At 42.3% G+C, this 72,089-nt stretch overlaps 4 protein-coding genes across 4 annotated transcripts in view; all 4 read right to left on the bottom strand.

Annotated features, from left to right (window-relative positions):
- LOC120051712 (retinaldehyde-binding protein 1-like) overlaps nucleotides 1–7,635 on the bottom strand; it is a 10,965-nt gene extending 3,330 nt beyond the window's left edge. The window contains exons 1-3 of the mRNA XM_038998600.1: nucleotides 7,624–7,635; nucleotides 6,766–6,894; nucleotides 1–137 (exon numbers count right to left, since the gene is read on the bottom strand). The exon at nucleotides 1–137 is cut by the window's left edge and continues 68 nt beyond it. Of these exons, the coding sequence (XP_038854528.1) occupies nucleotides 1–137; nucleotides 6,766–6,894; nucleotides 7,624–7,635 (278 nt within the window). The remainder of the gene's footprint in view (nucleotides 138–6,765; nucleotides 6,895–7,623) is intronic.
- Nucleotides 7,636–19,552: 11,917 nt separating this feature from the next.
- On the bottom strand, nucleotides 19,553–23,833 carry LOC120052309 (apoptosis-enhancing nuclease-like). The gene is made up of 4 exons (XM_038999143.1): nucleotides 23,736–23,833; nucleotides 22,435–23,151; nucleotides 21,851–22,051; nucleotides 19,553–21,670 (listed from the first exon to the last, which is right to left on the bottom strand). Exons 2-4 carry the CDS (start codon nucleotides 23,137–23,139, stop codon nucleotides 21,470–21,472), a joined length of 1,107 nt encoding a protein of 368 aa, XP_038855071.1. The 5' UTR covers nucleotides 23,140–23,151; nucleotides 23,736–23,833; the 3' UTR covers nucleotides 19,553–21,469.
- Nucleotides 23,834–31,672: 7,839 nt separating this feature from the next.
- LOC120052308 (protein disulfide-isomerase A3-like) lies at nucleotides 31,673–39,913 on the bottom strand. Its single transcript, XM_038999142.1, has 13 exons — nucleotides 39,625–39,913; nucleotides 38,002–38,080; nucleotides 37,705–37,822; nucleotides 37,487–37,594; nucleotides 37,226–37,355; nucleotides 35,044–35,160; nucleotides 34,594–34,719; nucleotides 34,127–34,309; nucleotides 33,527–33,635; nucleotides 33,152–33,280; nucleotides 32,986–33,065; nucleotides 32,813–32,870; nucleotides 31,673–32,158 (listed from the first exon to the last, which is right to left on the bottom strand). Exons 1-13 carry the CDS (start codon nucleotides 39,756–39,758, stop codon nucleotides 32,051–32,053), a joined length of 1,479 nt encoding a protein of 492 aa, XP_038855070.1. The 5' UTR covers nucleotides 39,759–39,913; the 3' UTR covers nucleotides 31,673–32,050.
- A 17,932-nt stretch (nucleotides 39,914–57,845) lies between these two features.
- Nucleotides 57,846–68,020, bottom strand: LOC120051711 (creatine kinase U-type, mitochondrial-like). The gene is made up of 9 exons (XM_038998599.1): nucleotides 67,805–68,020; nucleotides 66,369–66,567; nucleotides 65,111–65,206; nucleotides 64,077–64,298; nucleotides 63,864–63,949; nucleotides 62,596–62,719; nucleotides 62,288–62,422; nucleotides 61,529–61,654; nucleotides 57,846–59,176 (listed from the first exon to the last, which is right to left on the bottom strand). The coding sequence occupies exons 1-9, from the start codon at nucleotides 67,951–67,953 to the stop codon at nucleotides 59,069–59,071; spliced, it is 1,245 nt and encodes a 414-aa protein (XP_038854527.1). The 5' UTR covers nucleotides 67,954–68,020; the 3' UTR covers nucleotides 57,846–59,068.
- Between the last annotated feature and the right edge of the window lie 4,069 nt (nucleotides 68,021–72,089).

Genomic DNA, 72,089 nt, shown 5'->3' with positions numbered 1-72,089 from the left:
TCAGGCTTCTCTCTGAAGGTTTCCAGCACCCCCTTGGCCAGGTCGTCCCCAGCATCCGCCGTTTCCTTGATTATTCCCCTCAGCTCCTTGACCGCCAACGCCCGCTTCTCGTCTGTCTCATTCAACTCATCCTTGGCCTGTAGGGAACCAACAACCAAGTCAACCTCAGAACCGGATGAGGTCTACAACCTCGGAACCGGATGAGGTCTACAACCTCGGAACCGGATGAGGTCTACAACCTCAGAACACACACACCTTCACAGTCGTGAAGAGGGCACGGCAGTGCCTCTTCCCCCTCAGAAGACTGAAAAGATTTGGCATGGGCCCTCGGATCCTCAAAAAGTTCTACAGCTGCACCATCGAGAGCAGCGTGACTGGCTGCATCACCGCTTGGTATGGCAAATACATCTCCATTGACCGCAATGCGCTGCAGAGGGTGGTGCGGACAGCCCAATACATCATTGGGGCCGAGGTCCCTGCCATCCAATACCTCTATATCAGGTGTTGTCAGAGGAACGCCCGAAAAATTGCCCGACTCCAGCCAACCAAGCAATAAGACTGCTAAATAGCCAGACTGCTAACTAGTACCATTGATTGACTATCTGCACTGAGCCTACGCACACACTCACTAGACTATAGACAGTGCATTCGAAAAGTATTCAGACCCCTTGACATTTTGTTACGTTACAGCCTTATTCTAAAATGGATTAAATAAAACTATTTCCTCAGCAATCTACACACAATACCACAATACCACAATGACAAAGCGAAAACAGGTTTAGACATTTTTGCAAATTTATGAAATATAAAAAAACAGAAATACCTTATTTACATAAGTATTCAGACCCTTTGCTATGAGACTCGAAATTGAGCTCAGGTGCATCCTGTTTCCATTGATCATCCTTCAGATGTTTCTACAACTTGATTGGAGTCCACCTGTAAAAAATGTAATTGATTGGGCATGATTTGGAAAGGCGTATACCTGTCTATATAAGGTCCCACAGTTGACAGTGCATGTCAGAGCAAAAACCAAGCCATGAGGTCGAAGGAATTGTCCGTAGAGCTCCGAGACAGGATTGTGTCGAGGGACAGTACCGTGCAGTATCGAAGAGCCCTCACTGCTGCTCGATCATCCTACTTTTCCAACTTAATTGAGGAAAATAAGAACAATCCAAAATTTATTTTTGATACTGTTGCAAAGCTAACTAAAAAGCAGCATTCCCCAAGAGAGGATGGCTTTCACTTCAGCAGTAATAAATTCATGAACTTCTTTGAGGAAAAGATCATGATCATTAGAAAGCAAATTACGGACTCCTCTTTAAATCTGCGTATTCCTCCAGGGCTTAGCTGTCCTGGATCTGCACAGCTCTGCCAGGGCCTGGGATCGGGAGAGACACTTAAGTGTTTTAGTACTATATCTCTTGACACAATGATGAAAATAATCATGGCCTCTAAACCTTCAAGCTGCATACTGGATCCTATTCCAACTAAACTACTGAAAGAGCTGCTTCATGTGCTTGGCCCTCCTATGTTGAACATAATAAACGGCTCTCTATCCACCGGATGTGTACCAAACTCACTAAAAGTGGCAGTAATAAAGCCTCTCTTGAAAAAGCCAAACCTTGACCCGGAAAATATAAAAAACTATCGGCCTATATCGAATCTTCCATTCCTCTCAAAAATTTTAGAAAAAGCTGTTGCGCTGCAACTCACTGCCTTCCTGAAGACAAACAATGTATACGAAATGCTTCAGTCTGGTTTTAGACCCCATCATAGCACTGAGACTGCACTTGTGAAGGTGGTAAATTACCTTTTAATGGCGTCAGACCGAGGCTCTGCATCTGTCCTCGTGCTACTAGACCTTAGTGCTGCCTTTGACACCATCGATCACCACATTCTTTTGGAGAGACTGGAAACCCAAATTGGTCTACACGGACAAGTTCTGGCCTGGTTTAGATCTTATCTGTCGGAAAGATATCAGTTTGTCTCTGTGAATGGTTTGTCCTCTGACAAATCAACTGTACATTTCGGTGTTCCTCAAGGTTCCGTTTTAGGACCACTATTGTTTTCACTATATATTTTACCTCTTGGGGATGTTATTCGAAAACATAATGTTAACTTTCACTGCTATGCGGATGACACACAGCTGTACATTTCAATGAAACATGGTGAAGCCCCAAAATTGCCCTCGCTAGAAGCCTGTGTTTCAGACATAAGGAAGTGGATGGCTGAAAACGTTCTACTTTTAAACTCAGACAAAACAGAGATACTTGTTCTAGGTCCCAAGAAACAAAGAGATCTTCTGTTAAATCTGACAATTAATCTTGATGGTTGTAAAGTCGTCTCAAATAAAACTGTGAAGGACCTCGGGGTTACTCTTGACCCTGATCTCTCTTTTGACGAACATATCAAGACTGTTTCAAGGACAGCTTTTTTCCATCTACGTAACATTGCAAAAATCAGAAATTTTCTGTCCAAAAATGATGCAGAAAAATTAATCCATGCATTTGTTACTCCTAGGTTAGACTACTGCAATGCTCTACTTTCCGGCTACCCGGATAAAGCACTAAATAAACTTCAGTTAGTGCTAAATACGGCTGCTAGAATCCTGACTAGAACCAAGAAATTTGATCATATTACTCCAGTGCTAGCTTCCCTACACTGGCTTCCTGTTAAGGCAAGGGCTGATTTCAAGGTTTTACTGTTAACCTATAAAGCATTACATGGGCTTGCTCCTACCTATCTTTCCGAGTTGGTCCTGCCGTACATACCTACACGTACGCTACGGTCACAAGACGCAGGCCTCCTAATTGTCCCTAGAATTTCTAAGCAAACAGCTGGAGGCAGGGCTTTCTCCTATAGATCTCCATTTTTATGGAACGGTCTGCCTACCCATGTGAGAGACGCAGACTCGGTCTCAACCTTTAAGTCTTTACTGAAGACTTATCTCTTCAGTAGGTCATATGATTGAGTGTAGTCTGGCCCAGGAGTGTGAAGGTGAACGGAAAGGCTCTGGAGCAACGAACCGCCCTTGCTGTCTCTGCCTGGCCGGTTCCCCTCTCTCCACTGGGATTCTCTGCCTCTAACCCTATTACAGGGGCTGAGTCACTGGCTTACTGGTGCTCTTTCATGCCGTCCCTAGGATGGGTGCGTCACTTGAGTGGGTTGAGTTACTGACGTGATCTTCCTGTCTGGGTTGGCGCCCCCCCTTGGTTTGTGCTGTGGTGGAAATCTTTGTGGGCTATACTCGGCCTTGTCTCAGGATTGTAAGTTGGTGGTTGACGATATCCCTCTAGTGGTGCGGGGGCTGTGCTTTGGCAAAGTGGGTGGGGTTATATCCTTCCTGTTTGGCCCTGTCCGGGGGTATCATCGGATGGGGCCACAGTGTCTCCTGACCCCTCCTGTCTCAGCCTCCAGTATTTATGCTGCAGTAGTTTATGTGTCGGGGGGCTAGGGTCAGTTGGTTATATCTGGAGTACTTCTCCTGTCTTATCCAGTGTCCTGTGTGAATTTAAGTATGCTCTCTCTAATTCTCTCCTTCTCTCTTTCATTCTCTCTCTCGGAGGACCTGAGCCCTAGGACCATACGTCAGGACTACCGGGCATGATGACTCCTTGCTGTCCCCAGTCCACCTGGCCTTGCTGCTATTCCAGTTTCAACTGTTCTGCCTCCGGTTATGGAACCCCTACCTGTCCCAGACCTGCTGTTTTCAACTCTTAATGATCGGCTATGAAAAGCCAACTGACATTTATTCCTGATTATTATTTGACCATGCTTGTCACTTATGAACATTTTGAACATCTTGGCCATGTTCTGTTATAATCTCCACCCGGCACAGCCAGAAGAGGACTGGCCACCCCTCATAGCCTGGTTCCTCTCTAGGTTTCTTCCTAGGTTTTGGCCTTTCTAGGGAGTTTTTCCTAGCCACCGTGCTTCTACACCTGCATTGCTTGCAGTTTGGGGTTTTAGGCTGGGTTTCTTTGCAGCACTTCGAGATATTAGCTGATGTACGAAGGGCTATATAAAATAAACTTGATTGATTGATTGACAGATCTGGGGAAGGTTAACAAAACATTTCTGCAGCATTGAAGGTTCCCAAGAACACAGTGGCCTCCATCATTCTTAAATGGAAGAAGTTTGGACCTAGACTCTTCCTAGAGCTGGCCGCCTGGCCAAACTGAGCAATCGGGGGAGAAGGGCCTTGGTCAGGGAGGTGACCAAGAACCCGATGGTCAATCTGACAGAGCCCCAGAGGTCCTCTGTGAAGATAGGAGAACCTTCCAGAAGGACAACCATCTCTGCAGCACTCCACTAATCAGGCCTTTATGGTAGAGTGGCCAGACAGAAGCCACTCCTCAGTAAAAAACACATGACAGCCCGCTTGGAGTTTGCCAAAAGGTACCTAAAGGACTCTCAGACCATGTGAAACAAGATTCTCTGGTCTGATGAAACCAAGATTGAACTGTTTGTGTCACGTCTGGAGGAAACCTGGCAACATCCCTACAGTGAAGCATGGTGGTGGCAGCATCATGCTCTGGGGATGTTTTTCAGCGACAGGGACTGGCAGACTAGTAAGGATCGAGGGAAAGATGAACGGAGCAAAATGCAGAGAGATACTTGATGAAAACCTGCTCCAGAGCGCTCAGGACCTCAGACTGGGGCGAAGGTTCACCTTCCAACAGGACAACGAACCCGAAGCACACAGCCAAGACAACGCAGGAGTGTGTGTAGATTGATGAGGGGGAAAAAACAATTTAATCAATTTTAGAATAAGGCTGTAACGTTAAAAAAATGTGGAAAACGTCAAGGGGTCTGAATACTTTCCAAATGCACTGTATACAAACCATGTACACACTCACACACACTGCATTGACACTCCCACACAAAACCCACACACATTCACATACACACGCACACACATAACACACACCGACACAACACAAACACACATACACGTTACACACACTCACACACACACTTTTACGCTCATCATTTGCTGCTGCTACTCTGTTCTTTATTTTACTCTTATTATTATCTATCCTGATGTCTAGTCACTTTACCCTGCCTTCATGTACATATCTACCTCAAATACCTTATTATTATCTATCCTGATGTCTAGTCACTTTACCCTGCCTTCAGGTACATATCTACCTCAAATACCTTATTATTATCTATCCTGATGTCTAGTCACTTTACCCTACCTTCATGTACATATCTACCTCAAATACATTATTATTATCTATCCTGATGCCTAGTCACTTTACCCTGCCTTCAGGTACATATCTACCTCAAATACCTTATTATTATCTATCCTGATGCCTAGTCACTTTACCCTGCCTTCAGGTACATATCTACCTCAAATACCTTATTATTATCTATCCTGATGACTAGTTACTTTACCCTGCCTTCATGTACATATCTACCTCAAATACATTATTATTATCTATCCTGATGACTAGTCACTTTACCCTGCCTTCATGTACATATCTACCTCAAATACCTTATTATTATCTATCCTGATGACTAGTCACTTTACCCTGCCTTCATGTACATATCTACCTCAAATACATTATTATTATCTATCCTGATGCCTAGTCACTTTACCCTGCCTTCAGGTACATATCTACCTCAAATACCTTATTATTATCTATCCTGATGCCTAGTCACTTTACCCTGCCTTCAGGTACATATCTACCTCAAATACCTTATTATTATCTATCCTGATGACTAGTTACTTTACCCTGCCTTCATGTACATATCTACCTCAAATACCTTATTATTATCTATCCTGATGCCTAGTCACTTTACCCTGCCTTCAGGTACATATCTACCTCAAATACCTTATTATTATCTATCCTGATGACTAGTTACTTTACCCTGCCTTCATGTACATATCTACCTCAAATACCTTATTATTATCTATCCTGATGCCTAGTCACTTTACCCTGCCTTCATGTACATATCTACCTCAAATACCTTATTATTATCTATCCTGATGACTAGTCACTTTACCCTGCCTTCATGTACATATCTACCTCAAATACCTTATTATTATCTATCCTGATGCCTAGTTACTTTCCCCTGTCTTCATGTACATATCTACCTCAAATACCTTATTATTATCTATCCTGTTGCCTAGTCACTTTACCCTGCCTTCATGTACATATCTACCTTATTATTATCTATCCTGATGTCTAGTCACTTTACCCTGCCTTCATGTACATATCTACCTCAAATACCTTATTATTATCTATCCTGATGCCTAGTCACTTTACCCTGCCTTCATGTACATATCTACCTCAAATACCTTATTATTATCTATCCTGATGCCTAGTCACTTTACCCTGCCTTCATGTACATATCTACCTTATTATTATCTATCCTGATGCCTAGTCACTTTACCCTGCCTTCAGGTACATATCTACCTCAAATACCTTATTATTATCTATCCTGATGCCTAGTCACTTTACCCTGCCTTCAGGTACATATCTACCTCAAGTACCTTATTATTATCTATCCTGATGCCTAGTCACTTTACCCTGCCTTCAGGTACATATCTACCTCAAGTACCTGGTACTGCTACTCCCTGTATATATATATTTCCATTCTTTTGTATTTAATTTGATTCTTCTTGTGTCATTATTTCACGGTAATGTCTACACCAGTTGTATGTGATTTGATTTGTGGTTGCACTTGAGTTTGTAGTTGGGCTTAAGATGTGAAGTGAATCTACAGTGTGAGGCTTGTGAGAGAGTGACCACAGACCTTCTGCACTGTGTGGTCAGGCAGCTTGGCGCAGGGTCCGAACACGGGACCGTGGTCCTTGACCGTGAGGCGCTCAAGCTTGGCCCTGAGAGCCTGCTCCTCCTCCGACACCATACGGAACGTTCCACTCTGGGTAGAGAGGGGGGGGAGGCAACCATGAAGTGCCAACAAAAACACCATTAGCTCACAAGACTACCTTACAAAAAGTAGGTTTAAACCTAGTTTAATCCAGGGCGTATGCCCAAAAACTCAATCCAAAAGGAGGCCTGTATCTATGGGCTTCAGTGTTAGCGTTGGCTAATCTCCCTCACATGAGCGCAGCAAGGCCTGGTAAACCTGTGACTGAGATCTGCGATTAGGGGTTAATGCTAGCGATTGACGGCATCCAGTGCTAATGTGCCTGAGAAATGTGGAACTGCCATTGTCCATGGCGTATGTCATTATGTGGTGTTGGAGTCCTAGAAACACAATCTATAGAACAGATATCCCCATTCAAGTCAACGTTCCCTGACGGCCGGGCTGTCTGGCGGCCATATTGAGTGTCATTCTGTTTCTGCTGTTTGACTAACCATGATGTGAAACGCAAAGGAAGAATATAATGACAGAGTAAGAGTATCTATTGTGGATTACATCCTCCTAAGGACCTTGATGGTAGATTGTTTCTGCTCTGCAATGGATGAAAAATAACCACCTGAACAGAACTTGTCAGAACTGACTCTTAAGTTCAACATGTCTCTACATTCATCAGACTTGATACTTTTGACATTGATCTGCAATTACAAACACCACTGAATGTGTTTGAATTATTGCAGTGGGGCATGTAAGCCTGTTGCACACCAAGAGAGGAGATGTACTTACCACGACAGCCATTTCTTCAGTTGTTTAGAGCCGCTACGTACTCACTGGAAAAAAAGATGGATTTGATTATTCACGGTTGGAGAACATTGGATTCCAGGAAAACTTGAAAAAATAAAACAATGAATTTATTGTGCTCCAGGCTTACGCTCCATCTCAACCCCCTCAGCATTTGTTACTTCAGCTCCTACACATTTTTTTTCATCTCATTCTCATTCTATTTTTAGGTTACCTACATTTCAGGATAATTTCCCGGAAGTACATGTTTTGATCCAGCTGCCAACAAAACATATCTACGTTTTCTAATTCTATATGTCCCAAATGGCACCCTATTCCCTATATAGTGCACTACTTTTGACCAGAGACTTATGGGACTTGGTCAAAAATAGCTCACTACGTAGTGAATTGGGTGCAATTTGAGACGCAGTCCTGTTTGAAACAGTGATGACATTCATACAGTCCATTATCTTTTTTACTACATTGTTTACAATTCTGTGTATTCTTTATATAGCAGGCTGTATCTAAAACAACACCAGACTCTTTATATAGCAGGCTGTATCTAATACAACACCAGACTCTTTATATAGCAGGCTGTATCTAAAACAACACCAGACTCTTATATAGCAGGCTGTATCTAAAACAACACCAGACTCTTTATATAGCAGGCTGTATCTAAAACAACACCAGACTCTTTATATAGCAGGCTGTATCTAAAACAACACCAGACTCTTTATATAGCAGGCTGTATCTAATACAACACCAGACTCTTTATATAGCAGGCTGTATCTAAAACAACACCAGACTCTTATATAGCAGGCTGTATCTAAAACAACACCAGACTCTTTATATAGCAGGCTGTATCTAATACAACACCAGACTCTTTATATAGCAGGCTGTATCTAAAACAACACCAGACTCTTATATAGCAGGCTGTATCTAAAACAACACCAGACTCTTATATAGCAGGCTGTATCTAAAACAACACCAGACTCTTTATATAGCAGGCTGTATCTAATACAACACCAGACTCTTATATAGCAGGCTGTATCTAATACAACACCAGACTCTTTATATAGCAGGCTGTATCTAAAACAACACCAGACTCTTTATATAGCAGGCTGTATCTAATACAACACCAGACTCTTTATATAGCAGGCTGTATCTAATACAACACCAGACTCTTATATAGCAGGCTGTATCTAATACAACACCAGACTCTTTATATAGCAGGCTGTATCTAATACAACACCAGACTCTTTATATAGCAGGCTGTATCTAAAACAACACCAGACTCTTTATATAGCAGGCTGTATCTAATACAACACCAGACTCTTATATAGCAGGCTGTATCTAAAACAACACCAGACTCTTTATATAGCAGGCTGTATCTAATACAACACCAGACTCTTATATAGCAGGCTGTATCTAAAACAACACCAGACTCTTTATATAGCAGGCTGTATCTAAAACAACACCAGACTCTTTATATAGCAGGCTGTATCTAATACAACACCAGACTCTTATATAGCAGGCTGTATCTAATACAACACCAGACTCTTTATATAGCAGGCTGTATCTAATACAACACCAGACTCTTATATAGCAGGCTGTATCTAAAACAACACCAGACTCTTTATATAGCAGGCTGTATCTAATACAACACCAGACTCTTATATAGCAGGCTGTATCTAAAACAACACCAGACTCTTTATATAGCAGGCTGTATCTAATACAACACCAGACTCTTTATATAGCAGGCTGTATCTAAAACAACACCAGACTCTTTATATAGCAGGCTGTATCTAATACAACACCAGACTCTTTATATAGCAGGCTGTATCTAAAACAACACCAGACTCTTTATATAGCAGGCTGTATCTAAAACAACACAAGACTCTTATATAGCTAGCAGGCTGTATCTAAAACAACACCAGACTCGATCATGATATCACTGACTCTGTAGCACAGTTGTTGTATGAACAGTCTCAGGCAAAAAAAGTCTGAAAACCAGTCAAAGTGTGCAATTGATCTAGTACATTCAGATAGACAAAGCTAGCATTAAAATCATCCAGAGCTTCACATGCAGCCAAAGCTTCCCTGGATTTGTGACTGAGCTTCACATGCTGCCAAAGCTTCCCTGGATTTGTGACCGAGCTTCACATGCTGCCAAAGCTTCCCTGGATTTGTGACTGAGCTTCACATGCAGCCAAAGCTTCCCTGGATTTGTGACTGAGCTTCACATGCAGCCAAAGCTTCCCTGGATTTGTGACTGAGCTTCAACATGCTGCCAAAGCTTCTCTGGATTTGTGACTGAGCCAACTAGAGGGCTCCGCTACCAAAGCTCTGAAAGCACTGGACACAGATGCATCTTTAGTCAGAGCTTCAGGCAGTGGATTCCCAAGTCCTCAATCAGGCACAACAAGGAAGCTAAAACATTCCCACCTGTCCACGTTGAGATATGCACAACAAGGAAGCTAAAACATTCCCACCTGTCCATGTTGAGATATGCACAACAAGGAAGCTAAAACATTCCCACCTGTCCACGTTGAGATATGCACTATCAACCACAAAGTATTCAAAGCACTACTGTTTATCAGATTTAACCGTCAGCTTTCAACAATCGAACCTGCAGACAAGGCACTGTTCTGCCTTTGTAAAATATGAGAGCAAGATTTAATGCAATACCAATCAATTTTCACTTCTTCCTCTGAGCAAAGAAACTTCCCTCATCTGGGCTCCACTGGGTGGCAACACTCCACTGGGTCCATCAGAACTGCCAAACCCCCAGCAGGGTTTGGAATGCACCACCCCCTAGGTGTCAGGGAGACGGGTCACAGTGGGTACCCCACATCGGAGGCTCCCTGATCGGGGAAGAGGTTGAGCCTTACCTGGGGATGGAAGAGGCCGGGCGCTGCCGAAAGTCACAGGAGTCCGTGTGTGGAGCAGGACGGCGGGGCCCTGGGATTGTTAACTTGGGGATTAGTGTCGTCACACTGGATTACGCCCATCAGATTTCTCTGATAATCAGCATAAAGTGGAAGGAGGGACAAGAAATGAGGGCAATGACGATGGGCCAATAGAAGAGGTGAAGGAGGGGTTAGAGCAATGACGATGGGCCAATAGAAAGGTAGGGGTTAGGGTGGACTATAGTTACATGAGAGTGAAGGTAGGGGTTAGGGTGGACTATAGTGACATGTGGGTGAAGGTAGGGTTTAGGGTGGACTATAGTGACATGTGGGTGAAGGTAGGGGTTAGGGTGGACTATAGTGACATGTGGGTGAAGGTAGGGGTTAGGGTGGACTATAGTGATATGTGGGTGAAGGTAGGGGTTAGGGTGGACTATAGTGACATGTGGGTGAAGGTAGGGGTTAGGGTGGACTATAGTGACATGTGGATGAAGGTAGGGGTTAGGGTGGACTATAGTGACATGTGGGTGAAGGTAGGGGTTAGGGTGGACTATAGTGACATGTGGGTGAAGGTAGGGGGTGAGGTGAGATGAGACGTTGTAATTGAAAGGATACACTTTTACGTAAGCGGTGGTTTGAGGAGAGTTGAAAAAGGCGGGAGGCATTTAGAAGGTGAGGGGTAGTTGATTGCACTCCAGTGCTTCATGGAACAAGTGAAAATGAGCTATTGTAAATAGTCTGTCTGTGGTCTGCAACGTGAACAGAGCTCTGGAGAGAGGGAGGTTCAGACCCACCCTTCACATGTAGCACCACCATATGTGTGACTGTGGGATCTGTCTATATAGGATCAGATCCCATCGCTGCCACCAATTGCACAGCCAGGTAAAGTGTTCAGGATATCAATAGAACTGGATTATCATATAAAGGAGGGGTCATCACCTAGATTCAGCCGCGGGCTTGTTTTTTTCTTGTGCGGATAGCCGAGGGGCTGGAACATAATTAGAAATTATTTGTAGACTGCAAATTGACCACAAGAAGCCCAAACAGATATAATATTTGACTAAAACACAATAATTTCAAACCTTCCTTACATTTGTATACGATCACGTCTCTCTATTATGCATGGGAATACTTGGGAACAGATTAAATTAAAATCACTTGGAGCTGATTTTCCGGTGTTCTACAGTCTATTATGTCCAACAATAAAAATTACACATTTATTTTTGGGGGGGCCAAATAAAACCACTCATGGGCCATATTCGGCCCGCAGCCTGCTAGTTAGGGAACCCTGATATAAAGCAACAGCATATTTTCAGTTCTCATTAATTATTATAATTAAAACAACTTCATAGTAGAGCATTAGAAATCAATCGTTCTCAACCAGTTTGAGTTGACAATATTGTATCACTGACAATGAAAGGGAACTTGCAGTGAGAGGACTTGCTAAAGTCGCAAGCCTAGATGGAAGTGTCTTCATGTATAGACAAAACCTGTTTTTCAAAGGTACACTTCACAGCTACACATATAAACTCACAGGGTACAGTTCAGTAACTTGTAGGTATGGAAGATTTTTCTATCTAATATTTAGAATATAAGGTACGATCAACACTGTGCTTTAAAATATAGCTGGGGCAATGTACTGGTTAGGGCTTATTAGCATATTTGGGGGTGTTTTTAACCATATGTGTATTTGTGCCAACCATCAGTGGAAGTGTTGGAGCAGTTTAAATGTTTGATGTTTATGCCAATGCAAGTTGATCAACTCCTTTGACCCTGTTCTGCAAATTTTGCAAGAAAATTTGTCAGTAATGAGCTGCACTGTAAAGAGGATATTGCGCATTTTCCAGAACCTTAATTGAACTTATTGTCAGAAGTTGCTGTGAATTTGTCATTTTTTAAAGTGGAAACTACTGTAGCAGCGTCAGCCTATCAGAAGATTGCAGGAGTGGCTTATTTGAGGCGTGGCTTTTTTAGTCTCCCATGAGAGGGAACGTTATCCCAGTTAATGTGCCATGTTATATTCTGTTCATAAACATTAAGCTTGTATACTGTCAGTTCTGTAGCATTGTTAAATTGTTAGCATTGCCCCTAACTACATTTCAAAGTGCAGTAATGATTGTAATGAATCCTGCGTTTGTAGCCAAGTGGGAAGTGGGAATTTATCACATACAACTGGAAAACAATCCACTTGAATGGCCCTCCAACTGGTAATCTCTAGTGGGAAATGCATCTATGATCACTGTAAAACCGTGTTTTTTTTATACTTAAAATGTGGCATTTCACATGGAAAATCATGTGAAAATTTGTTTTTGGAACACTTTACATGTGACATTTCACATGTGAAAATGTGAGAACGCCGCAGCCCGTCTGGTGTTCAACCTTCCCAAGTTCTCTCACGTCACCCCGCTCCTCCGCTCTCTCCACTGGCTTCCAGTTGAAGCTCGCATCCGCTACAAGACCATGGTGCTTGCCTACGGAGCTGTGAGGGGAACGGCACCTCCGTACCTTCAGGCTCTGATCAGGCCCTACACCCAAACAAGGGCACTGCGTTCATCCACCTCTGGCCTGCTCGCCTCCCTACCTCTGAGGAAGTACAGTTCCCGCTCAGCCCAGTCAAAACTGTTCGCTGCTCTGGCACCCCAATGGTGGAACAAACTCCCTCACGACGCCAGGTCAGCGGAGTCAATCACCACCTTCCGGAGACACCTGAAACCCCACCTCTTTAAGGAATACCTAGGATAGGATAAAGTAATCCTTCTAACCCCCCCCCCCCTTAAAAGATTTAGATGCACTATTGTAAAGTGGTTGTTCCACTGGATATCATAAGGTGAATGCACCAATTTGTAAGTCGCTCTGGATAAGAGCGTCTGCTAAATGACTTAAATGTAATGTAATGTAAATGTGTTTTTGAAACTTCACATGTGATCACGTTTAGTTAAATTGTGACCCAACCTGGGATTTAAACTCACAACTTTTTGATTTGAAGTACACTGACCTTTTTGCTGTGCCACAAAGTCTGTAGTGTTCCCAATCATATTAATTACATATACTCTTTTAGTATTTAGCAAGAGTGCCATCTTTACTGCTATTTTAGTTACAGTGGGGCAAAAAAGTATTTAGTCAGCCACCAATTGTGCAAGTTCTCCCACTTAAAAAGATGAGAGAGGCCTGTAATTTTCATCATAGGTACACTTCAACTATGACAGACAAAATGAGAAGAAAAAAAATCCTGAAAATCACATTGTAGGATTTTTTATGAATTTATTTGCAAATTATGGTGGAAAATAAGTATTTGGTCAATAACAAAAGTTTATCTCAATACTTTGTTATATACCCTTTGTTGGCAATGACAGAGGTCAAACGTTTTCTGTAAGTCTTCACAAGGTTTTCACACACTGTTGCTGGTATTTTGGCCCATTCCTCCATGCAGATCTCCTCTAGAGCAGTGATGTTTTGGGGCTGTTGCTGGGCAACACGGACTTTCAACTCCCTCCAAAGATTTTCTATGGGGTTGAGATCTGGAGACTGGCTAGGCCACTCCAGGACCTTGAAATGCTTCTTACGAAGCCACTCCTTCGTTGCCCGGGCGGTGTGTTTGGGATCATTGTCATGCTGAAAGACCCAGCCACGTTTCATCTTCAATGCCCTTGCTGATGGAAGGAGGTTTTCACTCAAAATCTCACGATACATGGCCCCATTCATTCTTTCCTTTACACGGATCAGTCGTCCTGGTCCCTTTGCAGAAAAACAGCCCCAAAGCATGATGTTTCCACCCCCATGCTTCACAGTAGGTATGGTGTTCTTTGGATGCAACTCAGCATTCTTTGTCCTCCAAACACGACGAGTTGAGTTTTTACCAAAAAGTTCTATTTTGGTTTCATCTGACCATATGACATTCTCCCAATCTTCTTCTGGATCATCCAAATGCTCTCTAGCAAACTTCAGACGGGCCTGGACATGTACTGGCTTAAGCAGGGGGACACGTCTGGCACTGCAGGATTTGAGTCCCTGGCGGCGTAGTGTGTTACTGATGGTAGGCCAGCTCCCAGCTCTCTGCAGGATATTCACTAGGTCCCCCCGTGTGGTTCTGGGATTTTTGCTCACCGTTCTTGTGATCATTTTGACCCCATGGGGTGAGATCTTGCGTGGAGCCCCAGATCGAGGGAGATTATCAGTGGTCTTGTATGTCTTCCATTTCCTAATAATTGCTCCCACAGTTGATTTCTTCAAACCAAGCTGCTTACCTATTGCAGATTCAGTCTTCCCAGCCTGGTGCAGGTCTACAATTTTGTTTCTGGTGTCCTTTGACAGCTCTTTGGTCTTGGCCATAGTGGAGTTTGGAGTGTGACTGTTTGAGGTTGTGGACAGGTGTCTTTTATACTGATAACAAGTTCAAACAGGTGCCATTAATACAGGTAACGAGTGGAGGACAGAGGAGCCTCTTAAAGAAGAAGTTACAGGTCTGTGAGAACCAGAAATCTTGCTTGTTTGTAGGTGACCAAATACTTATTTTCCACCATAATTTGCAAATAAATTCATTAAAAATGTGATTTTCTGGAGAAAAAAAATTCTCATTATGTCTGTCATAGTTGAAGTGTACCTATGATGAAAATTACAGGCCTCTCTCATCTTTTTAAGTGGGAGAACCTGCACAATTGGTGGCTGACTAAATACTTTTTTGCCCCACTGTATCAGTTATTCTGACTATTCTCTCATCATTGATTTAATTGAATTATTTCAGAAATTTGAGTGTTTTCTGTATAGTTGTCTGATGTTGGTGTGTTAAATTATTCTGTTTTAATGTTACTCCTGAATCACCATAATAAATATAATTGTTTTCTAAATCTAATATTCGCTTTGAAGTCCAAAGTGTAGGAATATTGTGTAATATAATGTAGCTATCGACACAGACATGGTGGTGTAGCAGGTAGATTGGAATGCAGTGACCCAAGAGGTTGTGAGTTCAAATCCCAGGTAAGGACATGTTGTAATAATAATTACTCTATAAAATATACACACAGTGTAGTCATATATGTCAAAGTGGGTAAAATATGTAAATTAGGAAATGGTATGTTAGAAGGACTGTGTGTATGACAGAGGGGGCATCACCTGTGAAATCTCATGTGAAAATGTGAATTCACATGTGTAAGGTTATGCGATCACATGTGGAAATCGACATGTGAAAAATCAACATGTGAAGTGTTCCAAAAAACACATGATTTCACATGTGAAATCATGTGGTTTTTCCATAGGGAATATACAATTCTTATGTTCTATAGGATCAAAATGTTCCACACATGCTCTATGGTGACACAATGCAAAGCCTGGAGAATAGGGCTGCGTTTATAATGTAGAGTTTGTTACATAGTCCCCTATTTTAACCATGATAAGAACGAGGGTTAGAAAAAGTGAACGGGTGATTGAACTAAGAAGTGAAATGAATTGAGTGATTCAGCAATCCAGAGAGTTAAATACAAATCTAGGTATTAGTTGTGGTCTTTGGTTCTTAGCATGGGAAACATTGAGGAACAATGCAATTAGTGAGTGAGTCAGTGGGTGGGGAAATTAATGACTTAGGAAGTAAAAGAGAGAGAGCTACAGGTCGAAGCATGTGTGTTACAGTATAAAGCAGATGAAGGATATTTGGTAGTGAACCTTTTCACCCCCAAAATGTCACTGATGCAATGGTGGATGAGGAGTAATCTCTTAAACCAGGTCTGATCCGCTCAATGGGGGAGTCTGTGTGACGAAATCAACCCGAATGGCAGCACAATGCCAGGCTCCGTATTCCCATACTCAGGACTGGTGTGTGTGTGTGTGTGCGTGCGCAAACCGGCAGCACCACAGATAGTGGCACCATATATAGTCAAAGGTCTCAAAGTATTTTATACAGTAAAATTAGTAAACGATCGAAGACATCCAGCATCACATATAATACACATAATACACATACTGTATATAATACACCTATAATACACCTACTGTATATAATACCTATATAATACACCTACTGTATATAATACACCTATATAATACACCTACTGTTATAATGCACCTACTGTATATAATGCACCTACTGTATATAATGCACCTATATAATACACCTACTGTATATAATGCACCTATATAATACACCTACTGTATATAATGCACCTATATAATACACCTACTGTATATAATGCACCTATATAATACACCTACTGTATATAATGCACCTATATAATACACCTACTGTATATAATGCACCTATATAATACACCTACTGTATATAATGCACCTATATAATACACCTACTGTATAATGCACCTATATAATACACCTACTGTATATAATGCACCTATATAATACACCTACTGTATATAATGCACCTATATAATACACCTACTGTATATAATGCACCTATATAATACACCTACTGTATAATGCACCTATATAATACACCTACTGTATATAATGCACCTATATACTACACCTACTGTATATAATGCACCTATATAATACACCTACTGTATATAATGCACCTATATAATACACCTACTGTATATAATGCACCTATATAATACACCTACTGTATAATGCACCTATATAATACACCTACTGTATATAATGCACCTATATAATACACCTACTGTATATAATGCACCTATATAACACACCTACTGTATAATGCACCTATATAATACACCTACTGTATATAATGCACCTATATAATACACCTACTGTATATAATGCACCTATATAATACACCTACTGTATATAATGCACCTATATAATACACCTACTGTATAATGCACCTATATAATACACCTACTGTATATAATGCACCTATATAATACACCTACTGTATATAATGCACCTATATAATACACCTACTGTATATAATGCACCTATATAATACACCTACTGTATAATGCACCTATATAATACACCTACTGTATATAATGCACCTATATAATACACCTACTGTATAATACACCTATATAATACACCTACTGTATATAATGCACCTATATAATACACCTACTGTATAATGCACCTATATAATACACCTACTGTATATAATGCACCTATATAATACACCTACTGTATAATGCACCTATATAATACACCTACTGTATATAATGCACCTATATAATACACCTACTGTATAGAATGCACCTATATAATACACCTACTGTATAATGCACCTATATAATACACCTACTGTATATAATGCACCTATATAATACACCTACTGTATATAATGCACCTATATAATACACCTACTGTATAATGCACCTATATAATACACCTACTGTATAATGCACCTATAGAATACACCTACTGTATATAATGCACCTATAGAATACACCTACTGTATAATGCACCTATATAATACACCTACTGTATAATGCACCTATATAATACACCTACTGTATAATGCACCTATATAATACACCTACTGTATATAATGCACCTATATAATACACCTACTGTATATAATGCACCTATATAATACACCTACTGTATATAATGCACCTATATAATACACCTACTGTATAATACACCTATATAATACACCTACTGTATATAATGCACCTATATAATACACCTACTGTATAATGCACCTATATAATACACCTACTGTATATAATGCACCTATATAATACACCTACTGTATATAATGCACCTATATAATACACCTACTGTATATAATGCACCTATATAATACACCTACTGTATAGAATGCACCTATATAATACACCTACTGTATAATGCACCTATATAATACACCTACTGTATATAATGCACCTATATAATACACCTACTGTATATAATGCACCTATATAATACACCTACTGTATAATGCACCTATATAATACACCTACTGTATAATGCACCTATAGAATACACCTACTGTATATAATGCACCTATAGAATACACCTACTGTATAATGCACCTATATAATACACCTACTGTATAATGCACCTATATAATACACCTACTGTATAATGCACCTATATAATACACCTACTGTATAATGCAACGACTGGATGAATCAGGCCTTCATGGTTAAATTGCTGTAAAAAAAATAATAAAAAAACACTAAAAGGACACCAATAGGAAGAATAGACTCGTTTGGGCCAAGAAACACAAGCAGTGAACATTAGACTTTTGGAAATCTGTCCTTTGGTCTGATGAGCCCAAATTTGAGATTCTGGGTTCCAACAGCCATGTCTTTGTGAGACGCAGAGTATGTGAACGGATAATCTCTGCATGTGTGGTTCCCACTATGAAGCATGGAGGTGTGATGGTGCTTTGCTGGTGACACTATCAGTGATTTATTTAAAATTCAAGGCACTTAACCAGCATGGCTACCACAGCATTCGGCAGAGATACACCATCCCATCTGGTTTGTGATTAGTTTTTCCAACAGGACAATGAACCAAAACACACCTCCAGGCTGTGTAAGGGCAATTTGACCAAGGAGAGTGATGGAGTGTTGCATCAGATGACCTCGCCTCCACAATCACCCGACCTCAACCCAATTGACATGGTTTGGGATGAGTTGGACCGCAGAGTGAAGGAAAAGCAGCCAACAAGTGCTCAGCATATATGGGATTTTCAAGACTGTTAGAAAAGCATTCCCCATTAAGCTGGTTGAGAGAATGCCAAGAGTGTGCCAAGCTGTCAAGGCAAAGGGTGGCTACTTGAAGACTCTCAAATATATTTTGATTTTATTAACTCTTTCCGTATGTGTTATTTCATAGTTTTGATGTCTTCACTATCATTCTACAGTGTAGAAAATTCAGATAAACCCTTGAGTAGGTGTCCAAACTTGACAGGTACCGTCGGTCTGACAAATCATGCCACAGCCAGAATGGGCACTGCAGCACCTGCCCAAGACCAGTCTGCTCGTCCGTTTAACATCAGTGGACATTTGATTTCCCATAGTGACTGCATCTGCAGTCGTGCCTTTCACCTGAACAACTTATAGGGTCTCTAGAGGAAAGCTGATTATATGGAAGAGGACATACATTTGACATGTCACCAAGGGTTTTGAAACCATTTATTTTTTAAGGCTTGCCACAGTTGCTTATATTTGAGGGTAAAAAAAAAAATACAAAAACAAGTAGGAGTCAGGAAGTCAGTATTAAAGACTGGGAAAAAAAACTATTTCCATGATAGGAAACAACAGGCTTTCGAGACTGGGGGCAAAGTATGTGTTCTGATGTGGAACATTTAGAATTCTAAATTCAGAAGACATGCTAGTCGGTCAAGACTCCAAAAAAGAAAATGAAAGAGAAAAAAAAAACACATTTGCAGTTTAAGTACAGTGCCCAGTACATTTAGTAGATTTGAATATATTGATATTCAATTAGGGCACAGGAGGACCTTCCTGGAGTAGCAGCAGAAAACATGAAGTAGGCAGTATTGTTCACTATTTGGTGATTGAAGTCAAACAACTTGAATAAGTTCAATATACAGCATTAACTCTAAAAGTACAAGACGTAACATTCTGTTTAACAACCTCTTTAAGAAAGTCATTTAGGACCACAGGAGGTTGGCGGCACCTTAATTGGGGAGGACAGGCTCGTGGTAACGGCTGGAGCGGCATGGTATCAAAAATACGTCAAACACATGGTTTCCATGTTTTTGATGCCATTCCGTTGGCACCAGTCCAGCCATTACTGAGCCGTCCTCCCCTCAACAGCCTCCATTGTTTTAGACTGAGTGCACGTCCAGACAGAACCATGATTTCACCTTGCATAAAACCCAAGTCCAGAACATTGCATGTGCATTTAAAGTTAAAAGCATTGTTTAACAGCAGCAATTTTACTAAAATTCAACTCCAACATTTCTTTCCACAAAATGAACACAATCGTGTCCGCAACATGATTATTCAAATCACAACTTCAAACTCCATGCAAATATTTTCACAACACAACATGCTGTTTGATACTTCCAAACCACGTTTAAAGTAAAGTTACAACATTTCATATCTGATTAGCACTAGTATCTGCAAGTTACGTCAAACTCGACACACAGGCTGAATTCCCAATTATCATCAAGCCTACTTCTTAATTCCTCCCACTTTCCCAGTTCAAATCATTGATAGAGATGAACAATTCCTCATAAAGCCAATTTCCTAATATATGTATTTACCATAGACAACCTCGTGAAAGGATAAGATGCATAGCTTACATTTTACCAACATATTTCAGTTTCAAGTGCAAAAACCATCAATAACATCCATTTTAGCAAAAGGTGTGCAACCACCTGCATGTCCGTTGCCCACATTCAAACTGAGAGGAGTTGTTGTGCCTTTGTGGGCATAAAGGTCGACGTGTGCGCGTCCATTTTAATTCACACGGCAAAATTCATTCAGCTGCAAGTGTGACTGGGGCTATGTAGGTAGAGCATTGTTAGGCCACTCATTTTGAAAATCAATGAAACCGTACCCATTCTTGACATTGAACCACTTGACTCTACCCCAGACCTTTGTTGCAATGACCCACTGATTCTGTATGGTTTGGTACAGCATGGTGCTTGTAATGCCAGGATTGTGGGTTTGATTCCCAGGGCCACTCATACACAAAAATGTACGCACTTGACTAAGTCGCTTTGGATAAAAGCGTCTGCTAAAGGGTACGTACACACACCTCGTCCCCAGCGGCTGCCGGGCTGAATGCTGCAGGCTACACCAAATGGATGAAGCGACAACCCCTCCCAGCTTGGATGATTGAGTTAATAACCATAGTCAGAAAAACACTTACTGACTAAACCATACTGCCAGGCTTGGCAACTTTAATAATTTGACTTATTACCCCTGGCCTAGTACTATGCCCACCGACTGTCCTACAGCCTTCTCACCGACTGTCCTACAGCCTTCTCACCGACTGTCCTACAGCCTTCTCACCGACTGTCCTACAGCCTTCTCACCGACTGTCCTACAGCCTTCTCACCGACTGTCCTCAGTCAAGTCCTCTGGCCAGTATTGGTCCTGCATGTAGTGGTTTGAGGTAGCGGGGTCTGGGAGAGTGCCTACGTCCCAGTCCCTCATTCTCTCTCGCATGTCCTGCTCCCACTCCCTCTCCACTAGTTTATACAGGTCCAAAGAAGCCAGAGCATCCTCCACTGAACTGTGGCCCTTTCTTCCAACCTGTTAGGGAAGAGAAAGATCATTGGTCATCATAGAGTCAAATGACAAAGTTTGACACCCGCTGACCAACCCAAACACTGTCAAGGCTGTTATGATCTATCCATCTATTCAGATCTCTAACCTCAAGATGCTTTTAAAAAGTGGTCACCAAAAAACACCTAGACGGCAGGGAACACTCACCTGTATTTTCCTGTTTAGGAGGCTGTTTGTCAGGATCTTGAGTGAGACGCAGCGCTTTGTGGGGAAGCCAGCCAGTTGTCTGAGCAGACGCGTGCCACTGGTGTCCCTGATCATGTGACCTGGGTGTGTCAAGTCTAAGGCCTGGAAGTCATTATACAGAGCGTGGCCGATCACTACTTTCCCCTCCAGTATTCGTAGTATCTGGACAAGGAAAGCAGACTGTTTAGTATTGGTGTCCATTACCATTGGGGCGGCACGTAGCCTGGAAATCTGTAATTCTGACCCTGAACAAGGCAGTTAACCCACTGTTCCTAGGCCGTCATTGTAAATACGAATTTGTTCTTAACTGACTTGCCTTGTTAAATAAAGGTTCAATTTAAAAAATAATTACCAACGAGAGTATGCACACAAAATAACCAAATCATAAATGGCTGCCTTTGCACACATCCTTTCCTTTGAGACCAACAGTTGAAACCTCTATCCAGTTGGGCTTTCTAGCATACAGACTGCTTTTTTCCCACAAAGTAAAGGACTCAAAAGAAGAGTTAATGCCAAAGCCAGGTGGTTATGGTCTCATTGCTCACCTCGGTCCTAGCCTCTGGGAAGGGCAGAGCGTTCTGTAAATGGTGCCTCTGGATGCCACTCCAACGGGTCCTGTAGTCGGTCACAGGCTGGCACGGACGGATGTACTTATCGTACAGGACGTTGCCATGGTAATCCACCAAACTACAGCGTGCCAATTCACTAGTGCGCCCACCTAGCCCAGTGCCAACCATCTCACAGTCTATAGCCACCACATTGGTCAGGCACGTGTTGTGGCAGGAAGAACGGTGTCCACTAGCTGGTGGGCTGGCATCAGACAAGAACCTACTGTCCACCTCCCATCGTTCACTCAAAGCAGCCGCAACCAGCGTTTTGCTTACTAAAGTCTGCCGGTTGGCTACCCCGTTGTCCCCAGAAGCAGCTATCAGCGAACCCTGTACAATAGGGGTTACTCCACATTTAACCAAATTAGTCCATGAGTCTGTGGGTTTTAGGGTGCTACCAACTTCTAGACAGGTGTGCCTCTCGGGTAATTTGTCCAGCATTTCAATGTTTTCCTCTGTCCCTTTCCTCGGATTGCTGATTTTATTATTCTTTTGATGCTTCTTCCATGTTCTTGTGTTCTCTACAGTATGGAGGAGCATGGCTTCCCGGGTTAAATATCTATACTTGTAGATCAGTCCCCAATAATTGCGATGGGTTTTACTTACAATTGAAGTCCCTGCTTCAAACATTGTTCTTGCCATGTAGTATCATATCTGCAACAAAGAAAATGTTTCCAACTCATGAATAAAATAAAATTTAAAAACGCTAAAGAATAGATATGCAAGTAGAGAATCTGCAACTTTTACCTCACATCGTTACTTAAAAGGAAAACACAACAAAAAAACAGGAGTATTTGTTTCATTAGTCCACTGATGATACAGTCCCAAAATGTTTGCACCTCACTGTGACGCTTAACAGTTACTGTATTTTGAAAGTTCTACATCTTGAAAACTTGGCCGCCGATATGCAAAACATTTTGGGACTGTATCAGTGAACTACTGAAACAAATATTAAAATATAGTTTGAGTGGTATTTTCCTTTAAGAGTAGACACGCCAAAGATACGTTTGTGTGCTACCATGACCCGAACACTAGCACCATTGTATCTGTCATCATTGGCTGAGCTAACGCGCGTACTCTGACAACGTGTTACCAACGTGGCAAAATCACATGAACAATCAAAATTCCGTCAAACCACAACCATACGATACATGCTTAGCTAGCTTGATAAAGACATTGATTAACCAACACGCTTTGCAAACAAAAAAATATCCTAAAACATTGGTAGCATACCATACCTCTACTGACATGTGCGCCCGTCCGGAACACTCTACATATGTTAATAACTTGGCACTGATTGGCTTGTACACTGGTAAATCCCGCCTTTGGGGTTCGCACTCAACTCTGATTGTGTTATATAATATACATTTAATGTATTTCTACCAATCAAAGAAGAATACCAACTCCTGACCCGCTGTCCGTCATTTTACGGAAGAACACCCACGTCAACAAAATGTATTGAAAAACCGCAACAATGTTGCCCTCTACTGGAGAGGAAGAACAGTTAGTTACTTTATCAATAATCCTCCACCATTCAAATCTGATTCAAACCGATTGAAACACTGAGTACGGTTACATGCACACAATGCGAATATTGTGGCTAGTCAGATTAATATAATAGTTTGGTTAAAACGTTTACATGCGTTGCAATTACCTTAAATACATGTTAAATACAAATAAATAAAAACTATTTCCTTAATAATCCTGTTTAAATGGACACATCTGAAATCAGGCTACCTGATGGCACTCGGATAAATGCAGAACATCGCAAATCAACTTTCTACCACAGCTACAGTACCATCCCAGGCTGTCCCATGTCAGGCTATACCATTCCAAGCAGTATCATCTCAGGCTGTACCATCTAAGGAAGTACCATGTCAGGCTGTACCATCCCAGGTAGTACCACAAAAAGTGACGTTGGCTGATGAAGAGTATCTCATAGAACAAAATATATAATATATCCTAAGCCTGTGTTTACCACCGACCTTATTTTCCGCGTTTATCCAAAAACGCTACAAAAACGCCATTCGTTTCCATGTAGGCTTTGTCCTACGAACCATGGCGGGAATAGTGCCTATAAAAGACGCCATTTCTATTTATCTCTATAGTAGTAGGCTCAATGTCCAGGGCATCAAATTAACACCAGCCAAATGCGGGTAAATGTAAGTATTGGCGGGTAAGAATGTCTAATTTACCAGCCACGTTGGCAGGTGGTCAACTTGCAGGGCTCTACAGTGCGAGCATCACATTTGCGAATAAAAATGGTCAACAGCCAAAAATGAGCCCATGTGCGAGTTGTGATTTATTGTAGAAAAATGCTGCAGTAGCTGTTTTCAAAGTATTTCTGCTGTGTTGCTTCATTGCTGCTAAGTGCACAAATAAATACGAATCCTATATCCCACCGCAGGCAGCAAACACCTCTCATTGTTCTATCTGTGGCAAAACTGCCTGGCAGGAGATCTATGTGCTCTTAGTGAAGTGCTGATAAATTCATTTTTGGGGGCGCAGTGCACAGACATAAACGTTGGTCTTATATACTCTAAAGTGTACAATGTGAGACTTTATCCGCGTGTTTCTTGGCTCTTTACATTGTTTTGTCGACAAGTTCGATTGTTTTTCAACGTTAGTTTGAGTCTGAGGCTTCAACTTACAGCGAAGAGATGACCTAGCAGTCAGATCCCAAATCTCACAGACACACCTGACACGACTCAAGTGGCCCCGTTACCACGGTAACCTCCCGCCCTTAAAGGGGCAGCTGAACATTTTGTCTCATCTAATATTTTGGTTAAATGCACTGGTCATTTCTTGTTTTAGAAACATTACAAAGAATGGGCATCTGTTTTTTTGGGAATGTAATCTGAGTGGCCTGCAACAGTGGCTGGTGAAACAAAAAGTACATTTTTGACCCTGTCCTGTGTTTGTATGAACCAGTGATGATTGGCTCACCCCCTACTGACCAGGTCAGTTAAGAACAAATTCTTATTTACAATGACGGCCTACCCTGGTCAAACCAAAACCACACTGGGCCAATTGTGCGTCGCCCTATGGGACTCCCAATCACAGCCGGATGTGATACAGCCTGGAATCAAACCAGGGTCTGTAGTGACATCTCTAGTACTGAGATGCAGTGCCTTACACTGCTGCGCCACTGTCTGGAGGGTAAGATATAGTATATAGGTCTCTCCATGGGTGGGAGAGGGATATTTAAGCTTGTCAACATTCATTATTTTACTGACTTGTTGAATGATTGATCAATTCATCCCTCCTCAGCCTTCCTCTCCTCTGATGACCCAGTGAGGGTGGAGCTCATTCTGAGAACTGTTAAGGGACTGGTTAGGAAGAACACTTCTACAGCCAGTGAGGTGAGAGGTCACACATGGTTTAAAATGGTAAATAATTTGTCACCATAGCAAGTTGTCCACCGATATTCATGTAATTTCTCACCCCTTTGGGTTGTATAAAAGTTTATTTCCCATCAGACACACACACACATTTTCTTTGTTATTATGAAGGTAATTTGTATAGAATGTGCTTTTCCCCACACCTCTGTACATTGCTTGTGCATATTCAGTGGCCTGATTGCATCCAGACTAAATTCCGAACGCAATGCCCGTCCTGGCAGATAACCTATTGTGAACACAATGTGACTTTCGTGTATCCAGACCTAATGCAGCTTGGAGTGATCGGATGACAGAAGTTGCATTTAAGTGCCCAGGTATAACCGAGGCCATAGATGCCACATATCCATTACTTTGAGTGTTTTATATACTACAACTAAATGTTTCTTTCTGTGTTGCAGGGGCAGTCAAGAAATGCAATAGCAAAGCCACAGAACATTACATATTGTACGCAGAGCTGTGGGAGACCACCTCAAGCGTGCCCCTGGTAAAGACGGGAGTGATGGTTACCACGCAACCACGCCTTCAGCAGGCTTGAACAGTGGAATCTGTTTTTCTGTTTTCAGAATTTATTTTATTGAACCTTTATTTAACTAGGCAAGTCGGTTAAGAAAAATAAAGTATTATTTACAATGACGGCCTACCAGAGGGCAAAAAGCCTCCTGCAGGGACGGGGGCTGGGATAAAAAAAAAATATATATATATATATGACAAAACATACATCACGAAGAGAGAGACAACACTACATAAAAGACAACATAGCAAGGCAGCAACACATGACAACACAGCATGGTAGCAACACAACATGGTAGCAGCACAAAACATGGTACAAACATTATTGGGCACAGACAACAGCACAAAGGGCAAGAAGGTAGAGACAACAATACATCACGCAAAGCAGCCACAACTGTGAGTAAAAGTGTCCATGATTGAGTCTTTGAATGAAGAGATTGAGAACTGTCCAGTTTGAGTGTTTGTTGCAGCTCATTCCATTCGCTAGCTGCAGCGAACTGAAAGGACGAGCGACCCAGGAATGTGTGTGCTTTCAGGACCTTTAACAGATTGTGACTGGCAGAACGGGTGTTGTTTGTGGAGGATGAGGGCTGCAGTAGATACCTCAGATAGGGGGGGAGTGAGGCCTAAGAGAGTTTTATAAATAAGCATCAACTAGTGAGTCTTGCGACGGGTATATAGAGATGACCAGTTTACAGAGGAGTAGAGAGTGCAGTGATGTGTCCTATAAGGAGCATTGGTGGCAAATCTGATGGCTGAATGTTTTTTTATGTATTTTACCAGGTAGGCTAGTTGAGAACAAGTTCTCATTTACAACTGCGATCTGGCCAAGATAAAGCAAAGCGACACAGAGTTACACATGGAATAAACAAACATACAGTCAATAACACAATAGAAGAAAGTGTATTTACAGTGTGTGCAAATGAGGTAGGATAAGGGAGGTAAGGCAATAAATAGGCCATGGTGGCGAAAAAATTACAAATTAGCAATTAAACACTGGAGTGATAGATGTGCAGAAGATGAATGTGCAAGTAGAGATACTGAGATGCAAAGGAGCAAAAAAATTATAATAACAGTATGCAGATGAGGTAGTTGGATGGGCTATTTACATATGGACTATGTACAGGTGCAGTGATCTGTGAGCTGCTCTGACAGCTGGTGCTTAAAGTTAGTGAGGGATATATGAGTCTCCAGCTTCAGTGAATTTTGCAATTCGTTCCAGTCATTGGCAGCAGAGAACTGGAAGGAAAGGCAGCCAAAAGAGGACTTGGCTTTGGGGGTGACCAGTTAAAAATACCTGCTGGAGCGCGTGCTACGGGTGGGTGCTGCTATGGTGACCAGTGAGCTGAGATAAGGCGGGGCTATACCTAGCATAGACTTATAGATGACCTGGAGCCAGTGGGTTTAGCGACGAATATGAAGCGAGGGCCAGTCAACGAGAGCATACAGGTCGCAGTGGTGGGTAGTATATGGGGGCTTTGGTGTTAAAAAGGATGACACTGTGATAGACTACATCCAATTTGCTGAGTAGAGTGTTGGAGGCCCTTTTGTAAATTACGTCGCCAAAGTCGAGGATCAGCAGGATAGTCAGTTTTACGAGGGAATGTTTGGCAGCATGAGTGAAGGATGCTTTGTTGCGAAATAGGAAGCCGATTCTAGATTTAATGTTGGATTGGAGATACTTAATGTGAGTCTGGAAGGAGAGTGTACAGTCTAACCAGACACCTACGTATTTGTAGAAGTCCACATATTCTAAGTCAGACCCATCCAGAGTAGTGATGCTGGACAGGCGGGCAGGTGCTGGTAGCGATCAGTTGAAGAGCATGCATTTAAGAGCAGTTGGAGGCCACGGAAGGAGAGTTGTATGGCATGGAAGCTCGTCTGGAGGTTAGTTAACACAGTGTCCAAAGAGGGGCCAGAAGTATACAGAATGGTGTCGTCTGCGTAGAGGTGGATCAAAAAATCACCAGCAGCAAGAGCGACATCATTGATGTATACAGAGAAAAGAGTCGGCCCAAGAATTTAACCCTGTGGCACCCTCAGAGACTGCCAGAGGTCCGGACAACAGACCCTCCGATTTGACACACTGAACTCTGAGTTGTAGTTAGTGAACCAGGCGAGGCAGTCATTTGAGAAACCAAGGCTGTCGAGTCTGCCGATAAGAATGTGGTGATAGACCTGGCTAAGGCTTTCGACTGTCAATGAATACAGCTGCACAGTATTGTCTCTTTATCGATGGAGGTTATGTAGGACCTTGAGCGTGGCTGAGGTGCCCCCGTGACCAGCTCGGAAACCAGATTGCATAGCGGAGAATGTACGGTGGGATTCGAAGTGGTCGGTAATCTGTTTGTTGACTTGGCTTTCGAAGACCTTAGAAGGCAGGGTAGGATAGATATAGGTCTGTAGCAGTTTGGGTCTAGAGTGTCTCCCCTTTGAAGATGGGGATGACCGCGGCCGCTTTCCAATCTTTGGGGATCTCAGACGATACAAAAGAGAAGTTGAACAGGCTAGTAATAGGGGTTGCATCAATTTCGGCAGATCTTTTTAGAAAGAGCAAGTCCAGATTGTCTAGTCCTGCTGATTTGTAGGGGTCCAGATTTTGCCGCTCTTTCAGCACATCAGCTGTATGGATTTGGGTGAAGGAGAAGCTGGGGAGGCTTGGGAAAGTTGCTGTGGTGGGTGCAGGGCTGTTGACCAGGGTAGGGGTGGCCAGGTGGAAAGCATGGCAAGCCATAGAAAAATGCTTATTGAAAATCTCAATTATCGTGGATTTATCAGTGGTGACAGTGTTTCCTGTCCTCAGTGCAGTGGGCAGCTGGGAGGAGGTGCTCTTATTCTCCATGGACTTTACAGTGTCACAGAACTTTTTGGAATTAGTGCTGGAGGATGCAAATTTGCTAGCCTTTGCTTTCCTAACTGCCTGTGTATATTGGTCCCCAACTTCCCTGAAAAGTTGCATATCTTGGGGGCTATTCGATTCTAATGCCGTACGCCACAGGATGTTTTTGTGCTGGTCAAGGGCAGTCAGGTCTGGAGTGAACCAAGGGCTATATCTGTTCCTGGTTCTACATTTTTTGAACAGGGCATGCTATTTAAGATTGTGAAGAAAGCACTTTTAAAGAATAACCAGGCATCTTCTACTGACGGAATGAGGTCAATATCCTTCCAGGATACCCGGGCCAGGTCGATTAGAAAGGCCTGCTCGCTGAAGTATTTTAGGGAGCGTTTGACAGTGATGAGGGATGGTCGTTTGACCGCAGACCCATTACGCACACAAGCAATGAGGTAGTGAACGCTGAGATCCTGGTTGAAGACAGCAGAGGTGTATTTGGAGGGCAGGTTGGTTAGGATGATATCTGTGACGATGCCTGTGTTTACGAATTTGGGGTTGTACCTGGTAGGTTCATTGATAATTTGTGTGAGATTGAGAGTATCAAGCTTAGATTGTAGGATGGCTGGGGTGTTAAACGTGTCCCAGTTTAGGTCACCTAACAGCACGAGCTCTGAAGATAGATGGGGGGCAATCAATTCACATAGTGTCCAGGGCACAGAAGGTGGTCTACAGCAAGCAGCAATGGTGAGAGACTTGTTTCTGGAAAGGTGGATGTTTAAAGTAGAAGCTCAAATTGTTTGGGCACAGATCTGGATAATAAGACAGAACTCTGCAGGCTATGGTAAAGAACATCTAGCCGCTCGAGAGCACCCTTACCTGCCGATCTATAAATGGCATCTCTGTAATCTAGCATGGGTAGGATGGTCATCTGAATCAGGGTTAGTTTGGCAGCTGGGGTGAAAGAGGAGCGATCACGATAAAGGAAACCAAGTTTCGATTTATCTTTATCCTGCAGCTTTGATATGTGCTGAGAGAAAGACAGTGTACCGTCTAGCCATACTCCCAAGTACTTGTATGAGGTGACTACCTCAAGCTTTAAACCCTCAGAGGTAGTAATCACACCTGTGGGGAGAGGGGCATTCTTCTTACCAAACCGCACAACCTTTGTTTTGGAGGTGTTCAGAACAAGGTTAAGGGCAGAGAAAGCTTGTTGGACACTAAGAAAGCTTTGTTGTAGAGCATTTAACACAAAATCCAAAGGGGCCAGCTGAGTATGACTGTATTATCCGCATATGAATGGATGAGAGAGCTTTCTACTGCCTGAGCCATGTTGTTGATGTAAATTGTGAAGAGCGTAGGGCCTAGGATTGAGCCTTGGGGTACTCCCTTAGTGACAGGCAGTGGCTGAGACAGCCGATTTTCTGACTTTATACACTGTACTCTTTGAAAGAGGTAGGTAGCAAACCAGGCCAAAGACCCCTCAGAGACACCAATACTCCTTAGCCGGCCCACAAGAATGGAATGGTCTACCGTATCAAAAGCTTTGGCCAAGTCAATAAAAATAGCAGCACAACATTGCTTAGAATCAAGGGCAATGGTGACATCAGAGTACCTTTAAGGTTGCAGTGACACATCCATAACCTGAGCAGAAACCAGATTGCATACCAGAGAGAATACTATAGACATCAAGACATTTTCCAACACTTTTGATAAACAGGGCAAAATAGAAATAAGCTAGGATCAGCTTGATTGCCCCCTTTAAATAAAGGACAAACCGTGGCTGCCTTCCAAGCAAGCTTTTGTTGAGCGATGGGTAACGATGGGTGTGGGTGTCAGTTGATGTGTGCAGAGGGTCCCTGGTTCGAGCCCAGGTAGGGGCGAGGAGAGGGGCGGAAGCTATACTGTTACATGTGTAAATACTTGAGTGATGGTGGCCTCTTACAAGCAAGGCCAGTTTCCTGGAAACAAGCCTATACCAGGACCAAAACATCCTTTCAGTAGCTCTGTTGAGCATGCATTTCAGTCCAGTAGTAAGCTTACGCTGCGTCCAGGAAACAGGCCCGTTAAAAGTGCAACACACTACATTTATAGAATGGGTCCAGTGTTATTTAATGTATCCTTTAACTAGGCAAGTCAGTTAAATTCTTATTTACAATGACAGCCTACCCCGGCCAAACCCTAACCTGGACGACGCTGGGACAATTGTGTGCCGCCCTATGCGACTCCCAATCACGGCCAGTTGATACAGCCTGGAATCGAACCAGGGTCTTTAGTGACGCCTCTAGCATAGATGCAGTGCCTTAGACCGCTGCACCAATCAGGAAGAATATGGTTTAGAAATACCAGATTTTTTTCTTTAGATCACAACCCCCCCCCCAATCCTCAAGGAATTCAGAAACGATCCGCATTTCATAAATTCAAACAAAACATATTGGTTTTGTGGGCCTTTTTATTTCACAATCCTTTCAAATGTACAAAAACAAAGACATCGTACAAAATAAAAGGAATTCACCATAACTCCCCTCTTCCAGAAATAATAAACTAATAGATGACCGGAAATTGGTATTGTACCAAAGTGCATCAGAGGTACAGACAGACCAAGGGAAATAATCTCAATTTCATTGAGACAAAAACCAAAAAAAATATTCAGGCAGGCCATGGACACCACCGCCACTTTCCACAGTGTTCGCAGAGCGGCAGGACCCTCATCTCAACTGGGCTCAGAGCATTCTGTAAGTTCACTAAAGATTGGAATATAATTTAGTTGTCAGTGTTTTCCCTCCTCGGAATGTTGGCGCCAGTTGAGCTTCTATAGCTCAATCTTCTTCTTCTTGGTCGTCTCCTCTTCCTGAACCACCAGGGGGTTGGTGGCCTCCTTCTTCAGGTAGGAGATTAAGTCACTGACCTCGCGACCTCCCTGAAAAAAAAAAAAAACATCGACAAGCCAGGTTAGCTGTAGCATCAATGTGACACAGTAAATCCTACATGTGAGTGAGAGTATCCTTAGAATCTTCTATGAGCCAGAAATTATAACGCATTAATTTATATCAAAGATTTTTTTTTACAACTAAACCAAGCTAGACCAAAGCAGTTGTTTCAAATGGGAACATTTAGTGGGCATCCTATTTGCATATTCTAGTCTACATTTGCATATTTACATTAGGGAACGCCTACTCTGAAGTGCATGTGTGCAATAACTCAATTAGCCTTTTCACTCCTAAACAATTAATATTTTTTGGTTTGTTTTTTATTTTGGCAAAGAGTGAAGTCTACAAAAAAATTATTATATATATATTCAAAAAATTGTCCACTCTGTTCATAGCAGATACTAGTTTTGGGAACAGAAAAAACAGTATTGAGATCAAACGTTGTTTCACCGATGAGAAAATTAGCAGAGTGTCAACCAAAATCCATCTCGTTCCATCTTCTCCCACTGGCAACCAACGGGCTTCCTCTCATCACCATATTTGGTAGTGAGTGGAAACGCCAAGCGGATGCTTCACATTTATACATCCGGTGAAATATCTGGCTCATTGTTCTATCTGGGGTTGTGTGTATACTCGGGACAAACCTCGTATTTCTTCGGGCTCATTTTCTGTCCAGCTGGAGCGAAGAAGATGGTGGGGAATCTGAAACAGGGAAATTAAAAGCATGATTATTAGGGTGCAACAGACATGACATGTAAACCGCCTGCATGTCAAACACTCGCTAAATAGTTAGGACTGTTGGAGATTAATCACTCACCCTCTGACTTCGTATTGGGATGGCACGTCATTGGCTGTGGCATCCATCTTTGCGATGACAATGTTGGGATCACTGGACAGCTGCGAGGTAGAAGTGGGGGGGGGTTAGTCTCACATGCCAATGTAGAATGGCCATAATCACATCATTTCAAATCAGTAGCCCTTACCTTCTCTCCCAGCTCTTTCCACTTGGGCTCCAGGCTCTTGCAGTGGCCACACCAGGGGGCATAGAACTCAATCAGCACGTCCTTGTCCTCCTCGTTCACAACGGCGTCAAAGTTCTCAGCCACCACAGTCTGGAGGACAACAAAGGATGGAAAGGGTTGGCCTTGGTGAGAATGGTTTACACAGACAAACCTTGAAAAGCCATGCCTCTTCGTGGAGTAAAACAGGGACATCTGTCAGACAGCGCAACAAACATAGATCCTCCCTCAAACACACCGCTCCAATTGGAAACCATCGAGTTGCTGCTTCGATTACACATTTTGTCCGATTTGAGAGCGCCCAACCGCTTGCAATGTCAGTCTCAAGCGCCGACTCACCTTGACTGGGCCGTCGTTGTTCTCAGGGATGGGCTCAGACTTGAGGTAACGCTTCAGCTTGCCGTCAAAGTAGTCCTGCAGGAAACGCTCCAGGGCCTTGCCGTCACGTCTGTGTAAAAACCCAAGACATTGTACTGAATCAGTAGAGAAATAAAACCCAGACACAGGAAGTTTCTACCTGTAGGAGGGCACCATAACCTGTTAGAGCTGCTATATTCAGTGGAAAGTGTACATTTAACTTGCTGGTAGTAAGACATTACATGTGTATCAATCTTTGTCTGCTTCTAAACTGTGGTCCTGGCTGATATCCTTTGTTGCAGAGAGTTTAAAATGTCAAACTTGGCGACAAAGCCCCAAGAGCTTTTTAACATTTTTCAAGGGATGCTTGAAAAATGTTACTTGAGTTCTATGGCAGATTAGACCGAGTGAGTGAGAGGACACTCAAACAGTAAGTGAATTCCCTAGTTAAATAACAGGTAGCACTTGTATGATCAATAAACTCTTAACCAGTAAATTCTCAACCAATGTCCATCACCCTATCCTAAGGGATACCATGTCCGAAGTGCCATTTGGAGTTGCGTGGTGATAAGTGACACTTACGAGAACTCCTCGGTCATGACGTATTTGTCTCCCTTGGCGGTGCGGATACCGACCACAGGAAGCTCCCCGGAGCTGGCGTCCAGGCCCATCTCAGCGATGTCTTGGCTAAAGCTGTTCTTGCTGGCCACGGCAAAGTTCAGCTTGTTCCCCTGGTCCAGAAAACCCTTGGCCACCTTCATTACACTGTAGACAGTGAGAGAGAGGGAGTTGGGTTCATGCATATAACACGTTGGAACATTTATCATGCATCCCAAATAGGCCACTGAAATGCAAATCTGTTGCAAATCTCCATTGAACATGCTTTACCGTCTGTGTCTAGGAAACCAGCCTTCAGAGTACACAAAATGAGGTACAAGTTGAGTCTTGGGGACTGACAGCTGGAGAGATTACACTTTAACAAAACATAGCACACGAGACAAAAGGAGGGTTCCCTCCTGGGAATAAGTGTTATTTATTAGGGACCCTACCGGTTCCTCCAGTAGTTGGAGCCCTTGGGGTTCTTCTCGTAGTCCACATCATAGTAGGCCACCAGCAGATCCTTGCCCTTCATTTGGTCCTTGTTGTCGTCAGTCATGTGGGGGCACATTCCAAAGCTGACGGGGAAAGAGAAAAATGCAGTGTAAGAGGTACAACTTGTTTCATAAATGTCAGCATGCAAAACGCAGTAGACTAGAGGTACAACTTGTTTCATAAATGTCAGCATGCAAAACGCAGTAGACTAGAGGTACAACTTGTCAAGAAAAAAAAACATTCCCTCATTCTAGACAGTGGGATTGAACAAAAAATTAAAAAAGGCTGCTCTTGACAGAGAAACTGGTCCATGCGTCTCCCAAGAATTCATTCAATAAGAATCCCTTCAAAACTGCCTAAATGGTTCATCACTGCCAAAAGGGAGAAAATATTGAGGTAAAACTCACATGTTGTCCTGGATGAACTGCTTGATCTTGGCGTTGGTGAACGTCTCCTCGCTGAACTTGACACTGCTCTCTTCAAATTTGTTGTTGAGGCGTGATGGACGGAACAGAATGATTCCCCTGCAATAAAAAAAGAACACAAGATGATACTGGCGTCAGATAACACATCAAACAAGAAAACGTAAACATAATGAGCATTATTAATAAGGGACACAAACTGGTGAGGGTCCAAAAAGGTGACACTTCATTTTTGCACTGAAACATGCAAAAAAAATCCCTGCTGGGGGGGTAAAATGCAAGTTTTAACTAATTAAACAACAAAGACTATAATCTACATGATCAGTCTCTGTGTGTAAAATAAAAAGTGGTTCATGTGAACCTAACTCAGCTAAAAAATTAAATACAAATGTTATTTGTTGCCTAGACTTTACTGCAAATGACACTCAAGTCTTGAGAAAAAAAAACAATAGACTAATATTGCAATTAGCCACGACAGCCTTTATAATAGAATGCTTGTGACCACACACACACATCTAAATATTGCACTTGTAAAATGTTTTTAATCTTAAAGTAGAAATAGAATTGCTCTATTATAGTGGCTACTATAGTAGACATCTATCAAGTGCACAAGGCTACATGTGTGCAAAAATATAAAGTTCAGAGTAAAAAATGAACCACCCCCTCACTCACACAAAAGTTCAACACAACAAAAGCAATATCTGTGTGCTACACTGCACGTTATTACATTGTACACTGTCTGCCTGTGGACATCTGTTCTACAATGTGCCAGCAGAGCATGATACCCTTTGTTGTCATAATTGATCTCTTTCAGGCAGAGAGTACACCTGGCCTACCTCTTTTTATCCACTGTATTGAAAGAGGGAAAGTGTGTGGTGTTCCTTTCACCTCTATTGGCTTCCAGCTTAAGCCTGGCCCAGCTCCAGCTACACTTGATCCCTGAATCCACTTGTTTAACAAGCAACACCTCATTTACACTTAATTCTCTCATTCTGAAAATTAACCACATACTGTAGAGGGAAAACATTAGATCACAGATAGTAGTTAGCTAGTTAACCTTGTTAACATTTCACACAGATTGCCAGGGTCCAGTAAGTGTAACGGGTGTGAAATGGCTAGCTAGTTAGCGGTGGTGCGCGCTAATAGCGTTTCAATTGGTTACGTCACTCGCTTTGAGACCTTGAAGTAGTGGTTCCCCTTGCTCTGCAAGGGCCGCGGCTTTTGTGGAGCGATGCTTCGTGGGTGACTGTTGTTGATGTGTGCAGAGGGTCCCTGGTTCGCGCCCGGTTTGGGGCGAGGGGACGGACGTAAAGGTAAACTGTTACATAAGCAACTAACGCGCTATAACTTGAGGAATGGCAAGGAGTCGTATCCCAGTTAATACTATAGCGAATTGGTTAGGTTACTAACGTTAGCTCATCTGATGTTGTAAAGTTAGCTAGCTAGCTGTCTGACTTTATTAGCCAGCTAATTTTCAAACAATAGACTCAATTAAGTTAGCTAATGTTGCTCAACATTTCTCTGGCTAGCTTACAGAGAATTCGATCCAGCTAACAAGATACTTAATGCTAATACTTGTTCCACCACACTTTCTCCCTCATCTCAAACTTTCCAAATGCCAGGTGTTTTTCAGTTACAGCTCATGAAGTAAGCTCCATCACCCCCGTCTCCGTGGTCAGGCTTCTCACCTACCTCTTAGTTATCGTTCAGGGGACGCACTGCTGTAAATTAACTGGCAAACTGCCTTTGCACCCTACTGCTGTCTTTCCAGAGCGCGCGCTGATTCTGTAACTAGCAAATAGGTTGTCTCTTCAGTTGCATGCTGCATTCTGTTATGTGAACGATTGGCTGAGCCTTGGATACAGACAGTATTGCTTCAAATGCGCATCACTCGTTCGCTTACAGCCAGTAGTGATCCAAAGCCCCCCCCCTAAACTTCTCATCGGATTTACACGATTCACGTACGTCACCTATTTTGGATTCAAAACAGCGAATTTCACCAAAAGGTGACTAGTTTGTGTCCCTGATTAAAGTGACAGTTCACTTAAAATACAAGTTAACATGATTTTCCACTTACCTTACCAGTACAGTGGAGAAAACATGTTAGTATTTTGAGTGAACCATCCCTTTACAGGGATAAACAAGCCAATAATCAGAGAACACTCACTCTCCCTCTACGCCATGTTTCTGGAGAAGCTCCTCTGAGTTGGTGTGTGCAAAGCGGAAGGACTCTCGGAGGGCACTGGCCGACTTCAGGAACTCTGCTTTGGCTGGGCTTCCACCGTCGGCAAAGAAACCTGGACAAGACAGACACAGGAAACACAGCATACAGTCAAATATCAGACGACAAAAGGCAAAAAGTAGACATTTTACTCAGTCATTTGGTTTTGTTTATTCATGCAGAACTCAACTTTAAGGCAAAACCTACCCACAACACTTGCGTCACGGTCTCCGACATACTTTGTGAAATCTGCCTCGCTCTTGAGCTCCACGGAAGCTGGGCCGGCCTGCTTTTTAAGATGGCTGACAATTCCATCTGACAGAGAAACCATTGAAATACAGGGTCAAAAACATGCAATATGTGGATGCCAGGCAGTGACTCTTGTCCATCAGGACAAGACGACATTGAATGTTAAGGCTAAATACCTGCATTTCTGGGTCCATCGTAGGCACCAGCGTCCTCTCCGTCTCTGAAGATCTTCAGTGTTGGGTAACCGCTGACTCCGTATTTCTGGCATACATTGTTGTGGACCGTGCAGTCGACCTAAAGCAAGATGTCAGGTGGCCATTACTTAGTGTGACCTAGAGCACAAACTGTGCAACTAGCTCAGTTTATAGAAACCTTATGGACATGGCTATCTTTACAGGAGTGTGGGGTATTACACACACAACCTTTTAAGACCAAAAGGTCAAAATGTAAGGTGCATTAAGTGACTGAAGTACCTTGGCCAATCCGACGATGCCTTTCAGACGCGTGGCTGCCACCTCATACTCCGGAGCTAGTTTTTTACAATGGCCACACCTACAGGACAAACAAGTGAGGTAAACTGATAATCTGTAAAACAATAAAATCTTGTCCCTTATGTTGCCTTCCCAGGCAGTGAACCGTTCAGGCCTTAGCTTGAAATCTAGAGGAGTGGGAGTTAAAAGCAGGTGGAATTTGATACCACCGTGACAGATCAAATTGACGTGTAAATGGACGTTGAAATAAATGCAGCCGCAATGGTTTGAGAATAAAGGAAATCCACATAGTGCTTGGAAAATACAAACCTGAATGAAGTCATCAAATCTGATCAACCATCTTGAAAATGATAGATTGCTCTGATTATCTGAGGAAGCCCTGCTCAACTTTGACAGCATTGTTGAACTATGTAAAGGTTTTGGGGACCAATCGGGAGTAGCCACCCAAGCTTCACTGGCCAATCATAAGGTTACAACTAAACTAATATTGTCACTGAGGTATAGAACCTAGCAGGGTCATAGCCAGAAGAGATCCATCATTTGTCAAATTAACGACAGGTTAGAAAAATGTATGCAGCAGGTTAGGATAATTAGGTTAAGGTTAGGACTAGCTTTAAATAAAATGCAAAAAAATACATTTTGCTAAACGCTGGATCCTTCTAGCATTGACCACGTAGCAGGCGTAAAAAAAGAAACGCCTGAGCAGAAGCCACATTCAGTTAAGTTGTATCCTTGAAATCCGGATGCATCAGAATTTTGCAAACTCTGCTAAGGGTGGATCGTCACTCGTTATTACAGCCACAGTCATAAATAATTATGGCTAAACCCCGCCCATTTCTATAATTTATCTTTTTAAAATCTGATTATAAATCTAACCCTACATGTTTTGTTTTCATCCATTTTTAAGATGGCCAATTTTTACTTTGTGTCTGCGTTAACTCGTGACAACCCAAAAGAGAGGGTTACAACAGTGGCAGGCCAAGCCCCCGACGTCCTTATTGTTAACTTCATTGTAAGGTCATTTCCAATAGTAATAGCTAGTAATTTAGCCTTAAAGCTAAGTCTGAGAGGTAGACAAGATAACTTAGTAAACTAATGATCAAACTACGAATTAGGCCATTTATTATTAAACATGAAACGTTCTGGATAGCCAGGCTCAACTAGTTAGCCAACAAACCAGCAATGTCCATCAGACACCTAACTTAACTAGTTAGCGAACACATTTAATAACGCGTAGCAAAGTGCATTTAACAAATGGGAGCAGAAACGAGTCACGAAGCTAGGCTGTGGCAAATTAGATAGCTCATAAGTTAGGAAGTGCATGGCTAACTATTATCAGCTAGGTAACAGTACCTAGCTAGCTAGATGCACAGTTGGGGAAACAATTTTCTAACGTTAATACACGTTTATATACACATTCTAAAAGGAGCATTAACCTTTTGGACAAGCCAATGTTATTCCTCTTGCGTGAGTAACAGTATAAACAAAGTAACGATAGTCAACGAGCTAACGGCGTCTGTTCACTGGAGATAAAATTGTAACCATTTAGCTTCCGAATGTAGCTAAGCTAGCCAGTAGCTAGCTATGCGTTTCTGTAGAACTTACCATGGCGCAAAGAATTCCACGAGAATCATCCCGTGGTCTCCAATTTTACTGTCAAAATCGTCATCCGTGAATTCAATCACATCACTCGCCAGGGCAGCCCCGGCGAGAACAACAAAGAAAAACAATTTCAACATTGTAAAACGCGCCAACGTCTTCAATCCTGCAAAAAGAGGAGCAATTTGAAATGTAAAGCTTGTTTTTAATGGGGAAACCTCCTAATGTACAAGGCTTTCTCGCTAGGCCCAATGTTGGAGGCACTGTTCGAAAGAGAACGGGCTTTAGTGGTGAGGATATGTATTACCGGGGCTTCTCAAAGTAACCCAAGTGTGGCATCTTACCATTGGAGTTTGAACAGCGTCATACTGTCTTAATCAGCCAATAAGAGTCCGGCACACATTATTTCCTTGTTCACGACCAATCTCCATTCATCTCCTTGGCTTTATCGTGAATAATTGCATTGAAGATGTCATACTGATATTGATCACTTAGCTCAATTCATCAAAATACAGTAAAACAAACGTTATTTGTTTGAAAAATAACATACAATCACAGATATTAAAATAGTCTTTATTATTATATTAATTGCCTATTCATATCTGTTCATGACAGTCTATGACTTGGGTGACTGGAGTCTGACAATTTTATGGGCTTTCCTCTGACACCACCTATTATATAGGTCCTGGATTGCAGGAAGCTTGGCCCCAGTGATGTACTGGGCCAAACGCACTACCCTCTGTAGCGCCTAGCGGTCAGATGCCGAGCAGTTGCCATACCAGGCGGTGATGCAACCGGTTAGGATGCTCTCGAGGATCTGGGGACCCATGCCAAATCTTTTCAGTCTCCTGAGGGGGAAAAGGTTTTGTCGTGCCCTCTTCACAACTGTCTTGGTGTGTTTGGACCATGATAGAGCGTTGGTGATGTGGACACCAAGAAATGTGACACTCTCGACCCGCTCCACTACAGCCCCGTTGATGTTACTGGGGGCCTGTTCGGCCTGCCTTTTCCTGTAGTCCACGATCAGCTTCTTTGTCTTCCTCACTTTGAGGGAGAGGTTGTTGTCCTGTCACCACACGGCCAGTTCTCTGACCTCCTCCCTATAGGCTTTCTCATTGTTGTCGGTGATCAGGCCTACCACTGTTGTGTCGTCAGCAAACTTAATGATGGTGTTGGAGTCGTGTTTGGCCATGCAGTCATGGGTGAACAGGGAGTAGAGGAGGGATCTAAAAACACACCCCTGAGGGGCCCCAGTGTGTTTAGGATCAGCGTGACAGACGAGTTATTGCCTACCCTTACCAACTGGGGGCGGCCCGTCAGGAAGTCCAGGATCCAGTTGCAGGTGTTTAGTCCCAGAGTCCTTAGCTTAGTGATGAGCTTTGTGGGCACTGTGGTGTTGAACGCTGAGCTGTAGTCAATGAACAGCATTTTCACATAGGTATTATTTTTGTCCAGGTGGGAAAGGGCAGTGTGGAGTGCGATTGAGATTGTCATCTGTGGATCTGTTCGGGCGGTATGTGAAATGGAGTGTGTCTAGGGTGTCCGGGAGGATGCTGTTGATGTGAGCCATGACCAGCCTTTCAAAGCACTTCATGGCTATCGACGTGAGTGCTACGGGGCGGTAATAATTTAGGCAGGTTACCTTCGCTTCCTTGGGCACATGGACTATGGTGGTCTGCTTGAAACGTAGGTATTACAGACTCAGTCAGGGAGAAGTTGAAAATGTCAGTGAAGACAGTTGCCAGTTGGTCCGCGCATGCTCTGAGTACACGTCCTGGTAATCCATCTGGCCCAGCGGCTTTGTGAATGTTGACCTGTTTAAAGGTCTTGCTCACATCGGCTACCAAGAGCGTTATCACACAGTCATCCAGAACAGCTGGTGCTCTCGTGCATGCTTTAGTGTTGCTTCCCTCGAAGCGAGCATCAAAACCATTTAGCTCGTCTGGTATGCTTCCGTCACTCGGCAGCTTGCGTCTGGGTTTCCCTTTGTATTTCGTAATAGTTTTCAAGCCCTGCCACATCCGACGAGCGTCAGAGCTGGTGTAGTAGGATTCAATCTTAATTCTGTATTGACGCTTTGCTTGTTTGATGGTTCGTCTGAGGGCATAGTGGAATTTCTTATAGGCATCCGGATTAGTGTCCTTCTCCTTGAAAGTGGCAGCTCTAGCCTTTAGCTCAATGTGGATGTTGCCTGTAATCCATGGCTTCTGGTTGGGATATGTACGTATGGTCACTGTGGGGACGACGCCGTCGATGCACTTATTGATGAAGCCAATGACTGAGGTGGTATACTCCTCAATGCCATTGGATGAATCCCGGAACATATTCCAGTCTGTAGTAGCAAAACAGTCCTGTAGCGTAGCATCCGCGTCATCTGACCACTTCCGTATTGAGCGAGTCTCTGGTACTTCCTGCTTTAGTTTTTGCTTGTAAGCAGGAATCAGGAGGATATAATTATGTTCAGATTTGCCAAATGGAGGGCGAGGGAGAGCTTTGTATGCATCTCTGTGTGTGGAGTAAAGGTAGTCTAGAGTTTTTTTCCCCTCTGGTTGCACATGTGACATGCTGGTAAATATTTGGTTAAACTGATTTAAGTTTGCCTGCATTAAAGTCCCCGGCCACTAGGAGCGCCGCTTCTGGGTGAGCATTTTCTTGTTTGCTTATGGCCTTATAGAGTTGGTTGAGTGCGGTCTTAGTGCCAGCATCGGTCTGTGGTGGTAAATAGACGGCTAGGAATAATATAGATGAGAACTCTCTTGGTAGAGAGGTATACAGCTTATCATAAGGTACTCTACCTCAGGCAAGCAATACCTCGAGACTTCTTTAATATTAGATATCGCGCACCAGCTGTTATTGACAAAAAGACACACACCCCCACCCCTCGTCTTACCAGACGTAGCTTCTCTGTTCTGCCGGTGCATGGAAAATCCCTCCAGCTCTATATTATCCGTGTCGTCGTTCAGCCACGACTCAGTGAAACATAAGATATTACAGTTCTTAATGTCCCGTTGGTATGATAATTGTAATCGTAGGTCATCAATTATATTTTCCAATGATTGCATGTTAGCAAGTAGAATTGATGGCAGTGGGAGTTTACTCGCTCGCCTACGGATTCTCAAAAGGCAGCCCGATCTGCGTCCTCTTTTCCTCCGTCTTTTCTTCACGCAAATGACGTGGATCTGGGCCGGTTCCCGGGAGAGCAGTATATCTTTCTCGTCGGACTTGTTTAAAGGAAAAAGCTTCTTTCAGATCGTGGTGAGTAATCCCAGTTCTGATGTCCAGAAGTTATTTTCGGTCATAAGAGACGGTAGCAGCAACATTATGTACAAAATAAGTTAAAAAATAAGTTACAAACAACGCAAAAAAAAAGAACAAAATAGCACAATTGGTTACGGGCATGTAAAACGTCAGTCATCCTCTTCGGGCGCCATTTTAACTTGAGGTGATTAAAGAGAGTCGCACACTCTATGTATAAAATCCCAGTAATTTATTGGGTAAAACACCAATGTTTCAGCGTCACTGTGCCTTCTTCAGGGTGTGATGCCGAAACGTTGGTGTTTTACTAGAGTGCGCAACTCTCTTTATTTATTTTCATAGCTTACAGTTTATTCGCTGTTAGTCAGCACCTCTACACTAAATAACTTTCTCTAGGTGTGTGTCAGCTCAATGCTTTTTATTATACTTGAGGTGATTAAACACTACACCTGATAGGCTCAACAGCTCATACCTTTTGTTATAAACTGCATGCTAAATAACAAGGGTGTGTGTGTGTGTGTGTGTGTGTGAGAGAGAGAGACAGACAGACGAGGAGAAGTACACTAGTCTAATGGGGAAGGACACACACCAGCTGGTGTGCTTTGAGATGTCCCCATCTCCCCCAGTGGGGCAGCACCATCACCATGGACCACCATCGCCAGGGACGACTGGATTCTAGAGACTAATTCTTCACAGAGTCTTGAATGGAAAACTAAAGCCTTGGGTTTTACCTGGAAATGTCATGGGGGGATTTTACTATGGCGATGTACTTGAGACTCATGTTGAATATTTTTTGTTGATTTTTTGTTGATTTAAAGCAATATTTCAGATGTAGTTCAGCTTTGCACATATTCCTTTCCATTGTACTGTTTACTGTATATTGTATAATATTGGGGGGCTAATCTTCTGTCTGATGCGTGGGTTCACCATGACTAATGCCACAACAAAGAATACTTGTTGATGTGGTTTATTACATAAGTAACAGATAACTTGCAGCACAGTGTGAACAAGTACCTAGCAACTAGCAGCTAGTTAGTATGAGTTAGTTAGGACGCTTCAGCTTTGGCACAAAACGAGCAGTGCTCCAGTCCTGTGTCGTTAAGCCATCAAGAGATCAATTTACTAACTGACAATCACCGGGTGCATGCCCACTATATTAAATACCCATATACTATGGTAGCCAATAGATTTACAGGAAACGTGCCAACGTGCATACACACACACACACACACACACACCTACCTACCTTGACATAATTCTTGAGGTAAAATATTTACGAATATCATTGTCATCATTCTGAATACCATTGTATTGGAGATACAAGCAGATAACACATATCAAAGTTTCTCTCACCTATTATGTAATGCATATTACCACAGTCGAGTCTATCTGCATCTCTTGTAAAAAACAAACAGATGAACATTGACTGGAATTTTCAATGACATAAGATTTTTGCACTACATTTAGTAGACACACTTGTCCAGAGCGACTTACAGTAGTGAGTGCATGGTGCTGGTACCCTGTAGGAATCGAACCCACAGCCCTGGTGATGCAAATGTCATACTCTACCAACTGAGCTACACGGGACCTAGCTTGAATGCCGACTGCATTTCAAAATTCTTACTGTATTTATCTCACTCTCTAAATCAGTTTCATTTTTACAACATATTTTGTCACAACTTTCAGTAGCCTGTTTGCCAGGTCTGCAGATGATCTGTCTTCGCTTTAGCTTGGTTGTTGCTCTCTGGACTAGAGGTAGATCTGGCAACCTGACTATTCTTTCTGCCCCAGAGGTGTTTGACAACATGGATCCTAAGCTGGAGATCCAGAAGCTGGTTCTGGACATGTTGGACTGGATCATCCTGGCACTCTTCTTAGTAGAGATCTTCCTGAAGTGGGTAGACAACATCTGATACTTCTGGAAAAGCACCTGGAATATCTTAGATTTTTATGGAGAGTCAAACCAAGAAATAATTAAATAACGAGTTCTCTGTCAATGTACTGTAAACTGCATGTGAGGTAAATAGATACAGTAGATACACACAGTGGTGGAAAAAGTACCCAATTGTCATACTTGAGTTAAAGTAAAGTTACTTAATAAGTCTAAAAGTATTTGGTTTTAAATATAAATATTAAATATACTTAAGTATCAAAAGTAAATGTAAATGTTAAAATATACTTAAGTATCAAAGAAAAAGTATAAATCCTTTCAAATTCCTTATATTAAGCTAAATAGAAGCCATCATTTTCTTGTTTTTTTTATTTATGGATAGCCAGGGGCACACTCCACCACCATTTACAAACGAAGCATGTGTGTTTAATGAGTCCACCAGATCAGAGGCAGGAGTAATGACCAGGGATTTTCTCTTGATAAGTGTGTGAACTGGACCATTTTCCTGTCCTAAGCATTCAAAATGTACTTTTGGGTGTCAGAGAAAATTGATGGAGTAAAAACTACATTCTTTTCTTTAGGACTATAGTGAAGTAAAGGTTGTCAAATATATAAATAGTAAAGTAAAGATACCCCAAAAACAACTAAAGTAGTACTTTCAAGTACTTAAGTACTTTACACCACTGAATACACATAAATAAATACATACAAACCACAAACTCAGCAAAAAAAGAAACATCCCTTTTTCAGGACCCTGTCATTCAAAGATCATTTGTAAAAATCCGAATAACTTTACAGATCTTCATTGTAAAGGGTTTAAACACGGTTTCCCATGCTTGTTCAATGAACCATAAACAATTAATGAACATGCACCTGTGGAACGGTCGTTAAGACACTAACAGCTTACAGATGGTAGGCAATTAAGGTCACAGTTATGAAAACTAAGGACACTGAAGAGGCCTTTCTACTGACTCTGAAAAACACAAAAAGAAAGATGCCCAGGGTCCCTGCTCATCTGCGTGAACATGCCTTAGGCATGCTGCAAGGAGGCATGAGGACTGCAGATGTGGCCAAGGCAATAAATTACAATGTCCGTACTGTGAGACGCCTAAGACAGCACTACAGGGAGACAGGACGGACAGCTGATCGTCCTCGCAGTGGCAGACCACGTGTAACAACACCTGCACAGGATCGGTACATCCGAACATCACACCTGCGGGACAAGTACAGGATGGCAACAACAACTGCCTGAGTTACACCAGGAACGCACAATCCCTCCGTCAGTGCTGACTGTCCGCAAAAGCCTGAGCGAGGCTGGACTGAGGGCTTGTAGGCCTGTTGTAAGACAGGTCCTCACCAGACATCACCGGCAATAACGTCGCTTATGGGCACAAACCCACCGTCGCTGGACCAGACACTGACGAGTCGCGGTTTTGTCTCACCAGGGGTGATGGTCGGATTCGCGTTTGTCGTCGAAGGAATGAGCGTTACACAGAGGCCTGTACTCTGGAGCGGGATCGATTTGGAGATGGAGGGTCCGTCATGGTCTGGGGAGGTGTGTCACAGCATCATCGGACTGAGCTTGTTGTCATTGCAGGCAATCTCAACGCTGTGCGTTACAGGGAAGACATCCTCCTCCCTCATGTGGTACCCTTCCTGCAGGCTCATCCTGACATGACCCTCCAGCATGACAATGCCACCAGCCATACTGCTCGTTCTGTGCGTGATTTCCTGCAAGACAGGAATGTCAGTGTTCTGCCATGGCCAGCGAAGAGCCCTGATCTCAATCCCAATGAGCACGTCTGGGACCTGTTGGATTGGAGGGTGAGGGATAGATCGGGCCCTTCCCTCCATAAATGTCCGGGAACTTGCAGGTGCCTTGGCAGAAGAGTGGGGTAACATCTCACAGCAAGAACTGGCAAATATGGTGCAGTCCATGAGGAGGAGATGCACTGCAGTACTTAATGCAGCTGGTGGCCACACCAGATACTGACTGTAACTTTTGATTTTGACCCCCTCTTTGTTCAGGGACACATTATTCCATTTCTGTTAGTCACATGTCTGTGGAACTTGTACAGTTTATGTCTCAGTTGTTGAATCTTGTTATGTTCATACAAATATTTACATGTTAAGTTCGCTGTAAATAAATGCAGTTAACAGTGAGAGGACATTTCTTTTTTTGCTGAGTTTAGATATTATGCCTATTATATATACAGATATACAGTACGTATACCAAACATTAGGAACACCTCACTAATATTGAGTTGCACTGGCTTTTGCCCTCAGAACAGTCTCAATTCGTCGGGGAATGGACTCTACAAGGTGTCGAAAGCATTCCACAGGGATGCTGGCCCACGTTGACTTCAATGCTTCCCTCAGTTGTGTCATGTTGGCTGGATGTCCTTTGGGTGGTGGACCATTCTTGATACACGCGGGAAACTGTTGAGTGTGAAAAACCCAACAGTGTTGCAGTTCTTGACACAAACCGGTGCGCCTGGCACCTACTACTATACCCCGTTTAATTCCCGTAAAATTCCACCCAAAAAGTATATTTTGGTATTTGTTTCATTAGTCCATTGTTTTTTATAGTCTCAATATGTTTTTCATGTCAGCAATCAAGTTTTCAAGATATATAACTTTCAAAATACAGAAAAACTGCCAGTATTGAAAACTTGATTGCTGACATGCAAAACATTTTGGGACTAGAAAAATGAAATGGGTTGTAATTCTGTATTTTGTATTTCTGTATTTTGAAAGTTATATACACTGAACAAAAATATAAAGGCAACATTTAAAGTGTTGGTCCCATGTTTCATGAGCTGAAATAAAAGATCCCAGATATTTGCCATATGCACAAAAAGCTTATTTCTCTCAGATGTTGTGCACAAATTAGTTTACACCCCTGTTAGTGAGCATTTATCCTTTGCCAATATAATCCATCCCCCTGGCAGGTGTGGCATATCAAGAAGCTGATTAAACAGCATGATCATTACACAGGTGCACCTTGTGCTGAGGACAATAAAAGGCCACTCTAAAATGTTCAGTTTTGTCACACAACACAATGCCACAGATGTCTCAAGTTTCGAGGAAGCGTGCGATTGGCATGCTGGCTGCAGGAATGTTCACCAGAGCTGTTGCCAGAGACCACGTGTATGGCGTCGTGTGGGCGAGCTGTTTGCTGATGTCAACTAATTGAACAGACTGCCCCATGGTGGCGGTGGGGTTATGGTATGGGCAGGCATAAGCTGCATGAGGCACATGGCAGTCACACCAGATACTGACTGGTTTTCTGATCCACGCCCTTTTCTTGAAGGTATCTGTGACCAACAGATGCATAGCTATATTACCAGTAGTGTCAAATCCATAGATTAGGGCCTAATGCATTTATTTCAATTGACTGGTTTCCTTATATGAACTGTAACTCAGTAAAATCTTTGAAATTGTTGCATGTTGCGTTTATATTTTTGCTGACATGCAAAAACATTTTGGGACAATATCAACAATGGACTAATGAAACACATCATTTTTGGGTGGAGTTTTTTTCCTTTAAGGATGTGTTTACAGGCCATGACCTTCATATTGTTACTGCTGCTGGTGTTTGCTTATATCTTCGCTGTGGTCGGAGTCATCCAGAGTTACACTCGCTCCAACGTCGAGGGTCTGGTCTATGATATGAACTTTAAGTGTGTGATATTTGCTCTTACTATAAAATATGTTTTGGGATGTATTGAACAGTAGTATTTCTCTCCTTCTCAGTTATGATAAAATAATAGGATTTAAATGTGTTTTAAACAGTTGATATTGAGCTTATCGTGCAAAATAAAAAAAATCATAAATCTTCTACATTTCGAAAGGCCTTAAAGAGTAGCATGCAATCTCTTCCCACTGGGCACAGACGTCAATTCAACGTTTAATAAACGTTGGTTCAAAATAATTTCATTGATGTAGAAATAATGTTGATTCAACCAGTGTGATATTACATTACAGATAAAGTTGGAGTCCCACCAGTCAGAATCCATTTCTGTTAGGGAACAAAACTTACAGTTTTGACAAATTCATGTTACATCTTCAAAAGTTTTTTTTTGACACAATTTCACAAACTTTCAACTTGTCTCCCAGAGATATCTACAACTCCTTCATCACTCTCTTCATCCTCATCATCACGGATCACTAATATGCTCTGATCGCCAACACCCGCAAAGTTCCAGAACTGGACCAAGACACCTGTGGCCTGTACATCATCTTCTGGCTGCAAACATAAAACAGTCTGGACTTCCGTTGCAAACCATTTTAAACCATTTTCTATTTCATGCCCTAACGAACGGGCCCCTGGTTTCCTCTGTTAGACTGGGAGGTGTACGTGGAGGACAACCTGATGGTGATGCAGGAGCAAGAGGAGGATGAGAAAGTCACCTGGCCCCGGGACTCTCTCTTCGGGTACTTTGAGCTGCAGAACCACCTGGACGAGGAGAGGAAGAGGCTGCAGAACATCCTGGACGAGGAGAGGAAGAGGCTGCAGAACATCCTGGACGAGGAGAGGAAGAGGCTGCAGAACGTGACAGGTAAGGAATCACACGTATAGTAGTAGTCCCCTACCAGAATGGATTTAGACAGGGAAGAGACTGGGGTCAGGTTAGGGCTACATCTCAATAGTCATAAGTCGCTTCGTTTGTTTCCTTGTCTCCTTTCCTTCATCTGCACTGATCAGTGATAATGAAAGAGATGAGATGGGCCAATGAGGTCAAATATATTTCTTCCTATTGATAGTAAACTTGAATGGCCTCACGGTTCCACAGGATTTTCAATAGGGGGCACTCTAACACAGTTTTGAGTGAGCCCCCTGGTAGGCCATGTACGATATCCACCAGTTCTCCTTGGGATTATTCCCTGGAATCAAATTCTCATATTACAGGGTTTAGATATGCCTTTTGTTGTCAGGGTGAATCATGTTTTTACTTTCTCATTGAACGGTTTCCAATGATTACCCAGTTTCTCCCCCTGAAATGTAGCAATGGGGATATTTCATGTCCAGGTCATTCTTGCAATGGGTTGGCATTTGCATCCTTTTGCAACCATGAAAAACACTTGACAAATAGTTACACGTCATACATATTTAAATATTTATCAATGATAAAACATAATGCAAGTCCTTCCTATTGCAAAACGTTTATGCATTGTTTAAAGTGCTAGCAAATTGGCTTTTCCCTGTAGAGATGAGTAGAGTTGTAATGACATGTTTTGGGGATTTAAAGATATCAATTTTTTTGAAAGCTAGAAAGTAAACAAAAATATTTCATATATTGTAAATATCAATAAATACAAAAGGATATTAAAATAATTTTTTTAACAAATATAATATATGTCCTTAAGTTTTATGTCATTGTTGTTACCGCCTTAACAATCGGTCATTACAATGATATACTACGACCTTGAGCATTCCCTCCAGTGGCAAACTTATCAGAGGGGTCTATATTAAAGAAAATGATTAGCTAATCAGATCCTTTTATGATGTCATATTACATATCACTTAAAATGATTAGCTAATCAGATCCTTTTATGATGTCATATTACATATCACTTAAGAAAATGATTAGCTAATCAGATCCTTTTATGATGTCATATTACATATCACTTAAGAAAATGATTAGCTAATCAGATCACATATCACTTTAGACTGGGTTAATTACTTTAGATTTGAGCATCTGTGTCCTCCATTTAATAAAATCTTCAATGTCCTAAAATGTCTCATTGGTGTTACCATCATTGGTGTTACTACTCCTACTGGTGACACAATGTTATCATAACGGTTACAAACATTTAAAAAGTTCTTAAGCTTCCATTTTAGTTCATTTAGAATGGAAAGATGTTCCCAAATACATTTAACAGGCTGGTAGTGCATGTTTTGACAATGGATTTAGAAGTGAAGCAAAATAATCTTCTCTTGAACTTGATTGGTCAACTCCCTCAGTCTGCATCAATTTACAACATTTGTATCCTTTTGGGTTGCTGCAGTTCAGTGTTGTGGCACTTTAACTTTGCCCCACTCAGTGGGATGAAAGAAATCTCAAGATCAGTCACCAAAGATATAGATCAGTCACCAAAGATATAGATCAGTCACCAAAGATATAGGATAAAAGGCAGGAATTCCATTGGTGAGGGATTAGTATCGCACCCTTCCTGTTCGTAGAGAACTTGAAGAGTAGGAATATGAAAATAAATAGTTAACATGCAAAAAAGGCTAAAAAGTATTCATTTTGTAAAAATGTGCTCAACTAGGGTTTGATATGTCATTACAAAGTATGGTGGACTAAGTGTAGGGTACATCTTTTTTTTTTTTAAATGTCCATTGATTTTGGTGAAAATGATTTAACTGTTGACAACACTATATTAGGCAACATACACTGGTTAAACCACATTTTATGATCCATGGGGTCAATTAATAATCAATAGTTGGTCTCCTATAAAATAATGCTTATAATAGTAATAAAATAAAAGTAATTGAATATTCATGTTTGGACATACAAAATTACCATAATTTGACATCAGTCCTTATTTAACAATGCTTCACCTACCTATAAAAGCCACTGAAGCAGACCTAAAGTTATTTTTGTAATTTTGTTGAAATTATAATATAGCATTGCTGGTGTCGACCTTCTTTTGGCTTTTCAACCGCCTGGTAGAACTCTGTTATTTCCTGAATACAGCCTGGTAGGGCTCTGTTATTTCCTGAATACAGCCTGGTAGAACTCTGTTATTTCCTGAATACAGCCTGGTAGAACTCTGTTATTTCCTGAATACAGCCTGGTAGAACTCTGTTATTTCCTGAATACAGCCTGGTAGAACTCTGTTATTTCCTGAATACAGCCTGGTAGAACTCTGTTATTTCCTGAATACCGCCTGGTAGGGCTCTGTTATTTCCTGAATACAGCCTGGTAGAACTCTGTTATTTCCTGAATACAGCCTGGTAGAACTCTGTTATTTCCTGAATACAGCCTGGTAGGGCTCTGTTATTTCCTGAATACAGCCTGGTAGAACTCTGTTATTTCCTGAATACAGCCTGGTAGGGCTCTGTTATTTCCTGAATACAGCCTGGTAGGGCTCTGTTATTTCCTGAATACAGCCTGGTAGGGCTCTGTTATTTCCTGAATACAGCCTGGTAGGGCTCTGTTATTTCCTGAATACAGCCTGGTAGGGCTCTGTTATTTCCTGAATACAGCCTGGTAGGGCTCTGTTATTTCCTGAATACAGCCTGGTAGGGCTCTGTTATTTCCTGAATACAGCCTGGTAGAACTCTGTTATTTCCTGAATACAGCCTGGTAGGGCTCTGTTATTTCCTGAATACAGCCTGGTAGGGCTCTGTTATTTCCTGAATACAGCCTGGTAGGGCTCTGTTATTTCCTGAATACAGCCTGGTAGGGCTCTGTTATTTCCTGAATACAGCCTGGTAGGGCTCTGTTATTTCCTGAATACAGCCTGGTAGGGCTCTGTTATTTCCTGAATACAGTCTGGTAGAACTCTGTTATTTCCTGAATACAGTCTGGTAGAACTCTGTTATTTCCTGAATACCGCCTGGTAGAACTCTGTTATTTCCTGAATACAGCCTGGTAGAACTCTGTTATTTCCTGAATACAGCCTGGTAGGGCTCTGTTATTTCCTGAATACAGCCTGGTAGGGCTCTGTTATTTCCTGAATACAGCCTGGTAGAACTCTGTTATTTCCTGAATACAGCCTGGTAGAACTCTGTTATTTCCTGAATACAGCCTGGTAGAACTCTGTTATTTCCTGAATACAGCCTGGTAGAACTCTGTTATTTCCTGAATACTGCCTGTTAGAACTCTGTTATTTCCTGAATACAGCCTGGTAGGGCTCTGTTATTTCCTGAATACCGCCTGGTAGAACTCTGTTATTTCCTGAATACCGCCTGGTAGAACTCTGTTATTTCCTGAATACAGCCTGGTAGAACTCTGTTATTTCCTGAATACAGCCTGGTAGGGCTCTGTTATTTCCTGAATACAGCCTGGTAGAACTCTGTTATTTCCTGAATACCGCCTGGTAGAACTCTGTTATTTCCTGAATACCGCCTGGTAGAACTCTGTTATTTCCTGAATACCGCCTGGTAGACCTCTGTTATTTCCTGAATACCGCCTGGTAGAACTCTGTTATTTCTTAAATACCACCTGGTAGAATTACATTGGTTTCCTTACCCTGTAATTAGTCTATGGATAAGGTACGACAGCAATATATGCTTTGGTTTTGTTTACCTGGCCACTGTCTCCAAATGCTATAAATTTGGCATTTGTGGGAAGTCAATATGCCCGATATTTTTCACGTTTTGTCATGCCCACATTTACACTGCATTCAGAAAGTATTCAGACCTCTTGACTTTACACACATTTTGTTAAGTTACAGCCTTATTCTAAAATTGATTAAATAAAAAGAATTCCTCATCAATCTACACACAATACCCCATAATGACATCACAATACCCCATAATGACATCACAATACCCCATAATGACAAAGCAAAAACAGGTTTTTATACATTTTTGCAAATTTATTACAATTAAAAAACAGGAATACCTTATTTTTTATGTAAGTATTCAGACCCTTTGCTATGAGACTTGAAATTGAGCTCAGGTGCCTCCTGCTTCCATTGATCATTTATTTATTTATTTAACCTTTATTTAACTAGGCAAGTCAGTTAAGAACAAATTCTTATTGACAATCAGGGGCAGAACGACAGATTTTTACCTTGTCAGCTCGGGGATTCGATGACCAACAGATGCATATCTGTATTCCCAGTCATGTGAAATCCATAGATTAGGGCCTTGTATGAACAGTAACTCAGTAGAATCTTAGAAATTGTTGCATGTTGCATTTATAGTTTTGTTCAGTGTAACGCCAAACCAAGAGGTCACCAAGAATACAAACTGCCCTGTAAAGATTAACATCAGTCTTGTACACACAGAAGTTTGATGCAAAACAGCCAAGGGCCATCCGGAGAGCCTTCGGGCAAGCAGGACCCACAAAAATGACATCAGTCGCACGCCAGCAGGTCAGACTTAGTTGATAACATTGTCTGGTTGCAGGACAACCCACCAATCAGTACCTGACCAGAAGTACAATCAGCTTTAGAAGAAAGTTTGAATGTACTGGGGCTTTGAAAAAAAGAAAGTTTGAACTCCACTCCAGCTGGACAACGCTTTACGGAGTACTGTAGCAATACCATTGATGGCAGCCGCCATATTTTATGCTTACATTTTTTTTCTTCCCCAGTGTAGTCACACAGATGTCAAAAGACTGATGAATTTTGTAAGATTGCCGTAGTCTTTAAGATGTACACAATGTCAAACCAACCTGAATATCACTCTGTTTCACATCACTGTTCCGTTTATTTAATCAAATCACGTCCTCACACAAGGGCACATTACAGGAATAACTTCTTGACCTACTTATACAGTGCTCTCTCTGACTCTGTGGCTACCTTGTAGTGTTCAGGCGTCTCTTTTCAGCTCTGGGTCGTGTTCATTAGGAACAAAATGGACTGAAACAGGGGGGCACTATCTGGACTTGTCCAATAAGAAATTTTGCATTGCAAGACGTTTTAAAACTGGCAGATGACCCTTTGTTAATCTATTTAATGCAGCTAGATAAACAGACCCTCTGTAATTGTAATCAGATTACTGCAGAATAATAAAGACCACTGCAGACCTGTCTGTAGGAGTTACATCCTCATGAGGGACTGTCTCCAGTGCTGTAATACTGTGTACTGGCAGCCGTTTACATCCGTAGTAGTGCACTGCGGTGGTTTTGTGCCACCGGATAATATGGTACTGGTTGTCTTGGTATTTCAAAAGCCTCATGGGTAAAAAGAACTTTAAAAACAACCTGTGCTTATAATGTGCTATAATAAAATGGTTGTTTCTAAAGAAAGAGTACATCTACCACCATTCATACACATTAAACACTGGGCTACAGTTACATTAAACACTGGGCTACAGTTATATTAAACACTGGGCTACAGTTACATTAAACACTGGGCTACAGTTTCAATCAATTTTAGAATAAGGCAGTAACGTAACAAAATGAGGGATTTTTTTTTCGAAGGCACTGTTATAGGGCAACAGACTACCACACCGGGTCCCACTCCTATCAGTGAAAAACAAGAAGAAGTGGCTCCAGTGGACACGCGATCACCAACACTGGACAATTGAGGAATGGAAAAACATTGCCTGGCCTGACGAATCCCGGTTCCTGTTGCGTCATGCTGAGTCAGGTTTTGGAGTGAACAGCATGAGTCCATGGCCCCTTCCTGCCTGGTGTCAACAGTACAGGCTTGTGTCGGTGGTGTAATGGTGTGGGGAATGTTTTCCTGGCACACGTTAGGTCTCTTGATACCAATTGAGCAATGTTTCCATGCTCAGAAGAATTCAGGCTGTTCTGGAGACAAAGGGGGGTCCGACCCAGTACTAGATGGGTGTACCTAATAAAATGCCAACAGTGTACATGGCATGTTTTATTGTAAACTCAGCAAAAAAAGAAACGTCCCTTTTACCTTGTCTTTCAAAGATCATTCGTAAAAATCCAAATAACTTCACAGATCTGCATTGTAAAGGGTTTAAACACTGTTTCCCATGCTTGTTCAATGAACCATAAACAATTAATGAACATGCACCTGTGGATCGGTCGTTAAGACACTAACAGCTTACAGACGGTAGGCAATTAAGGTAACAGTTATGAAAACTTAGGACACTAAAGAGGCCTTTCTACTGACTCTGAAAAACACAAAAAGAAAGATGCCCAGGATCCCTGCTCATCTGCGTGAACATGCCTTAGGCATGCTGCAAGTAGGCATGAGAACTGGGGGCTTGTAGGCCTGTTGTAAGGCAGGTCCTCACCAGAAATAACGTTGCCTATGGGCACCAACCCACCGTTGCTGGACCAGACAAGACTGGCAAAAAGGGCTCTTCACTGACGAGTCGCGGTTTTATCTCACCAGGGGTGTTGGTCGGATTCGCGTTTGTCGTCGAAGGAATGAGCGTTATACCGAGGCCTGTACTCTGGAGCCGGATCGATTTGGAGGTGGAGGGTCCGTCATGGTCTGGGGCGATGTGTCACAGCATCATCGGACTGAGCTTGTTGACATTGCAGGCAATCTCAACGATGTGCGTTACAGGGAAGACATCCTCCTCCCTCATGTGGTACCCTTCCTGCAGGCTCATCCTGACAAGACCCTCCAGCATGACAATGCCACCAGCCATACTGCTTGTTCTGTGCGGGATTTCCTTCAAGACAGGAATGTCAGTGTTCTGCCATCTCCAGCCGAAGAGCCCGGATCTCAATCCCATTGAGCACGTCTGGGACCTGTTGGATCGGAAGGTGAGGGCTAGGGCCATTCCTCACAGAAATGTCCGGGAACTTGTAGGTGCCTTGGCGGAAGAGTGGGGTAACATCTCACAGCAAGAACTGGCAAATCTGGTGCAGTCCATGAGGAGATGCACTGCAGTACTTCATGCAGCTGGTGGCCACACCAGATACTGATTGTTACTTTTGATTTTGACCCCCCCTTTGTTCAGGGACACATTATTAAATTTCTGTTAGTCACATGTCTGTGGAACTTGTTCAGTTTATGTCTCAGTTGTTGAATCTTGTTATGTTCATACAAATATTAAAATAACTGATCGTGATCAGACCTTCTTGACTGTCTCCGGAGGTAGTCCGGGACAGATTGATTGGTTGGATGAATACTAAGGGAGAGAGTAGGTTGGAGGGTCAGAGGGGATGTAGGGTCATGGAGGTGGATGGAATCGGTTGGAGGGTCAGGGAGGTAGTTTGGAGGGTCAGGAAGGTAAATTGGAGATGGTTGGAGGGTCAGTGAGCTGGATCGAGGGTCCGGGAGCTGGTTGGAGGGTCAGGGAGCTGGTTGGAGGGTCAGGGAGCTGGTTGGAGGGTCAGGGAGCTGGTTGGAGGGTCAGGGAGGTGGATAGAGGGTCAGGGAGGTGGATAGAGGGTCAGGGAGGTGGAGGTGGATAGAGGGTCAGGGAGGTGGAGGTGGATAGAGGGTCAGGGAGCTGGTTGGAGCTGGATCGAGGGTCCGGGAGCTGGTTGGAGGGTAAAGGAGGTAGGTTGGAGGGCGTTAAACACAGGTTACGACACCAAAGGTTGACCGTTCGAAACCCATTGTTGCTTTTGATTTTCAATCTTACCCAGCACAAATTATTTTTGTAAATGTCTATTTATAGCCCTGGTTACATTTTAATTAATGTGATTTTGGTGCTCTGGTCAGGATGACCCAGGTACAACACGTCCCCGACTACATCCAGAGTAAGATCATCACAATCACTTATTTAATCGTCTACACCAGTCTAAAAATATGGGCACAATCAGAATGTGGACAAGATCAGGACACACGTTGGCACCAGGTTAAAACGGGAAGGAAATACTTGGTCCAATAAGAACTGCTTATTTTCGTTTTGCTACGCTGTCCTCTAAAAAAACACAACCCAGATTTCAGTAACAACATGGTTCTCCAAGGCTTTTCAAACAATTCCACCACCTGATTATGTTACAATGTCCAATGTTAGCCTGGCTGCCAGATCTGAGGGGCAGTGCTCTGGTTACAACTTCTAATATCAGAATTTTTTTATTAACAATGATTTAGGATTACAATTGTAGTAATTGTTCATATTGTGAAAGCTAGGCAGATATGCAGTTCTGACATATCGTACATTGTCATAGCTAACATTACTTGTCACTTACCATACAAACAGAAAATAAATCAATGCAAACTCACTTTTTGACCTTAAATCAGGGTACAGTAAAAGTAGTTCGCACAGTGCAGTGTTGTTTAGAGTTTCAGTGTCATCACGACACCAAACCCTACCAAGCTGATCACAATCAAGCACCTGAGCGCTTGGTTACCATGGCGCCCACCTACTGTAAGTCAGTCAAAGCTTTGCTTTCATGCACGCACAAACACACATATACACCAGCCTTGAACAGTTAAAAGGTTACTGAGGTCTGCAACAGGTTTAAAATATTAATGACGAATGAGAAAGATATTAAATAGATGGTTTCTTTAATAAAATATGTTTGAGAATGACATTCAATGGTGGGTTGAAATGATATTGCTGCTTGATACATACAGTACGTCATCAAGCACTGAGCAGAGTAGTTTAGCATGAGTTATTAGTATGACTAAATTCAACCCGTGTCTTCCTAATAACCCCAGCATACAGACAAACCCCTTACGAGTTATTATCAGTCCAACATGGCTGTTGTGCTACATTCAAGTTGTCAACAATCACTACGTGGTTACACTGAATGTAGACTACCACAAATGGATGGATTATGTAAGGGATAATCAATACGGTGCTCTATGCGGTCTATGGAAAACAATTAACGACGTGGAAGGTGTGTTTCACGACGCGCTACAAGAGCGGGATTGACCTTCCACGGAGATACATTATTTTCCAGAGAACGCATAGAGCACCGTGTTGATTATCCCTTTTATACCATGGCTAAAATGTAAAATGTTCCGCTAGATGTGTGTTCATTTTCCAGTAGAAATGTGTTTAACATCCACTGAAGTTGCTAGCAAGCTTACTAGATAGCTACAGTAGTTGCCGTAGTAACCAAAACAAGCAGACTTGCTAGTTTAGCTAACCAAACCATCAGTAAATTACTAGCTTGCCATTATGAAAATCTAATTCAGCAATGATCATAAAGTTTTCCATTCGACTTTTGCTTTCAAAAGCAGCTCAAAACATGTAAGAATTAACTATAGCCTTTGAATTCTACCGTGCTGATATACTGTGCGTTGTAGAGAAATAATGCACGCTCTAGAATGCCCTTCAAGCCAATCAGAAACAAGCATTCAACAATACCATGGTATATAGAATATAGGTATCCACCCAATAATACACAGGAGAGGATAAATGGTAGCTGACACATTGAGTATAGGACATGCTGTAGCTTAGGGTTAGGAGGTTTATTTTATTTATTCAACCTATATTTAGCCAGGTTAGTCTATTTTTCAAAAGAGACCTGGTTTAGGTGTTAAGCAGGAGTCCATTACGTATAATTTTATAGGGATTAGCGCTATAGGTATGCTGAGTTCAGCCAACATGTCAGGCATTTTGGCTCCAAACGTCCCAATGACTACCAGAATAATGTTCCTGGAACGTTTGGTGCCATTTAAATCTGACATCTCAAAGAGAGTTGGATGTGTACACATTACCTATGGTTCTGATGGGGATGAGACAGAGGTTGGTAGGAAGAGGTATATCTGGGTTGGGGGATTAGTCTACTTCCTGACCGGCGGAGGGATCTTGATGTCCTGACCCTTCTCCAGCTTCTTCTCACATTCGATCAGGTAGTTGACGCCGTCTACCACCGTCTGCACTAGCTGGACCTGATCACAGAGAGAGACAGTGGGCGTGTTAGCGAGCGACTGCATTGCAGACGCATGACAGATCTCACAACATCTAGGTAAGGGGTTTAGCACATCAGCTAAAGCACATCATATGATATAGGCCTAGCAATCTGATGCCCGTTGGCACAGTCGTGGACGTGGCACGCAACCAAAGTGTGCTCGTGTTTGAGATCGACTGCATTGCGGCCCGACAGTGGCTAAATCACTGATCTACGAATTATCTTACATCCCAAATAACTAGTCATTATGTGATCAAGTTTAGTGATCAGAATTCTAAGCCCTGCTCAAACTGATCGAAAGTGGTCTCTCTCTCTCTCTCTTGCTCTCTCCATTTTTTTTCACCCACTAAGTTATTCGTTCTCTCAGTCTCTCTCATTCTTTCACTCTCTCAAACTTGCCCTTCCATTCCTCACTGATTGGTCCTGGAGAGCTGCAGTGTATGCAGGGCTTTCATTCCCAGTGCTGTAATACCTCATTCCTGATTCAACTGATCAACAACATCTTGACTAGCTGAATCATGTGTGTATGTGTCATTGCACAGTGTTATTAGAGGAACTACACCACCTTCTTACCATGCATTCACCCATCATACAACCCATGTTAATAATCCCATCACACAACCCATGTTAATAATCCCATCATACAACCCATGTTAATAATCCCATCACACAACCCATGTTAATAATCCCATCATACAACCCATGTTAATAATCCCATTACACAACCCATGTTAATAATCCCATCACACAACCCATGTTAATAATCCCATCACACAACCCATATTAATAATCCCATCACACAACCCATATTAATAATCCCATCATACAACCCATGTTAATAATCCCATCACACAACCCATGTTAATAATCCCATCACACAACCCATGTTAATAATCCCATCATACAACCCAGGCATGACAATACTGATGAGGAGTCCCACCGTACAGAATAGTGATGTGTACAGGAGTCCCACCGTACAGAATAGTGATGTGTACAGGAGTCCCACCGTACAGAATAGTGATGTGTACAGGAGTCCCACCGTACAGAATAGTGATGTGTACAGGAGTCCCACCGTACAGAATAGTGATGTGTACAGGAGTCCCACCGTACAGAATAGTGATGTGTACAGGAGTCCCACCGTACAGAATAGTGATGTGTACAGGAGTCCCACCGTACAGAATAGTGATGTATACAGGAGTCCCACCGTACAGAATAGTGATGTATACAGGAGTCCCACCGTACAGAATAGTGATGTATACAGGAGTCCCACCGTACAGAATACTGATGTGTACAGGAGTCCCACCGTACAGAATACTGATGTGTACAGGAGTCCCACCGTACAGAATACTGATGTGTACAGGAGTCCCACCGTACAGAATAGTGATGTATACAGGAGTCCCACCATACAGAATAGTGATGTGTACAGGAGTCCCACCGTACAGAATACTGATGTATACAGGAGTCCCACCGTACAGAATACTGATGTGTACAGGAGTCCCACCGTACAGAATAGTGATGTGTACAGGAGTCCCACCGTACAGAATACTGATGTGTACAGGAGTCCCACCGTATAGAATACTGATGTGTACAGGAGTCCCACCGTACAGAATAGTGATGTGTACAGGAGTCCCACCGTACAGAATAGTGATGTGTACAGGAGTCCCACCGTACAGAATAGTGATGTGTACAGGAGTCACACCGTATAGAATACTGATGTGTACAGGAGTTACACCGTACAGAATAGTGATGTGTACTTGACTTATGTCTCTCATGCAGACACAGGAGAGGGTTAGGTTTAAACACAGGCATGACAGTCTCTCTCCTCAAGACATTCCTCAAGCCTTCCAGTGCAACCCATGGCCGCATCTCAATAGTCTAAAATGGATTCCTCTCTCACATCCTTTCATTCACTTGACTGATGGGTAAAGCGAATGGATTTGCTACACTCCTCCTACCATCTGTAATGGGTAATAACTTTGACTTGACTTAAGCTTTTGGCTCCTCCTATAAGGAGCGTAGGCTACTGAAGAATGTTCTCCATCTCGATCCCTTCTGGGAAAAATTTGTTTCCGTTCGTACCAGTTGTAATGACCAAGTGAATTTATTTTGTATGGCCTTGTAATGTAGCCGCCGGTAATGGAGAGTACGTCATTTTAAACTATTGAGATGCACCCAGTAGCTGTGTGGGATGACATTTCTCTTAGGTACAGATCTAGGAACAGCTTCCCCTCCTTCTAAACCCAACTGAACCCATTTGTAGTGGGGGGGGGAAATAACTGTTAAACCAACCCAAGATCAGTGTCTAAACCTAACACAATGTATTCCCCATTACCTCTGACTGGCCCAGTCTGTCCAGGTTGGAGATGTCGAAGGTGCTGCCCACGGCTGCAGTGTCCACTCCCCCGGTTCCTCTCTTCTGCAGACGCAGGTTGTCCAGGATCTTAGTGAAGCGGGGGTCCTGCAGGTTTACCAGACAGGAGTCACTTTTAGTAGACGCTCAAACAGAAAAACGGTTGGAAAATGGAGAGATACCATCTCAATGCTCGTTTACCCGTTTTTTTTTTTTTTTTTTTCTGTTACGGTGTGCCCTAACAAAGAGAAACATTCAGAAGACGATGGGTGGTGGATGACTAGCTAGTGGGGATCGTATTGGTCCCTGGTGTAAGGGTATAGGTCTCATTCAAGTCCTACCATGGAGGTCTGGAGTACTGCTGGTTTTCGGTTCTACCTGATCATTAATTGCACCCACCCGGTGTCCCAAATCTAAATCAATCCCTGATTACAGGGGAATAAGGGGGGAAAAAAGCAGTGGAACTGGCTTCGAGGTCCAGATTTGAATTTAAGGGGTTTGTGTATTTATGAGTCTGTATTTGGAAAATCCAAAAGATAGCCTGTGGTTTGGGAATGACGTGGGTGGCAGGTAGCCTAGCGGTTAAGAGCATTGGGCTGGTAACCGAAAGGTCACTGGTTCGAATCGCCGAGCCGACGAGGTGAAAAATCTGTTGATGTGCCCTTGTGCAATGCACTTGACCCTAATTAGTTAACCCATGTCAATGTAAAATGCTTGTTGGTGCTCTTGATTAGATGTTACCTTGCTGAGCTTGGGCAGGTTGACGTGTACTCCAGCACGGAGCCCAGTGCCCAGGTTGGAGGGGCACGTGAGGATGTAGCCCAGTCTCTCATTCCACATGAACTCCCAGCCTTTCTCCTGGATCAGCCTCTCCACCTGAACAAACCTTTCACTTTAGACTAGATGAAAAACATTCGATTACAACTTTATTTGCCCTGAGATGTATTTTTGTCTTGCATACACCGGCAGCCACATAATGGTGTGTGTGTGTGTGTGTGTGTGTGTGTGTGTGTGTGTGTGTGTGTGTGTGTGTGTGTGTGTGTGTATACCTCTTTCAGGCCTGTGCAGAAGCGGTCAAACACTCTCTTCATGTTGCCTCCCTTCTCCATAGAGATGACTCTGGTGTGATCCTCTTCATTGATCCAGATCAGGAAGGTCTTCGTGTTGTTATGCCTGGGTTTGGTACAAAGGAGTGGCGAGCATTGAAAACACAAAATGTATCAATACTAATTTAAAACTACACAAAACAATAAATCAATACTTGTGTAGTGCTTCCTAATGCCATGGGATCCCAGCGCTCCCACCAGTTTATGTAGACTATTTCAGAGGAGCTGATCACGATCGTTGATAATAAATGCTTTTCCTCAGAGGCCTTTATTTACAAAATAGAAGGTTCTGCTTCTCCTTTCTGTCGGTAATCAGGTTTGATCCGGGTGGTCTAAAAAGGAGCTCAGAGCATTCCTCAAATTAGATTGAGTTCAACTATTTATACATGGCGGAGAGATCATTTCTCCATCCTCTATTGCACCAGCTAGAGTTAACTGTCCAGGTTCCATTTCCCATACGTCGTAACTTCATTCAGGTGATGGTGGCGGAATACAATATTGCCACATACGCAATAATCAAATTGCATTGTAATGGATACAGTATTTCCATATAAGCAAAAATTTTATTGTAATGCATTGCATTATAGACAATGGCATATTTGCCCCATTGGCCTCCTGAAAACAATTAGAGAATTGAATGAAGTAATGGATAGGTCTGAAGCCAGGAGAGCAGAGAGAAGCAGGAAAGGAGGAGAGAGCTGTCAGGACATTTTTAATTTAGAGCCCTGAGGATGAATTATAGAGGAGAGGATGGCATGCTGTAGGGGGGTAGAGAATGGCTGGAGCAGGTCCTGGCAGGGTAGCGGTTGGCATCCGGCTATTTCTGGGCACCAACTGAAACTCAATGCGGAGAGGGCATTGTCTGCATCACTAATGTACATCTAAGGCTCAGTCTACAGGAGAGTCTACGGCTCAGTCTACAGGAGAGGCTCAGTCTACAGGAGAGTCTCAGCCTACAAGGAGAGTCTATGGCTCAGTCTACAGGAGAGGTTCAGTCTACAAGGAGAGTCTTTGGCTCAGTCTACAGGAGATACAAGCTAGTGGACATTGTCACTTTGCTAGAAGGAAAACCTCCATAAAGAAGGGTCATGGTGATGTGTAGCACCAACTGTACCAACTGTATGCAAATAATAACGAGGAGACAATAATCAAAGTCACCTCTCACCGTTATGACCACTAAGGTTCTGTATCTATAACCAACAGGTGCTTACCAGATACCGCGTGCATCTGGCCAATCACGGGCCATCCCCGAACAAGTCAGCAGAGGGGACACGGGTTTATCGAACAGGAAGTGGTCCTGTGTCAACACAGTAGAGACAGGAAATGCTGTCTTAATGAAAGGGGAACAACATCAATGCCTAACAAAACATATCTGTTTCTCTCCGGTCTTTTAGGTCTTCAAATGGATTGGCATTATGACTCACGTCAATGAGCTGCTGCTGCTCCTGGTCTGTCATGTGGGTGAGGCTGTAATATGTCCCCGCCAGGTCCCCCTTCAGGCCAGCCAAGGCGTCCACCACCACCTTCTCCACCTCCCGGCGCTCTGCCCGGGTACACGCCGGGGGCAGGCTCAGTCCCCTGATGCTACGGCCCGTCCTGACCCGCGACGACAGCACGTAGCGCTCGTCGAATTTGCCCGACTTGAGCTGACAGACGGAGGGAAACAGAAAAATAACGAATGGCGTAGCTATAGTAGTAAATAGTATGACAGTTAGGCCTAGTATCATGAAACCGACATGAAGGAAATTTGTGAATGACCTATGCTCCCCAAAAAGCAAAATGGTTTAAGTCAAGGATCATGACATGATTATTGATCATACATTAGGTTCCTTTAATATGTGATTTGTATGCCATATACAGTAATTGACATTCACTGTAGCATAACATATCATTGCTGTCTGACAAAAACCTTGTGACATTAAAAAAAATTAATAATAATCCCACATTTATTTAAAGCAGTAACTTCCCTCAATGTACTCTGAACATTTAATTTAAGCTTCTAGTTTCAGAATTATATGTTCGTTAAAGAGAAAATATGGTCATTTGTTTTTCGATTTCCTGAAAGGTTTCTGTTTTGGAGACGAGAGGTTTTCATCAGACAGAAACGACATTCATGTAATATAACGTAATGTATGATTAACGTTCCAGTATGCACAATCGATTTACTGCCTAACGATATAATATTAGCTGGTATCACTGATTAGTATAGCGTCCAGTGAGTGAATCTGTCCACTTTCTAATGTTAAATATAGTAGTGTGCAACACCTAACATGGTCTGTGTGTGGTGTGACCAGGTAGAGATAGTGACGGTCAGGGCAAACTTAGCTGAAGGACAGCTCCACCATTCAGCCAGTTCTAGAAATCTCACTCATGAGGGCACACTATTCTCTATAAAGTGCACTACTTTTGACCAGACACAGCCCATACTGTTGTTTTCAGTGAAGTTGTATCTCTGTACCTTGTTGGAGTCCAAGTCGGTGGGATGGGTCATCGTCTGTGGGTCGTAGCCATTGTGCCTCTCCTTGATGACCGGGTCAAGGAGGTCTGCAAACACCTGAAACCACCCCACATCAAAAATGTCATCATTATACAGTCTCTCATTTGGTTAGGAGTTATGGAAAAGGAAAGGGGGATACCTAGTCAGTTGTACAACTGAATGCATTCAACTGAAATGTGTCTTCCACATTTAACCCAACCCTCTGAATCAGAGAGGTGGGGGGGGGGGGGGGGGGGGGCTGCCTTAAATCAACATCCACGGCATCGGCACCCGGGGAACAAGGCAACTGCCTTGCTCAGGGGCAGAACGACAGATTTTTACCTTGTCTGCTCGGTGATTCAATCCAGCAACCTTTCGGTTTCTGGCCCAACGCTCCTACCCACCAGGCTACCTGCTGCCCCCTTCTAGACTACATTAAGAGAATCACTGTCACTTTACAAACTATTAGACAGGCTTACAGCATAGTATTGTACTCTAGTATGATTTATACTATTATAGCAATGTCTCTGAGTAGGTGTAGTCTCATAGCAAGCAATGAAACTGATGACCAAAAGATGTGATCCCAAATGAAGGTCTCCTCTATCCTAAAACCAACACCCCTCTGGTACAGTGGTAGTTGGTCTCAGTCTGAAATGGACAGGGGGATTGGGTGGGCCTGTTCTCCATTGTCAGATTAAGTGGCTGGGATTGTAATATCAAATGTGGTCAATAGACCACTGCTCTTGCTCCTCCTCATGTCAGAAAGTATCAAGAGACAGAGAGTACTCATTAATTCTTAATGTAGCTGACATAAATGTAGCCTATAGACTAAATGGGCTTTTTATGGCTTTAAGAAACATCAAACAAAGAAGGGCACCTATTAAAAAAGCAGACATTGAATATATACAGTGCATTCGGAAAGTATTCAGACCCCTCGACTTTTTCCACATTTTGTTACATTACTACCTTCTTCTAAAATGAATTAAATTGTTATTTCCCCCTCATCAATCTACACACAATACCCCATAATGACAAAGCAAAAACAGTTTTAATTATATATATTTTAAAATGTAAAGCTCATTTGAGGATGAGGTCCAGAGGGGACATTGGATCCTCTCCTCCAATGTGCTTTGTAAGAGCGGTGAGGAACTGAGAAAATAGACAGCCTATGGCTTCACCCTGATGAAGACTATACATCTGTCATCTGCATTCAAGACTTCTAACTGCTGCCTGCTCTGACCTCATAGGACTCCTCGTCCCCTGCCACCATGCCCACGGTCTTGATGAAGGGGTGCCCGGGGTTGTCCACGCCAGTCTGGATGGCCTGGTCAAGAGTGTAGCCGTTGGGCGTGGCCTTGTCCACCAGCTTGGCATAAATGGCAGGTGTCAGGTGGCTGGCCATGCAGTTGTTGTGCTTGCGCAAGTCTGGGTAGTCCGCACTGTCGGGATACATTCAGTCATACGGACACAAATGGCTAAATCATTGTCTTTGAGAACCACAAGGATAATAAAAAAATAAAAATAAAATATATATAAAATAAAATAAATATATATAAAATAAAAAAATATATAAAATAAAAAATATATATATAATAAAAAAAAATATATATATAATAAAATATATATAATAAACATATAATAAAAAAAAAAAATATTATTTAAAAAATATATATATATATATATAATATATATATTAAAAAAAATATATATATATATATATATATATATAAAGCTATATAGGAAACACGTGATTGATGACACCATTATGATAATTACAGCCTAAGACTCGCTGCAATGTAGCTTAGGCTACTCAATAGCCAACAGCTACAGTGATTTCCATCTATCACTCTAGCCTACCTGTGCTTTTCTTTTGACATACCAGTGCATGCGCGCTATGTTAAGCCTATACCTGTCGCAGTGCGCGGTCATCACTGACACAACAGTGCAACCATACATGCTACAATCTGATCGCAGCAGCCGTCGAGCCTTCTTCGACTATGCTTTGGAAACGGAATATCCTATATTTGTTAATAGGCCTATGCGTTATGCAATCGGTTTGTTCAGTTTTGCATTTAGCCTCCAGCATCTTCTCTAATCGATTTTGCGGTAGATTCTGCCTATCATTATAAAACCATAAAGCTGAGTTTTAGCCCAGCCCTCATGCAAGTCATATAAGGAGATTCTAGATTCATTTTAGACCATTCCAACATGGTTCTGAAAAAAAAACACTTGTCTATCTCACCAAATAATTAATTAGAGCGTATCAATGTAGTCTACATATTGTTGGCAAAACATTCCATCAGTAGACCATGCATTCAGAGAATTCTCTTATACATTTTAATTGTTTTATATTTATCTTTCATCATTAGACATAAAAAACATGAGGCGGAATATAGGTTTAACATTTCATGAATAAAACAGGCCTAGGTCATTTATCATTTCCACAAAAAGTAAGAAAGAACCAACTCGAAATAGCACATTCATACAATGCTGCTGCTAAAATAATGGCATCTAGTCTCCAGTTTTGACAGTCAGAGAATTCAATGTAGGTCAGCGTAGACTATTACTCATGTATTATTGTATCTAAAACAACAGGTCTATAGAATGACAATATGTCGCCCTTGAAATGGCTGGACTGAATGTCCATATAGCGCAATAAAGGGCGTCGTGGGTTACCTGGCAGGGTACACTCTCCGTACTTGCGCTCCGGCGGTGACATGTTCACGGTTGAGCAAAAAGGCCGCTGTCAAAGACCCGGCTCCAACTAATGACATAATGCCCACATTTCGTTTGCCGGACAAAATTCTGGCGAAGTTGTTCGCCATTGCTTTATTTCCACAGTTTTTGAGAGGTAGGGATGGATGAATGGAATGTGAGCCTTGGTGATGCTACGAGTCTAAAAAGGAAAGGAGGAAAATCAGAGAGGATAAGATGAGTGAGACTGGAGGAGGAGACCGACGCGTGGTGTGAATGCTGAGGGATCCAAGTGAATGCAGCAACAGACGAAGCGGCTAGACTAGGCTATAGCAGCATTTGCTGAAGTCCGTGTGTATTTCACCCCTCCTTTCAAAACGCTCTCAATTCCCATACACGCCAGCCTACTTAATTCAATGCTGGACAGTTGTTAGTCCTACTGGAAATATTTATAATATATATATATTTTTTCCATTAAATTATTACAGATCGACATAATTTAATTGTGTTCATGAAACACTATTGAATTGAGAAATATTAAATTAGAAATGTCAAATTAAACATAACACATTTTGTCAAACTCAATTAGAACAAGTAGGCTACCACACTATGTTCCCTCTAAACTGCGCAGTAGCCCCGAGACTGCCGCGCACTTGCCCGGAGCAGCTACCCCAGGACTGTTATACAGAGCGCAGAAGAAATATCAGCCCACTGAGAGAAGCACAATGTTTCCCTCTACTGTGGCAATTGTGATCAAATCAATGCAATATTGGCCACTTTCAATGCAACATACTGAAAGAAAACTAACTATGCAAGACGTTGTGTTGTACTGTAGGCAGAAGCATAGGACTAGGTTTCTATTGCTGCCCGTACTCTACAAAGACCGTGCGGCATAGCCAATCATAGCTGAAGTAGGCCTATAATGCATAGCCAATCAGAGCTGCAGTAGGCCTATTTAAGCAATAAGGTAGAATGAGGTGTGGTATATGGCCAATATACCACGGCTAAGGGCTGTTCTTACGCAAGACACAAAGCAGAGTGCCTGGATACAGCCCTCAGCCTTGGTATATTGGCCATATTATATCCATCTAATGAGTTATTATCCCAGTTATAGATCATTTGTAGTCAGCAATAGGTGAGTGATTGCTTCCTACAAGAGCACAAAACGTATACATTTCTAGACATCTTCAAAAAGTGAGTCAGGTAAAGAGATAAAAAGAAAATAGTCTTGAAGGGGCAGTGTTGTATTTTAAGACAAGGGTTGAATAAGCTAAGCAACCAATAGGCAGAGGGTAGCATAATTTGTCTGATTCTCTGTAATAATGGTATGGGAATAATAATGCATTTTATTTTGTAAAGTGGTTTCTTGCATCAAACACAACATTTTTTGTCACCTGGTCTGAAGGACCAGTGGATAAACAGGTTAATGTCCAGTCCTGCACGTTTTTTCCCCCAAAAGTCTCATGGAATGTAGTCTCATTGAACACCACACATTGACTTCTAGTGTTGGCTGAATGATAGAACAGCTATTTCCATTTAAAAATGCTATGGGATGCATTTTCTCCATTGTTTTTGATGGTAGGCCACTCTGTTAGGCCTACATTATGATCAAATAGGCACAGTATCCTACTTGGCCACTGGTAGAACTAATTTAAAGCGAGTACAGCCACAGCGTTCACTTAGTAAACGCGCGCTGGAAGTTTGCGCTTTAACGTTCTAGAGGTAACATTGCTCACGGACAAACGTCCAATAACTAGACACCCAAGTAACAATGCAACGCGTTATGGGTGGGTGTAGTAACGCTAACGATTTAATCCTTAAAAGTCAAATTAGAACAACTCGATGATACTCTTGGCATTTTCATAATTGGTTTATCAAATTATTTTATCAATAAATTGGAATATGACAAACATTATGCTTTATTAACCCAAACCAACAAAACCTACAGTATGCTATTGGCGTTTGCGCAATTACACAATAGTCTAATTTGGACCAGTCAGCATACATCGCAGGAACGAAGAGTTTAGAAAGGCGCTCTGACTTTTTGCAAGGAAACCAAGGACAACTATAGTGCCTAAATATATTTCTTTTGAGATACAAAACGTTTAAAGATGTACACGTCCCTATTCAGCCACATGCCTAATTCAACTGAAAGGTCAAGGCAAGATTATTGCAATACTGTATTCTGAGGGCGACTTTTAGGTAGGACTATTTAGCAGGGGATAATTCAGTGATCAAGACATGAAATGAGGAAATATCTGATCAAAGTACACAGGAGGAAATTATGCAAGAGAAGTTTCTTTATACAAGCATTTCCATCGCAGGAGGAATGATTGCATAACATATGCATTACAATTTAGCAATCAGCAGTCTCTTATGTGGAATAATTCTGTAAAACAGCAGTCTCCTACTGAATGACAAAACTGCAATAAATAATACATTGTTAAAAATATCATAATATGGTCTGGTAATTGAGTTAACATTCATGGCAAACCAATTATTAAAATGTGTAAAGCATTTATACATTAAGTTTTATGTGACACACTACAGATGTGAAATATTTGTAGGATAGTCTCACCTTCTTGGAGTACTCACCTTGTTTCAGTTACTGGATGGTACTGCCCATTGATGCCTTTGGCAGCCCCGTGAGGCGTGGTGGCTCCTTATCTCCCTTAGAGTTGATTGTGCCTACACACACGACTAACGCCTACCAGTTCACCTGAGACACACACATATACACATGACTAATGGGGTCTATACAGTCTACGAAAACAGAGCCGACCAAGGTCCGTTTGCGTCACTCACTAGAGTTGGAAGATAAAGGGAGATGTACTTTACAGCTCTGACCTTTGAACAGGAAACGGTGATTTCAGAGTTAGACTATCAGGTGCCTTTTATCAAATATACCTGCTGATAAGGTAAGAACAAAACAAAAAATACAAAAGAAAACACCCTGACAGGTTTACTGCCCATCCACTGGGTCCAGTGATGGAGACTCTGAACTAAAATTGTTATAAATAATAGGCCTAACTTGTATCTTGTTTGAAAAATTGTTACAGGTACAGAAATTAAAACTGGGAATGACAAAAAGTGGTTCAGAACATACAGTTGAAGTCGGAAGTTTACATACAATTAGGTTGGAGTCATTAAAACTTGTTTCTCAACCACTCCACAAATTTCTTGTTAACAAACTATAGTTTTGGTTAGGACATCTACTCTGTGCATGACACAAGTCATTTTTCCAACAATTGTTTACAGACAGATTATTTCACTGTATCACAATTCCAGTGGGTCAGAAGTTTACATAAAGGGAGATGTTGACTCAGTTGACTGTGCCTTTAAACAGCTTGGAAAATTGCAGAAAATGATGTCATGGCTTTAGAACCTTCTGATAGGCTAATTGACATAATGTGAGTCAATTGGAGGTGTACCTGTGGATGTATTTCAAGGCCTACCTTCAAACTCAGTGCCTCTTTGCTTGACATCATGGGAAAATCAAAAGAAATCAGCCAAGACCTCAGAAAAAAAAATGTAGACCTCCACAAGTCTGGTTCATCCTTGGGAGCAATTTCCAAATGCCTGAAAGTACCACGTTCATCTGTACAAACAATAGTAAGCAAGTATAAACACCATGGACCCCGCAGCCGTCATGCTGCTCAGGAAGGAGACGCGTTCTGTCTCCTAGAGATGAACGTACTTTGGTGCGAAAAGTGCAAATCAATCCCAGAACAACAGCAAAGGACCTTGTGAAGATGCTGGAGGAAACAGGTACAAAAGTATCTATATACACAGTAAAACGAGTCCTATATCGACATAACCTGAAAGGCCGCTCAGCAAGGAAGAAGCCACTGCTCCAAAACAACCATAAAAAACCCAGAATACGGTTTACAACTGCACATGGGGACAAAGATCATACTTTTTTGAGAACTGTCCTTTGGTCTGATGAAACAAAAATAGAACTGTTTGGCCATAATGAACATCGTTTTGTTTGGAGGGAAAAGGATGAGGATTGCAAGCCGAAGAACACCATCCCAACCGTGAAGCACGGGGGTGACAGCATCATGTTGTGAGGGTGCTTTGCTGCAGGAGGGACTGGTGCACACAAAATAGATGGCATCATGAGGCAGGAAAATTATGTGGATATATTGAAGCAACATCAAGACATCAGTCAGGAAGTTAAAGCTTGGTCACAAATGGGTCTTCCAAATTGGACAACGACCCCAAGCGTACTTCCAAAGTTGTGGCAAAATGGCTGCAGGACAACAGA

The sequence above is a fragment of the Salvelinus namaycush genome, chromosome 8, assembly GCF_016432855.1.
Source record: "Salvelinus namaycush isolate Seneca chromosome 8, SaNama_1.0, whole genome shotgun sequence".
NCBI classification, from domain to species: Eukaryota; Metazoa; Chordata; class Actinopteri; order Salmoniformes; family Salmonidae; genus Salvelinus; species Salvelinus namaycush.
This window is presented reverse-complemented; position numbering and strand designations above follow the sequence as displayed.

Excerpts from the sequence above, each read along its gene's own strand:
- LOC120052309 (XM_038999143.1), bottom strand. The coding sequence starts at position 23,139 with ATGGCAAGAACAATGTTTGAAGCAGGGACTTCAATTGTAAGTAAAACC. Across the intron at positions 22,052-22,434 it reads TCCCAGAGGCTAGGACCGAG|ATACTACGAATACTGGAGGG; the intron begins GTGAGCAATGAG and ends TTCCTTGTCCAG. Across the intron at positions 21,671-21,850 it reads TCCTAAACAGGAAAATACAG|GTTGGAAGAAAGGGCCACAG; the intron begins GTGAGTGTTCCC and ends CTTCCCTAACAG.
- LOC120052308 (XM_038999142.1), bottom strand. The coding sequence starts at position 39,758 with ATGTTGAAATTGTTTTTCTTTGTTGTTCTCGCCGGGGCTGCCCTGGCG. Across the intron at positions 37,823-38,001 it reads GCATCGTCGGATTGGCCAAG|GTCGACTGCACGGTCCACAA; the intron begins GTACTTCAGTCA and ends ATCTTGCTTTAG. Across the intron at positions 33,636-34,126 it reads GTCATGACCGAGGAGTTCTC|ACGTGACGGCAAGGCCCTGG; the intron begins GTAAGTGTCACT and ends GTTTTTACACAG.
- LOC120051711 (XM_038998599.1), bottom strand. The coding sequence starts at position 67,953 with ATGGCGAACAACTTCGCCAGAATTTTGTCCGGCAAACGAAATGTGGGC. Across the intron at positions 63,950-64,076 it reads AGCAGCAGCAGCTCATTGAC|GACCACTTCCTGTTCGATAA; the intron begins GTGAGTCATAAT and ends GTGTTGACACAG. Across the intron at positions 61,655-62,287 it reads ACCTGCCCAAGCTCAGCAAG|GACCCCCGCTTCACTAAGAT; the intron begins GTAACATCTAAT and ends GTAAACCTGCAG.